Source organism: Ostrea edulis, chromosome 8 (genome assembly GCF_947568905.1).
Source record: "Ostrea edulis chromosome 8, xbOstEdul1.1, whole genome shotgun sequence".
NCBI lineage: Eukaryota > Metazoa > Mollusca > Bivalvia > Ostreida > Ostreidae > Ostrea > Ostrea edulis.
The window spans coordinates 71326809-71398897 of record NC_079171.1 but is presented as its reverse complement, the minus strand read 5'-3'; positions in this window follow the sequence as shown (position 1 = coordinate 71398897).

Here is a 72089-nt window from a genome sequence, read left to right as displayed (position 1 = left end):
CCAAAGAAGTCCAGCCGTCACAGTGTAACACCACACAACCCGTCTGTGGAACAAGAGCCTGCAGAGTTGACACCCACCATATACTATGCCAAACTGGCGAGACACATCGTCCAGGAGCAGGCACGGGCCCAAACTTCAAACGTTCCCCCAGAACAGATGTCTCCCAATTCACGGCACCAAATGGATGGGACCTTGGATGGCTCTGAATATGATTTGTTAATAATATCTTTCGCCCTTTTTGTTCGCCTCTTTTTGCTTGTTGTACACTTTGGAACAAGTTTCCAAGGTCTGTATTTTAACTAGTCGTTGTTTGTTATTTATGATAATCATGTATGGGGAAAATCAGGACAGATGTGTTGAAATCCTTTGTAATTACATTGTATGTATCTACTGATTTTCCCCTGTTTGAACTGGTCAGTACCATATTTATTTGTGAAATTATCTATATGGGGGAAATCAGAAATGATGGGTTGATATATTGTGCAAGATTATGACAGTGTTCGTGGATCGCTGATTTCCCCCCTTCTTTGTATGAACCTTCATCTTCGTCATTTGTTGTCTAAAATAAATCACATTTCATTCTCATACAGTTTTACAGTGTTGATTTTTAAAGCAAAAACAAGCTTCGGTGAGCTGTCCTCTTGAAAAGGAAATAGTATGAGACATAAATGATATTTTGGTCGATCGTAAAAGACTGCTACACGTGTTGTAAGTTTTATAATGCAAGGTGAAGATAACGAACAGTGATCAATCTCATGACTCCTATAAGCAATACACAATATATAGTTGGGCAAACACGGACCCCTGGACACCAGAGGTGGGATCAGGTGCATAGGAGGAGTAAGCATCCCCTGTTCACCGGTCACACCCACCGTGAGCCCCATATCCTGAATCTGTATAATCAATCAAAGCCAAATGAATGTTACAATGAGCTGTCGTGTACAGAAAGTAAAAAAAAAAAAACGTGTTCACATTAATGGTATGATTTGGTAAAAATAACATTCATCCATACATTCATAATATTTGCAATAATCATGTTTATTGGCAAAAAAGGGAAAGAAAAAATAAAAAAACCTAAAAAGCAAAAAGAGCGAAAAAGGAAAAACAGAGCCCCGGTGTCGCTATCCAGGTGAGTCAAGACCTTAAAAGAAGTGACTTAATTGTAGAAGAAGCTGTTACGATAAGGCGTGAAATATGCCCCAGTTAAAAAAAAGCAAATGAAGTATATTATGCTGGTAAAAATCCCCTCTAAAATAATTTGGAATAAAACTCAAAATATCACTAAGTAACCGATTGAGATTGTACATTACAGTGCCCTGCCATTAAATGGCGTTCATAACGAAGAAAATGTTTACACTAGTTTATATCGAACTTATTTTCAGGAAATACAGCCGATAAACAACATGTTTATTCCACTTCTAGTAAATTGATAATGTTTATAACATAAATATGAAGATAATGTCGGCTAATACTGTAAATAGTTGTACGTTTTACCTAAGACTTTTACTGACCCCCTTCTCGGTTTTCCGCTGTAGGACATCATTCCCCCCACTATTACCAGACCCAACTCATCAGAATGCCTGTTACTCAAACACATGCCTGTGGTATAAGCTGATGTTTGAAACATATGAGGAATGCTGTTTTAAAAACAACTTTCCATTTCTCTGCTTTCATACTGAAAATGAGAATTATAACCAAATTTCCCCTTATTATGCAATGCTTTGGAAGATAGTTAAGAGATTCCATTAACTAACAAATTGATCAGAAATGTAATATTACACAACTATTGCTGTTTTTGAGGTAAATACAGTGATTAAGCCGCCAGAGTAGTACAATATTCATCGAGCCCAAGGGACGACCCCAACATTCATTTTATTATATGATTTAATGATTAAATTATACAAACTCATTAAGTTGTCCATGCCACCTTACTTGTTGACATACCAGCCCGTCGGACTATCGGACCGTCGGAATACTGGTCGGTCACTTTTTGTTTTATTGCATCTTGCTGAACTGATTTTGACTATGATTTATTCCGTTTACCTGACAAAGAGATTGACCGGATGTGGCCAGTTTATAAAGGGTGCTTACTCCTCTTAGGCACCAACCTCCACCTCTCGTATGTTATGAGTTATGAGATTCATCACTGTTCGACATCTTCAATATTGAAATCCTTATGCATATCTTATTTTCTCTGACAAAATATCCACTACCTCTACAAATCTTAATATCATATCCGGCAGCATTCAACTTAGAAATGGAGTTATGTGAAAGGTGAAGCTAACGAATAGTGATCAATCGTATAAGCCATATAAGGAATACTAAATAGGGAGTTGGGCAAACGCGGACCCCTGGGCACACCAGAGGTTGGACAAGGTGCCTAGGAGAAATACACATTCCACGTCGACCGGTCACACCAGCCATGAACCGTCTATCTTGATCAGGTAATCGAAATTATCCTTAGTCAAAAACAGTGTGCCAAGAACGGTCTAACAATCGTTATGAAACACGTCTGACTGCATTCAATACAATGTTTGGTTGTATAGGCAAACTAAATCATCATAACGACCATATATTTTTTGAAATGTTGACTTTAAACGATACTGTTGAAGCCCCTGTACCGTCAACTTGTTTGTCAGTAAATCTCCTTGATTTATAAACTGACCAAGTGCAGAACAAGCTCTTGGGTATTCAATCAGTTGAGTGATATTAACACCATATGCAACTGGTAATGGGATACTGGTACATAAATCTGGGAAGTTGACCATGGAAAAGCTGAACTCATCCCGTTTTTCTATGGGTTAAAAACTGGGTGTTCTCTGAATTTCGGAAATTTTAAACAAAGTGACTACATTTCCGTCGAATGAAAAATTGTATGTAATGGCTAAGTTGTTTGGCGACACGACAACATATGCACACTGTGTTATTTCTACTAACTCTCTTTTGTTTTGATAGCCACAAATTGCTCAGAACATGACGTAGCAGTAGAGAAAGAGGGTGTCACATTTAAAGTAAAAATTGAGTTCCGTTGATAAGAACAAAATTTGTATTCAGGTAGATGAATAATTTTATTCCAAACTTTTACCTCTACCTCTAAATCAGGTTTTGAATTTCTGATTAAGAAATATCGTATTTTAAATATTGGTATCATTTGGTTAGTTTGGGCCTAGCAGACACACCTAACAGTACATTACGTAGCTGACGATTCTCAACATTGTATGATATCGAGTTTGTCATATTGCTTCAGACGTATTCTACTTTCACACTTATCTATCTCATTACTGATATTTGATATATCCCTGTGAGTTCGAAATAAAGGACATCACAGAGTCGTCCACTTCTGCTTCCTTCCTTAGATATTTTATTGAAAGTAGACAATAACGGAAACTGACAACTCAACTGTATGACAAACGGGATGATTTCAGATTCTTCATCGTCAACTTCCCATATTTGTGTAACAATATTCCATTATCACCTGCATATGGTGTTTATATATCTCAACTGATTCGATATGCAAGAGCTTGTTTTGCGTATAGTCAGTTTTTAAATCGAGGTAAGGAACTGACAAACAAGTTGATGGTGCAGGGGTTTCAACAGTCTCGATTGAAGTCAACATTTGCAAATTCTATGGTCGTTATAATGATCTATTTCGTCAATACAACCTCGCATTGGGTCAAATGTTGTCTGACATGTTTCATAGCGATTGTTAAGCCGTTCATGGCACACTGATTTTGACTGCGGATAACTCCATTTACCTAATCAGGATATAGGGCTCACGGCGGGTGTGACCCGTGAACATGGGATGCTTACTCCTCCTAGGTACCTGATCCCACCTCTGGTGTTGCCCAGGGGTCCGTGTTTGCTCAACTATATATACCGTGGTTGTAGTACAAAAATGTATAGTGTAGTAGTGATGCGTACATATGTGCACTAGGTTGAGGTACATGTACAATGTAAGATTATATAAATATTGCATCTAGTTGAGGGTAACATTGAAAATTTTCACCCCGAGGTTGACAATGGTTTCTCGAGGGATGAAAATTCCAATGTTACCCTCAACTACATGCAATATTTGTTTTATTATACTGAATGTTGTGTAAACTGGAAAGTAGAAAAACTTACGTCTGTTGACATTTGATCAATCACTGTCATGTGATATTTCGTATTTCGATGCGGGTACTCGCGTTTATTACAAACGCTCAAAAGACGTCGTCTAGCAATCTACGGCAAACCGTACGCGCATAAATTTGACGCATGTGATATATTTTTATAATATCACCCGTTGTCAAGTACTGTTACTCGTTGCTAGATACTATCACCCTGGGAGGCGTGGTTTTTTTTTTCTCAGAGGGTAACACTATGTTTTTTCCAATGCTTCTCGACCAATCAAGTTCGAGTATTTTACATGAAAGTATGATAAAACAATATGTATATTTGAAAATGTGCAACTTGATTTTATAGAACCTTTAAATTAGTTGAAAAATAAATATGGGAAGTTGACGATGAAGAAGTTTTATAGAGTACTTTCACCAACACATTTTTGAAGAGTTTTGCTTTCTGAAAGCCATGTCTTTTACAGACACTTTTCATTTATATATGGTGCTTCGTTTTACATTTGTTAATTTTCAGGAAGCTTAACAACATGTACTATTACTACAGAGCATTACTGGATACATGGTTGTTTTTTTTAAATTTGACAAGCACAGACAACAAGAAAAAAGAACGAACGAATGAAAACAACAAAATTCGTAAGGGTGTCGTATAATGCCTCAAATAAAAAGAAATTCCTCATTTTACTTACTCCGTGGGGATAGGGTTGGGCGTATGATTGTGTTACTATTTGAGGATTAGAAAGCTTGATTAAATTATCTTAATTCACTAATACTGTGAAAAATAAGGGAGGGGGCATTCAAAAATATATATCTGATTGCATTACAAACCTCAAAGTATTGTCATTATGAAAGGGGATGACTATCCGCTGTGATTGTAAGTGCTTGGCTATTTGTGATATTAACCCTAATCCTAACCCTAAACAATAATTCAGAGTATGGGAGGTATAAGTCAGGAATAAAACTAATCTAACCTAAAAACCTTACAATTGTATTCCTAGGGCACATATCAACACAGATTCAAATATCTGTGTTTTTTCTTCGGTACGACGAGATGAAAATCATGCTGATGATATGTTGATTTTCTTTATAATGTTTATTTTTATTTCAATCACCTTTCTATGGATTTTTTTTTTTTGCAAACGTTAAATGACAGTTGCCTCAGATGTTGCACAAGCGACATTATTGTGTCATCAATTTGTAAATTTAGACGGAAATCTTTCAATTTTCCAACACTGTAAAGTAAATACTCATATCCCTGCATCATGGGTACATTACTTATTGTGCGATTGTCATTATCTGTCTACCTAAACAATGGTGCTGTCGTTTAGTACAAAGAAATCAGCATTTACTTTGTTCTGAAGAAATTCCGTCATTGCACGAAATTACCCCTCCGTTGTCAATGGACTCTCTAATTCGTGCGGTTATAAATTCTTGGAGAACTTTGAAATAGCAATATTCTTATTTTTGTCCTCGACGACCTTCTATCCAGCTCGCACCGGAGTTATTCAGCATTGGTTCTGTCCGTCTAGATTCACATACATCATGACATAGATATTTAGATTAGATTTAATTGACAAAAAAATCAATTATCACATTAACGGCTAGTAATTAACACTCTATTAGGGTGTGTTGTGCCGTTTAAGGGTGTACTTGCTGTCAGTACAGAGTATTTGGACTGATTTTTTTTTTCAATTTTCGAAGGGAGGTATGAGGGACAAGACGTGAATATGTTTTGTCGGTGTTACAATTAATGTATATATTTCCCGATTATAGCTCCATAGATGTTAGGATCTTTATCATGTTAAATAATTAAATATCTCAATGTGTTTCCATAGTATGCGAATCGTTCACCAGGTATGCTTGAACATTTAAATCCCGTGCAGTTAGTTTGGGTGTAGCAATTGCCGGGTGCGGACGTGTTTATCCGCATTGATATTCATGTATTTTATCTAGTAATAGTCATCAAGTTTTGATACCTTGTGACCAGAGTCCACTACTTCTTAGGTAAGTTTACTCATTACTTCAATATTTTCATTCCACATTTATTCCTAAAATGGCCAACGTACAAAGTTCTTTATACTTTATATTAGAATTTACTGTGATAGTTATTGTGAGTATACAATACATTAATATGCTATTTTACTTCAAATGTATATGTATTTACCTAAACGTATATGTACGGTGTACTGTTCATGCCAGAGTATTGGAAACCACCAGAGTATGCAGTAAAATGCAGTGTGTAAAGTGTATATGCAGTAAAATGCAGTGTGTAATGTGTATATGCAGTAAAATGCTATTAAGTATAGTATAGTGAAGTATGCAGTAAAATGCAATGTGTAAAATGTACCTGCAGCAAAATGTAGTCTGTGTAAAGTGAAGTAAAGTAAGTGTTGTGTGTGTATTGTAACAGTATATCTGTATAAATTGTTTTTACAAATTTTATCGTTACAGATCCCTTAATCATTTGACTCCTATTTGAAAAACGGTAAAGGATGAACATTTGTGTATAACTTGAGTGTATTAAAACAGTATAAACCTTAAAACTCGTCTTCATAGTTTAATGCCTGGCGTCCATCCTGCGACAGTCGGCACAACGACCTTGCCTTAGAAACCCAGTATAAATTGTCCCTGTACTTTTCAAACAAGCACTTGGACAAAGACGCAGATACACTGCGAGAAAATTGTTATATCGAAGCTACGCACTGTTACATATAGTGCAACTGTATATGCTTTCCATTCTGCTCTCAAATTCAATACACACTCGCACCAATTGACTTTCACCTTGTAACAACATATAAGTATAACTTGTGATCGCAGTTTCTAGCAGCTGGTAGTTTTAAAAAAAGAAATTTAAAGATAAAAGACAATTGAACTTTCAATTATAAATCATAAAATATGATATTTTCCAAATCTTAATTGAAGTCTAATGCTTTCATTTTTTAAGGAACGCGTACGTAAGAACAACAGCACGCCGCGCTCCCACTTCTTAAGTAACATTGTGTAGATTTAAAAAAAAAATGATTAATAAAATGGAATGATTTAAAAGTAATGTGATTTTCACTATAAATTTGATCATTCTGATCTATTTGTTTTTTGTTTTTCTTTCGAAATGCACCTGTGACAATAGGCCTAGCTGTCAATGATAAGTAATCGTATCGTAATGTAGGCCTATCTAAGTTATTCAAAATAAAATTGATAATAATTGCACTTTTTATTTTAGAAAAGCAGCAACGCTAATTACAGTTGTTTAAAGAAATGGCATTGTCAAATAATGTTTAGACAACGATTCCATGTAAACATTATTTACTCGCAAATGCAGATTTCATACTCGCTTTCCTCGCTACATTCGAGTCACTATTTGTATGCACTAGTGGCTAAATGATATAATACTCGGGAAAGTTGTCAACATGGAAATAAATGTTATCCATGGTAAATAAATTAGGCACCTAAAACCCGAGTTTTTTGAAAATATCTTACACTACTTTTACAAAAAGCTGATTGATTAAGATCGCATATGATGACACTGTACCACCTCACTACCTATCTAGATAACTAGTTTTACCACCTCACTATCTATCTAGATAACTAGTTCTACCACGTAACTACCTATCTAGATAACTAGTTCTACCACGTCACTACCTATCTAGATAACTAGTTCTACCACCTCACTACCTATATAGATAACTAGTTCTACCACATCACTACCTATCTAGATAACTGTACCACCTCACTACCTATCTAGATAACTGTACCACCTCACTACCTATTTAGATAACTGTACCACCTCACTACCTATCTAGATAACTGTACCACCTCACTACCTATCTATATAACTGTACCAACTCACTACCTATCTAGATAACTGTACCACCTCACTACCTATTTAGATAACTGTACCACCTCACTACCTATCTATATAACTGTACCACCTCACTACCTATCTATATAACTGTACCACCTCACTATCTATCTAGATAACTAGTTCTACCACCTCACTACCTATCTAGATAACTGTACCACCTCACTACCTATCTAGATAACTGTACCACCTCACTACCTATCTAGATAACTGTACCACCTCACTACCTATCTAGATAACTGTACCACCTCACTACCTATCTAGATAACTGTACCACCTCACTACCTATCTAGATAACTGTACCACCTCACTACCTATCTAGATAACTGTACCGCCTCACTACCTATCTGGATAACTGTACCACCTCACTGCCTATCTAGATAAATGTACCACCTCACTGCCTATCTAGATAACTGTACCACCTCACTACCTATCTAGATAACTTTTTTAATCGGGGCTTAGATTTAAGTCCATATTGTTGCTAATTCTAGCAATACTTCAGGGTTAGGGTTACTAATGAATTATTACAATTAAGTTCTATAAGCATAAGGAAGACAAAATGCATACAATTCTGTATACTTTGAAAACACAAGATATGTCCTTTAATGTGATAATGCTATAGATAATAACATTCTTTAAGATTGTCAATGTCAATGTGGTGATTATCGTTACCAGATTAACGATACTGCATTAAATATAGAAACTTGTTTGTTTATACATGCGCATATGTTATAAAAGATAATTTCTTATGTTTTAGTAAATCAAAATACACATTGTTGCATTTCATAAAGCGGTTATTTTTGTAAAAGGATATAGTATTTTGAATTCCGTTTCTTTTCAAATTTTCAGATAAAGTATACTTACAGGCTTTGCAAATTCAGAAGCTTGGAGAATGCTGTCTGTGGTATTTCTTTTATTTGATTGCTATATAGATACCTGAAAGAGAAACAAATGTACACAACTACTACCAGTACTGACTCTGATGTAACTGAATTAATGCATTCAATACTTGTAAAAATAGTTTCGAAATTGATTCATAAATCTTTGTTCTCCCTGAAATGAGGTTAAAGCATGATTACATAGCTAGATACTTTAATGATAAACATCAGAATGAAATTGAAATGAGCACCATCGCATGTGTTCATAAGAATTAGTGTTTATCTGTTTATGGATACGTAAGGTCTCACCATTTCAAACAATAGCATACGATACACATATCTGTTTTACTTCATACTTGTTTTATTTCATTACATTTACATAAAAACACTAACACAATATCATATTGGGTCTAAACAAACGTAAAAAAAAACTGGTGTGATTAAACTTTGTTTTTTGGAGTTATTTCCTTGTCAGTCTTTACTGGCATGCTATCAATACGTATTTGCGATTGTTTCATTGTGATTGCTAACAAAGGCGACAAACACATCCACCTTATGAAAAGCGAAGATAACGAACAGTGATCAATCTCGTAACTCGTATAAGCAATGCAAAATAGAGAGTTGGGTAAAATGGATCCCTGGATATACCAGAGGTGATCAAAGTGCCTAGGGGGATATGCATCCTCCTATCTTCTTTAAAGTAAAATCACTGTGTGATTTTGGAATTTTCCGGTACGTTCTTGTATGTCAAAGACATGTAGCCAGGACGTATTTGCGGGGCAATTTTGATTTACTAAAAAGGTTATATGAATATCTTTGTAGTAAGCTAGCACTTGATTATCGAATTGTTGTTTGACTTTAACGATATATTGCAGATATATCACCAGACTCAAACTTAAACGTATTGCAGTAGCAGACGCCCCTTTCTTGTTTTGAATGCAGCTTTGCAATTTCTTCGCAAACTTTGAGAAAGCTACAGTATTGCAAGTGGCCTAGTGTTATCATTCTGTCAGTAATACCGTTATCGAAATATCATCTGAACAAGATTAAATATATGAACATATCTACTACTGATAAAGCTTACAAATTTAATCGTAAAACAATAATCCTTTTGGGTAAAACATCGTGTTAAGGTCATAGTTATGTATTAGACCATTCCTGAGGAATAGTTCTCCTATAACTACCTAATACAAATATAGGTTCTTTGGTGGCTATTATAATTAATTTATGAAATTAGGTTTGGCTGTTTGAGCATGATATTGGAAACACAGCCGTGCAATTGAACCATAGCTATATTTATTCAATGGGAATTGGGACCCCAAAGAAAAAAATCACATTGGATACTTCTGACATGTTATCTTTATTTTTAACTTATTTCACTTTTGTTTTCAAAGATTCACTCTCATATTTGAATACAATTTGTGTGATTTACCGTGATATTCGTGCATGCTGTGCAATCTTAAATCATAATATACTGAAGTGACACAAAATAACTACTAGCAGGTGCAAGTGAATTATAACTTGTCACATTTACTTATGTACTTATCTAATTTTTATGTATAGTTATCCATTACAGGACCTCTTCTATCGGTTCATATATTTACACCGTATGGTACCCCTTTACCTGTATCTGATATAATTGAGTACTGGGTTTAGCCATATCGAGTTCTGTGAAAGGTGATGCTAACGAATATTGATCAATTGTATAAGCCCTATAAGGACTACTAAATATATAGTTGGGCAAACGCAGACCCCTGGACACACCAAACTTGGACAAGGTGCTTAGGAGAAATTTGCATTCCATGTCGACCGGTCACACCCGCCATGAAACGTCTATCTTGATCAGGTAATTGGAATTGTCCTTAATCAAAATCAGTGTGTCAAGAAAGGTCTTATAATCGGTATGAAAGACGTCAGACAGCATTCGATACAATGCTTGGTTGTATATGCAAACTAATTCATCATAACGACCATAGAGTTTTTGAAATGATGACTTTAAAGGATACTGTTGAAACCCCTGTACCATCAACTTGTTTGTCAGTAGCTCTCCTTGATTTATAAACTGAACAAGTGCAGAGCAAGCAATTGGGTATCGAATTGCTTGAGTGATATTAACACCATATGCAGATGAGAGTGGAATATTGCTACATAAATCTGGGAAGTTGACCACGGAGAAGCTACACTCATCCCGTTTTTCTACGAGTTAAAAAATAGGGGTTCTCTGAATTTCGAACATTTTAAACAAAGTGACTACATGTCCACCGAATGAAAAACATTATATAGTGACTAAGCTTTTTGGCGATACGAGAACATACGCATACTATGCTATTTCTACTAACCCTCTTTTGATATTGATATTGTTGATATTCTAGAAAAGAAATACTGTCATACAAACAACACAGCATTAAACATCACCTTTCATAGAAAATGAGAAAATCACTGGATCAAAAATCCAAACACTGTATTATGTTACGGATGCAACACAATACTGATAACGACAATGTAGGGAATGTGACTAGTCCACAAATAAATAACGTTTATATGATGAGACTCTTCCCAAAAACCTAGAGACATAAACGCAGTCTTTAGCACCGTTCATATAAAAGAACAAGTATGCATGATGTCACAGTTGATTCACTTTTACCTTACGTCAACAGACAATTAGGTCCACATCGTATTTGCACACAACTTTGCTCTATTCAATGGGGATTTTAGAATATGTTGGTAAAAGGTAGTCTATACTTGGATTTTTGAACACCAGGATATAAACTGAACCTTATGATTAGGGATGCTGTCCAGCATATACCTTAAAAACATATCCACATTCATTACGAATTGCCGGGATTATTCACATCCCTATAGACACCATATTTCTAACACACAAGACAGACGTTGTTTCCTACACCTTTCAGACGCATAAAGATATATTGAATATGTCTCAGAAAAAACCTCATGCTGTGGGTTATATATATGCACCGAAAATTTGCCAATGTGTGTGCAAACAGATATTATTTATGCATATACGTGATTTTTTGAAAACCTTAGTCTTTAAAATTAGGGGCGGATTCAACGTTACAATATAATGCGGATATGACCTTCCTGTACATTATATATTAAAAAATGAAGAGTGGTCTTTCATCATAAAGGAATGGTATATAATTATTTGGCAAACATATGACAAGAACATGTTTCATGTGTCACTTGACAAAGGCAGTAAATAACGACAGGATATTTTGACACCTTCTCCGCGATGAAAGCATGGGAACATGTAACGTAGTACGTTCTGAGGTACGTTTCCATTGTGACGTCAAATGTTGCAAAGTCCACAGTCACATTTATATCAGCACTGCTTTTTTTCTCTCTCGGGTAACCTTAGTAAGTTGCATCAGGTTTTACCATACATGCAAGCAATGTAAATAAACACATGGAATTAAAAGAAAATACCATTCACACCGTATCATCATAACAAAATGAAACATAATTAGCTAATACCATGTTACTGGTAGAAGACTGAATTGGTCTGACCCCTCCCCTTTCCCATCCGTCTTCCCAACTTGATGATGTCCCCGAAATTCAATATGCACAAACTCAGATCATTGCCACACGTTTACATCCATGAATACTAAATGTACACTGAATTCATCATGGATATGTATAATACATCCGCAAACATATAATTTGTTCTCCAACCGATTTCTTTCTAAAGTTTTAATCTCCTTACCCCGTCCCCCTTTTTAACAAAATATATACTTTAATTTGACCTCAGGTAATAAGAACAGCTGTGGGGGAATCGATGACGGATTATCATAGTGGCATGTAAAAATCAAACAAAGGCCCCATTGTGGGAAAACGGAAACCGTGTCTACATCTTATTGTGACTTAGGTCTAGTATAGATCTACTTGAAGTCATCAACACTTATATGCTTTACTATTCAATATGCCATGCCAATTCCTTTAAAAACCCGATTATAAGTTAACACCCACATTTTTACGTGTATCGTGACTAATGATAAGCCGCCTTTAAACATTTAACAATATATTTCACGTGGAGTGACTTCTGGAGTGACAATGTTCTGATACTACCCAATAAAAGGTGTTTTGATAATAATCACAGACAGTGCTTACCAGTATTTATTACATCTTGAGGAAGCCCAGTATGACAGAGTTTTGAAAGCATTGACCTGTACACAACTGATACTTTCCCGTAAATCATATTTAAAGAAAATCCCATGAATCATGCAAATTTGATATAATGTCATTTGTCTCTCTTTTTTCTCTCATTTTCTCTCATTTGTATATATGTACTAAGAAGTACTCATTCAGAAATCAAGCAACATTTTCCACATCAGTTTCTAAAATGTATAACATATTGAAACAAATGTAACATTAATTGGTGATAGTTCTATATTCATAAAAGATATTATTCATTGAGCATATGCCCGATAATAAGGGACCTAGAGAAAGTGGGCTGGATGTAGACGGTGTTAGCTACAATCTTAAATCATATACTGAAGTGACACCAAATAACTACTAGCAGTTGCAATTGAATTATAACTTGTCACATTTACTTGTGTACTTATTTCAATTTGTATGTATAATTATCCTTTTCAGGACCTCTTCTATTAGTTAATATATTCACACCGTATGATACCCTGTTTACCTGTGTCTGATATAACTGAGTTCTGGGTTTAGCTATTCATTTTAGACTCATGCTGCACGGAATTCGTGTTTGATTGGTGTTCAGGTATTTTGGGTTATATTTTTTTGTAAAACTTCATTAATAATACAGACACTTGACTGACGGAGGTAAATTTTCTATAAATATTAATGTGGTGTTATGTTTTCTATTTCTTACGCTTTGTTAATTTTATGGTCCTGGAATAACTTTGCTCAAATTTGTGTTTTCTATTCTGTTAAAAAACTAAAGTTAATAAATTGTTTTATGTGTTACTTTGGGTATTTCTTTCATCGATATGTGTTTTCGTAATGTGTAACCATGTGTCCGTATTCACTTCTGTATATATCAAATGTTCCGTATTTGTAAAGTATTAAGTAATGTATTATCAAATGTGATTCATTTAGTTAAATACCATTAAGTTTATGTGTAAAGGTAGCGCTACAAGTTGAACTATGTGAGCATTGCCTTGCTAACTTAATCTTTGTATTTTCTGGTTTCTATGTAGGTCCCAAAATATTCCCTTAAAACTATATCCCGGACATGTGTGTGTGTGTGTGCCTGAACTGTGTGTCCTGGAAATGTGTATCGCAGAACAGTGTGTGCGTCCCGGAAGTGCGTGTACTCCGGAAGTGTGTGTACCCCAGAACTGTATGCTTGTATCAAGACCAGATATCACAGAAATAATGGATACCTTTAATGTAACGCTGTTTTTGCCTATATTTAGCTCTAAAACTTCATAATTATTTCGGATTTCAAACATTTAGTTTGAGCATCACTGAAGAGACATTATTGCATATGGTATTAGACTAAATTTTACATCGTACAGGCCCATTGAATATACTTCTGTAAAGTTCAACTACGAGGATTATCTAACCGTGATTTATTCTACTGTGCCAGAAATCCTCGGAATTTTTTCATGGAATCTACTTGTTATACATATATCATTGTATTATTCAGATTACATATACGTTTTGGTCAAATGTGATTAATTCATGATTTTTCAGTATTAAATCATTTGTTGGCTACATCTTTGCTTCTATTGATATATGTAATATATTAATTCTAATTCATTAATAATCGACATTGCTTTAATGTCTATATTGAATGGAGTTAATACGTTTAGATCGATATTAAAATATATTTTTTGAATTCCACTTGATCACGATTATTGAGCCGGTGGCACATTTCACACACCCTGCAAAATGGCGATAGCCACGACGAATACAATATCGAGTAATGACGGGTACATTTATCTCTCACAACAGAATGGAAATATTTATGTATTATATGCATTAACAGCGATCTATTTTTGTAATGTTTCAGGATAAATCTTTTTAACCTGAACAGAAATAAGACTTCGCCATGACATTAAGATACGCATAAAAGTTCTGAATCAATGTTATATGATATGTGTCATCGTTTACCCAACATACCCCAACATATTGTGACATCGATCTCTTACTGTGGTTTGTGTTCTTGGACATACGGTTGTTACATATATCTTTAAATCTAAACACTTCTCTTGTAGACCATGACCTTCACTGACGATCTAAACAGTTATCGGATATACTATATCTAAAATATATCTCAGAAAAAAACTGTAGTGCTGGTTTTAGCTGAGTTTGGCCACTGTTTATGTACAATGTGATTAGTCATTCACATAAATTGATTGTTAAACACATTTGTCATTCAGACTTGGGGCGGTTTCTATGCCACATACATTATGGATTTTACCTTCCTGTACATTATATAGCAAAAATGGAGAGTGGTTTGATACACAACTCAGTTAAGACTATCCGAGAGAAAAAAATTCAGTGCTGTTATAAATGAACCCCTGTGCACTTCGTACCATAGGACGTCACAATGAAAAAGTACGTCACAACGTACATGTTATGATAGTTGTAATCGTGGGGAAAGTGCCATACTATGTTGTCGTTATTTACAACCGACATTAAGTGATAAGCTGTGTACGCAAAGTGAGTGAAAGTGGGGTCGATGTAGACTGTGTCAGCTACCATTATACATTTTGAACACAGATACTCTGCAGACGCCCCTAAGACACGTTCCAAAGGTGGGATTAGATGACTAGGATGAGTAAGCATCTTCTTTAAAATAAGATTATTGTTTAATTTTGGAATTTTGTAGCACGGCATTGTATGTCAAAGACATTTTGCCAGGAGGCATTTTCAAAACAATATTCATTTACACAAAGGTCATATAAATTTTTATAACATGTTGTTTGTAGTAAGTTTTCGCTTAATTAGCGAGTTTTCGTTTGACTTTAGAGAAAAAATGCAGTATATGCTGGGACTTTCCTCACAAATTTGAGCAATTGATCTAGTATTGTTCTTCATTCCACGAATGCCGTTATCGAAACACCCGAACAAAGTTGAATATATGAATGTATCTACTAGTGATGCAGCTTATAAAATCAACAGTAAAAAACAGTATTTTGCCAATGTTATCGGTTGTTTGCTAGAAAATACTAACAGTCCCTGGGAAAGTTAAACTTATCATTGTAACTATCTTATCTGAATCCTTGTCCTTAACTGTTTACTCAAAGCTATAATAGCAAATCAAATATGATGTTTTCTTTTCGCTGGAGTTGATTGCTATTACAGTGGACAAGATATATTCATACATAATATACCAAGGTTTTAGTGAGAAGTTAAGAAAACGAGTAATGATCAATGGCATATTTCCCATGAGGACAAAAACTTAAAGAGGTGTACAAACACGGACCCCTGGACATACCAAAGGTGGAAGCCCGTGCCAAGCAGAGGTAAGCACCCATGTCGACCGGTGATACCAGTCAAGCGATGTTTATTCCTCCTAGGCACCTGGTTCCACCTCTGGTTTCTCCAGGGGTCCATGGGTGCACCACTCTCTATTTTGTATTTGTTATATAAGTTATGAGATTGCGCAGCTGAGTTAAGTTTATCCCAGAAAAATCACAGTGATGTAATAAATGTACCTCTGTGTACTTCGCACTATAAAACGTAACAATGAAAGAGTACGTCTCAGCGTACATGTTCTGAAATATGTATCGCTGGGAAAGTGTCATAATATGTTGTCGTTATTTACAACTGTTATCAAGTGGTAAGCTGTATATTTGAAAACATTTCTTGTCAAATGATTTTATATATTATTTCTTTATGATATCAAATGATTCTCCATTTTTAGTATATTTGATGAACGAAGGTGATATTCATATTAAATTGTGACCTTGAAATCGCCCCTAATCTGAATGGCTGGTGCGTTTAAACATGCCCTCGTGTACATCAATTATCTCATACTACAGAAACAGTCCAATTTTTCAGATTCATCTGCTATAAAACAACAATTTACATTTTTTTCTTCTGAAATACAATACAGATATATCTATGCGTTTGAAAGGTGCGGGGAGCAATATATGTCTTTTATATTAACGGTATGATATACATAGGGATGTGGACAACCTCGGTAATTCACTGATCACTGTTGATATGTCAATAACTTATAGCATTTTAGTTCGAGTGTACATTTGCTTCAAACATTTTTCGTGTTAAGGATTTTTATATTTTACCCGCATGAACCCGAACTTTTGAAAACAAGTAGGGTATATTGCTGTTTTCCAAAAATGAAGTGTTACGTGATATTCAACTGATGTCACAGGACATTACAATGATGGTAATTTGCGGTAGCTAAGTCACAGTCAACATATGCGTTGAATCATTTAGGTGTTTAACCGTAACGATTGTAATGATACCCGTGAATGTGAGGTGTAATTTCAATCCATCATTATTGTACATTTTACTATGTAAGCCCTTAACCTAGTTTAGTGATAAGTGTTTGTTACCTTCGCCTTTTATGAATTATAGCAGCTCAAAGAAAATGTACCATATAATGACAAATAAAAGCAAAATAGTCACGATTTTTTTTTATATGTTTGCTGATCAGTCAATTAAACCTGAAAGAAATGCGATATCGCCACAACCTTAAAACACACGCACATTATCTCAATGAATGTACTATAATATGTTTTATGGTTTCAGGGCGTTCAAACAAAGTATATCCTAAGATATTGTACCATTGGATTCTCACTGTCGTTTGTGTTCCTGGACGTAAGGGTCTTACATACATATTCTAATTTAAACAATCTTCTGGTCGAACATGACCTTCATTGATGATTTAAACTTGACACCTATGGTGTGTCCAGGGGTCCGTGTTTGCCCAACTATATATTTTGTATTGCTTGTAGGAGTTATGAGATTGGTTACTGTTCGTTATCTTCACCTTGCATATTGCTTAACGTCTCGCTCGAGAATTTTTCACTCATATGGAGACAGTGTTAGGATTAATATATCTAAGAAAAGGTTACATTGCTGTTAAAGCTGTATTCTGTTACTGTTTATGTACAATGCAAGGTGAAGATAACGAACATTGATCAAACTCATAACTCCTATAACCAATACAAAATAGATAGTTGGACAAACACGGATCCCTGGAAAGACCAGAGGTGTGATCAGGTGCCTAGGGGGAGTAAGCCTAAAAAACATGTTTTCTGTCGAAGCCACAACCGGCTTCCCTACCTTTCCTTCTGTACTTAAGTTCACATGTCACATAAATCAAACATCTATCACTCAAAAACCTCGGGGTGTCGTGCCAATGATGAAGTTTGTATTTACGAAAACCCTGTTTATGCAAATGAGTCCATTGTGAAAGTCATTATACGTGCAGATTAGGAGCGATATCAAGATCACAATATAATATGGTTATTACTTTAGCATGTATGTTATATAAAGGTGAAATTCAAACTATTTCAATATTAAAGAGAATCAATATAACCCATTTGACTGAACATTTTACACGATTGCGGTTTATTATTTGACAGCGGTGGTAAATAACGAAAACATATTTTGACATTTCCAACCGCAAAGGAACGTATATATTTACGTCATGACCTTCATCATGACGTATTTTTCATTGTGACGTCATATAATGTGCCAGTGCGGTAAAGTACATTTTTTACAGCACTGGCATTCATGAGGAAAGCCTTAACTCAGCCGCAGGGGTGATTTGTCATCATAAAGACATATATAGTTATTTTGGCAGGGGATACTTACTCCTCCTAGGCACCTGATTATATCCGTGTTTGCCCAATTCTCTATTTTGTATTGCTTATAGAAGTAATGAGATTGACCACTGTTTGTTATCTTCTCTTTTCATATAATGATTTGCCAAGCATTTGACAAGAAATGTTTCAGGTATGCAGGCTATCACTCGATAACGCTAGTAAATAACGACAACACATATTGACACTTTCCCTGTGATGCAAGCATACCAATAGTTACCGTACACCGTTTTCACGCATGTTTTCATTGTAACGTCAAGTGGTGTAAAGTTTTACAACATGTAATGTAAGTAAAACACATAAAATAAAACTTTTTTTTTATTTCATATCGTGTCCTCATAACAAAATGAAACAATACTAGCTAATTTCATGGCACTGATGGAAATCCGACCACTCTCCTTTCTCACCCATCTCCCCAAATTTATGATACCCCTCTAAGTCCATATGTTAAATATGTGCATCAACATAACTCATTGTGAAACGTCTGCATCCATGAATAATCAATGTACATTGAATGTATCACTAATATACATACTGTAATTGACACGATTTCATTTTACGAAAATGCCATTTGTTCTCCAGCCATTGTTTTGTAAAGCTTAATCATCATTAACCCCTCCCACGTTTTCAAAACGATCTCAACTTCATTTTGACGCAGGTGATAAGAAAGCCCCTGAAGGAATCGAAGTTGGTTATTCATCGCGCCATAAAAAAAATCAAACTAACACCATAAATATCACACGGGAGTGTGGTTCTGCATTGACATTTCATTTCTGAGTAAGGCCAGGCCGAGTATAAATGTACTTGAAATTATCCAAACTTTTTTTCATTCAATATTCCATACTAATTCCCTTAAAGGACCAGTTATTAGTTAACACCCCATTTTTCTCGTATCATGATCAATGGTAAGCTCTCTGTAAATCAAATATTTAACCATATATTCCAGGTGAAGTGATATCTGCAGAAAATGTGGTCTGAACCGACCTAGGGGAAGTGTTTTGATAACAATAACAGCCATTATGTGTCAGTATTCTTTAGATCTTGAGGAAGCCCTGTATAACATAGTATCTGGAGATATTGCCCATAACAGCGTGAGTGGTGTAGTGACAATTTTTGGTACCCAGATCTACCTTCTCGCCTAAATGTTAGACTAAGCTGAGACTCTCAAAACACCATATGTAAATGGTAAAGACCGGGTGATATATAAAGCGATAATAAGCTGATAATAGAGATACATATCAACGTAATATAAGGGTAAGTGTGGATAATTGCAAAATTACTGGACCACTGCTTAAACTCATATATACGTTAGTAGTTTCTCTTTATGAATTTCGAAATATCCAAACGAATTTTGCGATATAGGTCATATCAATTTATCAAAAAGTATAGCATAATGACAGTAGATTAAAAGCAAGGTGAAGATAATGAACAGTGATCAATCTCATAACTCCTACAAGCAATACAAAATAGATAGTTGGGCAAACACGGACTCCTGGACACACCAGAGGTGAGATCAGGTGCCTAGGAGGAGTAAGCATCCCCTGTTTACCGGTCACACCCGCCGGGAGCCCCATATCCTGATCAGGTAAACGGAGTTATCCGCTGTCAAAATCAGGGTGCTAAGAACGGATTAACAATCGGTATGAAACACATCAGACAGCATTTGACCCAATGCGAGATTGTATTGACGAACTAGATCGTTATAACGACCATATAATTTGCGAAATGCTGACTTCAATCGAGACTGTTGAAATCCCTGTACCATCAACTTGTTTGTCAGTAGCTTACTTCGATTTAAAAACTGACTATACCCAGGAAAAGCTCTTGCATATCGAATCAGTTGAGATATATAAACACCATATGCAGGTGATAATGGAATATTGCTACATAAATGTGGGAAGTTGACGATGGAGAAGCTGAAATCATCCCGTTTGTCATACAGTTGAGTTGTTAGTTTGCCGTTGATGTCTACTTTCAATAAAATATCTAAGTATGAAGCAGAAGTGGACGACTCTGTGGTGTCCTTTATTTCGAGCTCACAGGGATATATCAAATCGACATATGAATGGAAGCTATCATTGTTAATAGACAAAACGTCATCGATATATCTAAAAGTCGAATTGAAGGTCACAGCGAAATATTTTTTCTTCTCACGTAGAAGTTTTTGAATAAATTCTGCTTCATATGAATATAAAAACAGGTCAATCATGAACTTGAATAAACGACGATCAAGTAATGTTCATTGTCCATATCTGAGACATAATTTCCCAATACCTATCAAGTATAAATAAGGGAAATGTAGTATATTTCAGAATATATCTATATTTTCGTATGATTGAGTAGGGAATAAGAATGGTAGCGTGTATAACTTTTAACTTTACTCTCTGAACTATGTTGAAAGACTAAGATAGCGAACAGTGGTCAAAAGAAAGATGTTGGCAGACACTGACCACTATATGTGCCAGAAGTCAGACAATGTACTTGGGATGATTAAGCATATTCGGGCGACCGAAAACACCCACCTTGCGTCCTATGTCCACATCAGCGAAACGGAATAATCCAATATTCAAAATCAGTATGCCAAGACTGATGTGACTATTTGTATGAACCACGTGGGGCAGCAATAGACTCACTGATATGTTTTATTGGAAAACTAGATCATCATAACAACTATATAATTTGCGAATTGCTGACTTTAAACTTTAATCATCCATCAGATATACACTAGGCATTATGTTCAAGTTGGTCGGACGGAACATTTACATCCATTTCTTCGCGGAGTACACAACTTTAGTAATGTAATTTCCGAATGAACGATTGTTTCCATTGTCATGTCGATAATTATGTATGACATTTGTAACGACTTCTAAAATTTAGGTCTATATTGTAATATAAGACTGAATCGCATTCTTCTCGGCTGTAGCTTAGTCCAGTGCATACATGTTGTAAACTGTTTTTGGCTATATTTAGATCTAAAACTTCATAGTCATTTCGGATTTCAAACATTTCGGTTGAGCATCACTGAAGAGACATTATTTGTCGAAATGCGCATCTGATGCATCAAAATTGGTACCGTATAAGTTTTACACTTATATTTTGCATTATATCATTGCTGTGATAGTTTTCCTATAAAAATGTACACTAACTGGTGATACACCAGTGGTCATAACCATCATTTATATAAATATTTTTTTTAAAACTGTTGTGTAGATATATTGTTGGACACCACCTGACAATTTCAACACATTTCTCGTTTAAATTGGGTAAGTTCAAATCAAAGCTCACGAGATCTAGACCCACAGACGTTTCGATAAACATATTATCAATATTCAGTTTAATTTCACAAAATATGTGATTCATTTTAACTTCTTCACATCCTCGTGATAAAATCCTAAAATCAGCTGCATTCTTTATGTAGTAGCATTCATCAATGGGAAATATTTTCAAATATAATGGATTTAATTTATAAATCAGATTATGTATTTTCCATTACATTTATCGATTTTTGTGATTATCAAATTACACCTACTTATAATGCACATTTAAAATGTTGATTGATGTTTTTTCATCAGTAGCTATTGCAGTGTTCCGGGAATAATGTTGAATTGGTTGATACTTTAGTGTATTTTAGATGATCCGAAGAGTCAATACAATTAATGTTAAGCTTTATTTTTATAATATTTTGATAGATATTAATTTGTGTTACAGAAGTTAGAATTATGCAATGGAATGAGGAAGATAGCGATCTTGGTGTATCTCATAACTCTTCGAGGGAATGCAAAAATTAGATTTGGGAAACACTGACCCCTGGACACACTAGAGATATGATCAGGTACCACTGAGGAATACTTGATCATCTGGGTAGGATCAAGTACCAATGAGGAGTAAGCATCCACTGTTGATCGGTAGCACCCGACCCGAACTCTATATCTTATTCAAATACGTAGAACGATCTGCAGTAGAAATCGGTATGCAAACACATGACCTAACAATTCGTATGAACATACTAAACACCATTTGGTCCAATAACAGACTGTACACAATTTTTATTTGATCCAATTTCTGAACTGTTTATCTTTCGTGCAAATTGTGGTTGACCAATAGTGTAATCAGTTTGCGTGTTACGAATTTAATTTCCGTGTCATTTGGTGTGAGCAATTATCTGTGTTATAAATCAGTGTATTTTAATTGTGCTATATCATAACGCATTTGCTTTTTAGATTTTCAATAGTGGGAATGTAAGATGTTTGGATGAATCGATGAAAAGAATATTGTTGTATATTTTCAAGAAACGCCAATTTGTTTACAGCCATATACTCCCACCTTAGCTGAAGTATATACAATCAAACTTAACGTCCAGTCTGTCTGGAGATCCCCCTTCACTAACAACCTTATGAAGCCATGATGTACAATTTTGCAAAATAGCTGGACATTTTCCGAAACCTTATTTTATTGATTTCCAAAATATTGATGGAACCAAATCAGAGGGAAACGGTTTCTTTTGATGATATTCTATTGTGTATTTATTGTTAGTGACATTCCATATTTACAAAACAATATCCTGCATTATTTTAAAGCCTATGACGTTTTCAGAAAAATGTGTTCAATCCCCAACCTTTATTTTTTGAAGGTAGGCAGGAATGGGGTCAATTTCATTAAAAAAAGTAATTAAATGCTTTCAATTACACTGATGGTTTTGGCAATTACTTGCATTTAAGATTACATTGATTTATAAAAAAAAAATGTAATTGATTACCCTCAATTACTTTGAAGAATTTCATTAAATACATTTTTATTAACGAAGTTTATTTCAAAATGTCTTGGCATATTTGACCACGAAGGCTGCTTTGATTTATTTTCAAGCTTTGTGGGGAATTTTGCAGAAAATAACTTTGAAATTTCCAAATGCATTTCGTGGGACATGAAATTCATTAATACGTTTTAAGTCATGTTTTATTCTGAATGTAATGTCAGTATTTGTCTACGTGTGCCTTTGAATTAGTTTGGTTTGAACGTATTTTATTGTAATATATATTGCAAAGGGACCCCTGGTAATACCATGAACACAACGTTTTTCATAATATACATGATTATTAAATAACATTAAGAACAAGAGTGTCTTTGTTCTCAAGTAGGAGAGGGTTCACACCTTAAGGCAATTAACCCTTCACCTATAGCCCTGGGCACTATGATCATGCTGCATCAAGTATATCAACAAACTGATGCATCTAATCACTGCATAAACACTAGAGAATGTAATTCAAAAGTAATTGAAATGTAATTGAATTCGTATTTAGATACAAGCAATTACTTGTAATTGACAGGAGAATAAATTAATTCCGTCAAATTACTTGATAAAAATGTATTTGAACACCGCAATTACAATTACATTTTTCAACTGACCCATTCCTAAAGGTAGATAACACTGTTTTGTTCACCAGTTTATGAAGAATTGAGAGTTCAGAGTCCAGAGTCTTTCGAAAATAATGAAAAAAACTGCGGATTTGTGTAAAGTGTAGTCTGTAACGTTACCAGAAACACTCAATTGATCGGTCCTGCATGTCTGAATGGTTGTTTCATGATTAGCTAAAAGGAGAAAAATAATCAGCCACATTTTGAAATTTAATCCGTGTCTGTTTTGAAATATACATATCCATTGTCTTGTTAACTCCACTAACAGAACTGGTTGTCCCACTCTCGTTGAATTTGATAAAAGGCACTACAACGAATGGCTTCCTTTTCATTTGTTAGATACAGCATTATCGATATCAAAATATTGTCTAGGCGAATGATAAAAACATAAGATCTAAGATAAACGTTAACATTCTGTAAAATACATCAAAACCAAATAACACACCATACTCTCTTCTGTATTTAAGAATGCATGCTTAATAAGCGAATTAGATAAGTTGTATACTGAACGAAAGATAGATATAACGAACAGTGATCAATTTCACAACTCCTATAACGAATACAAAATAGAGAGTTGAACAAACACGGAATCTTGAAAATACCAGAGGTAGGTCCAGGTACCTGGAGGGAGTGAGCACCCCCTGCTGACCAGTCATACCCACCGTGAGGTTTATATGGTGCATCTATATGATTTGATACATTTGCCAAAGTTGGATGCAATATTTTTTCTATTAAGAATTCACTCTAATGTAATTGTTGTTTGAATAAATTTTATCACCTGATTAAAAAACAAATCTGCCTTCACCTTTTACTGGGTATCTAGATATATCAACGACGGCTTTTCTATCAATCTTTCTTATTTCCATCCGTATGTGTATCTGATATATCATATTCAACACCATACAATCCTCCTTACCTCCTTACTCGTTGGGAGTCGTATTGGATAAAGATGCTATCGGCAAAATGTCATCTCAATTTTGTAAGAGGTTAATGACCAACCAATTCAATTGAATGACTTGATGTTACAGATTTTTCAACAATCTCAGTTTAAATCAATGTATTTTAAAATACATAACGATCATTGTTATATTATAAGCAGATATAATTATTCATTTGAAGAACTTTTTTCCGTTTCTTCAAAAAGTGAAGATAATGAAGAGTTACTATCAAGATAGAGGGTGCTTATACCTTTGTAATACCTGATACTCTGTTTAATTATTTCAACAAGTCCCACTACAAACGTGATAACACAAACTATGATAAGCGATATTTCCTATAAATATTGCAAATTAATGGACATCTTCGAGAAAAATAGATTATGGAAGGTGCATATATAATAATTTCTCATTGCATCATTAATTTGGGCTTTGTGGAAATTGATGACCAGAAGAACCCGTATTTAAACCCCAATATATATTTTAAAATGATATTTATTACTTATCTTTACCCTTTTGATCGATAACCATCACTGGAATGTGTTAACAACACGTTTGCATATATTTCATACTGTTGACCCACATACCACTTCGTTCAAAATGACGAAAAAATAAAACAAAGTTCTATCAAATGAAGAACTGTTTTAATTATTAAGACGCTGAAAAGCAAGTATATGAGCAAATATCATATTCCGGCAATTTATTCATCGACCTTCAAGTTTCGACATTGTAGTTTGCAATGTAAACATCCGTATTTTAGTCACATGACCTATCGCTATAAACACAACACCAAGCAGTTGTCGTCTGTCGATTATTGCCCAAGCCCGGAGTGATAAGACGTGGTGGATAAGAGTAACAGTGAGTTGCAAGCAATAAAGTAATTTACTGAGTAAGCCAGTGTTTGAGTCCATTAGTTGTAACGGTGTTAGAGTGCAGGCATTGGGTGTTGCCTTAGTAATAAAAGGCCTGATACTGTCGAGGGCGACCAAATAAAAGCTAGCCACACAGTTCGTCTTTTCTATATACTGAAATTGACTGACGGCCGGGTTGTTCCTCACAGTGTTTGCCTGGATAAGGCTCTACAGTGTGTGCAACGGTTGAAGGTATGTCACCTGTACTTTGTGTCCTGAATAAGGCTGCAGTACAAACGTTAGTCCCGGGTTAGCCAGTCGTTGACTGGGGGTGCCCATGCCCATTGTTAAATTATTTTGATATTACAACTCATATCGTTAACCCTGATCTGAGTATGTTGATTGAATTCCCTTGATTTGATAGCAATTATTAACCTGGGTTGGTTTATGTCATATTTGTGTATATCTGCAGGTCCGGTTTCCAATAACATTCCTAATTTCATTTTAGCAATGAAAGTTCTTATTCTAATTACACCTCGTGCGCTTGGATTGATAAGGCACGGACTTTGATAGCCTTCTAGTCTTTCAGGAAATACGTTACAAAAATGGTGGCAGCGACGGGATGCGAGGGCAGTTAAGTTAGAAGTATACTGTTTTATAAAATAGGACAAAGGGCTATTGTAGAGGATTTAGATTCTGATCCAACTAGAGTAGAGAGGGAATGAAGTAAGCTACAGGCTAGGGTCGATCAGGGCATAAGGAAAACCACATATTCAGGTATTTCTGAATGTAGGCGAATACTTTAAATGAAGAATGGGATGCCACACCTAAGTTAGTTAGGGTACCTTCAAACACATGACATATGTCTGTGTTAGGTAACTTAGATCATGATGCGATGTATTCAAATAAGTTCTCTTCAACAGGTACGTATGTACATGTTGCTAGGCAATATGTTCCTTTGTATTCAGAGGAAGATATAACAAGACGCCGTCCAAATGATATGACACGTTTTGACCAGAAAAAGAGTAATAATGTCAAAGCAGACAAGTTTGATGGCAGTACCCCATGGTTAGAATCAAAGTATCATTTTGATGTATGTGCGGAATTAAATGGTTGGGTAACCTCGGATAAAGGCATGTATCTAGCAGTAGCACTGAGAGGCTGAGTACAAGGTGTCTTGGGAAGTCTACCAGAGGGAGATAGATGCAATTATCGACTCCTCTGCAGCGTGTTAGAAAAAATATTGTTACATTCTTCCAACCAAACAGAGTTGTACAGAGCACCACAGCGAGAGAGAAGGCATCGAACTTCATAGACGTTACCAGAACTTGGAGAATATGTACGCAGGTTGACCAATCTGGCCTACCCAACAGCTCCAAGAGAGGTCAGAGAAATTTTTGCTAAGGAACAATTTATTAACTCTTAAAATAGTGCTATGACATTACGAATAAAACAAGCAAGGCCGACATACCTTAATGATGTGATCTGTAATGCAGTAGAGCTTGATGTATTTAATTTGGCTGAAATGCGTCAATCTGAAGACCAACACTATTTGAGGGAAGCTATCGTTCAAGACGATGTCATTACTAAACAGTTGAAGGCAATTCATGACTGGTAAAATGACATGGAGTCCTTTAAGCGAGAAACAGGGAAATCAAAGAGTTCAAAACAACATTCTACTGATAACAATTATTACAAAAAGAAGCGTCATATGTAGAGGAACTGCTCTGCATGTAAAAGGAAATCAGAAACAAAGAAGAGCAGAACCAGAGTCTTGTCAAAAACAAAAACAGGAGAAAATCAATGGGAATCACACAAGCCGAACTGGGGTCAGTTGGAGAGGTGGTGAAGTAGGTATATTTGTTGGTGCGGCGATCAACGGCAACAAAGTAAAATCGGTCATAGATACAGCAGCCACAGTCATCATCACCTCATCTGACATATTACATTATGTGATAAATAATCCAAAGCCAATCCTTAGTAAGGTTAACCGGGAGGTCCCCACAGCAGATGACATGGAGGTTGGGGTTCTATCTCAATTTCTTTCTCGCTATCGAACTTGAATTTCAGTCAGTTATTCACAGTGATTGGTATTGATATGTTGAAATTAAACAAGTGTTTGCTTGATTTATCCAATTCTGCTATTGTCATACAAGGAAAGCAGATTAAACTGTCCTTTGAAGGGGAAATAGGGTGTTATAGATTGACTATTGTTGACAATGTCACCATATCTCATTGTAGTGAAGTTTTTACCATGAGTAATAGTATAGCTCCTAACTACAAGAAAGACACAATACCATACCGGGTCTCTAAATCAATGTAAAATGTGCGGTGTGATTAAACATGACAGTTGGAGTTATTTTCTTCTCATTTTTCACTGGTATGATATCTATACACATGTGCGATTGTTTGAATGTGATTGTTAGCAAAGACGATAAACAGATCCGCCTCATGAAAGGCGAATAAAACGAACAGTGATCATTCACACTGTGTGGTTTTGGAATTTTATAGTAGGTCTCTTGTATGTCAAAAACATGTAACCAGGTCGTATATGCGGGATAGTTTTCATTTACAAAAAGGGTTATATGAACCTCTTATCAAATGTTGTTTGTAGTAAGTTCTCGCTTAATTATCGAGTTTTCCTTTCAATTTAGAGCTAAATTGGAATGAGAGCCATGTAACCAGACTCAAATTTAAACGTGTTGCAGTAGCAGACACCCTTCTCGTATTTTGAATGCAGATTTGCAATTTATTCACAAACGTTGAGGAAGCTAAAGTGCACCAAATTTTCTAGTGTTATCATTTTTTCCCAATAATGCCGTCTGAACAAGATTGAATCTATGAATATAATTACTACTGAAAAAGCTTACAAAATCAATTGTAAAAAAAACATTATTTTGGAAGAGAAAACCATGTCAATGTCATGGCGATGCATTCGACCATTCCTGGGAATAGTTCTATAACTACTTAATGTAAATAAATGCATATGAGCACCTGATATGACACCAGACTACCTTGATAGAAAAATAATAGCATTCCCTCGGAAAGTTCAACTTATCATTGTGACCATCTTATATGAATCCTTGTCCTTAACCTTTTAAGCAAAACTATAAGGTCAATTTAAATATGATGTTTTGTTTTCGATGAAATTGATTCATACATAATATTTTTAAACTCCGGTGAAAAGTTATTAAAACGGGTAATGATCAATCGCATAAATCTCACGAGGACAACAGCATAAACAGTTGTTCAAGCACGAACTCCTGGACATAGCAACGATGGAAGCAAGCATCTAACAGGAGTAAGCACCCATATCGACCGATCACACCAGCCAAATGATGCTTATTCCTCTTTGGCACCTGATCCCATCCCTGGTATATCCAGAGGTCCGTGTCTGCCCGACTTTCTATTCTGTATTTTTTATAGAAGTAATGAGATTGATAAATGCCTGTTATCTTCACCTTTTATGAAATATAGCAGTTCAAAGAAAATGTTGACCATTAAATGGCAACTAAAAGCAAGATAGTCACCTATTTTTGGATATGTTTGTTGATCAATAAATTAAACCTGAGAGAAATACGATATCGTCACAACCTTAAAATACGCGCACATTATATCAATGAATGTACTATGATGTATTAAATGGTTTCAGGGCGTTCAACCGAAACATACCCTAACATATTGTAACATTAATATCTGTCTGCCGTTTGTGTTTTTGTACGTAAGAATGTTACATACATCTTTTAATCTAAACACAGCTAAACTTGTTTCGTCATTCAAAAGATTTTTGTAAACACAACATTGTTCCCTATGATCTCTGTCTAAAACATTGGCCTGTGTATAACTTGTGTATTCCATGGAAATGGAAGGATGTTTTGTTACAATAGAACAGTTGGGAGTCATCTAATCCGAATATTAGAAATTAACAGAATTGTTTGACTTCTTGCGAAAAGTGTGATATACATTAGAAACTGAAACTGATGTTTATTATTATCTAACATATTTATGGTATATTGCGTTTTCATGTTTTATATGTACAGTCAGGATAGGTACAGCCACTGACTGTTTATATGTGATAAAGCCTTTTATATCATTGCATTTTATTTTGTTATTTATTGTCTATGTATTATGTGTATAACATTATGTTGTAAGGTATATATATACATTGTAAAGCGTCATTAAGCGTACATAGTGTATGACAAAGGTGCTATATCAATATGGCATTATCATTAATATTATTAGGTCTGCGTAAAATACACATGATTTTAGACCAGATCTTACATCGTGCAGGTCGATTGGATACCTTGCTCACGCTTTGCAAGAAGTTAAACACTTCTTTTAAGTTCAAATATGAGGACTATCTAACCGTGATTTATTCTATTGTGGCAAAAATTCCCTGAATATTTCATGGACTCTACTTGTTATACTAAGATCATTTAATTATCCAGCTTGAATATAAGTTTCTGTCAAATGTGATTAATTCATGATATATTAATTTAAATAATTTGATGGATACATTTTTGTTTGTATTGATATATGTAATAGATTAATTCCAACTTATTAATCATCGATATTACTTTGATTGCTATATTGAATTAAGTTTATTTGATTAGATCGATATTATTTTTTTTAATTTCACTTGGTCATGATTGTTTAGTCGGTGGCATATTTCACATATTCTGCAAAGCGGCGATAGAAACGTCGACGCCCGCGGAAGCTGTGTGTACTGGCAAATAGCACACGTCGTCCAACACAGTAGATATCCGTGTATTTTTCTGCCATGATCTTTCCACGGTGGAGTGTATAAAACTGGTGTCGTGTACTGTAATTATGGATCGTGAATTCTAAAGTATCCATACACTCTGTGCCATGATTTAAATAGTCGTTTAGAGATTCGCAAATTTAACTGTGACTTGTGGAAAAATTACAGAGTGTGGTGTTAAAGTGAGCTGCTTCCCTACCTGTATCTATTTAGGTTATTCATTTGGTGTAATTGCGGATCAATAATGACGAGTATCAATACCGAACATTTATCTCTCACAACATAATGGAACTCTTTATGCAATAGATGTACTGATAGTCACCTTCTTGTTGTAATGTTTGCGGATAAATCAATTAAATCTGGACAGAAATATGATATTGCCATGACCTTGAAATACGGGCACAGTGTCTGAATGATTGTGATATGATATGTTTGATAGTTTCAGGGCGTTCAACTGAAACATACCCGACATATTGTAACATTGATTTCTTACCCGTGGAATTAAATACGGATTGTAGTGCTATGGCAATTATATTGAATTTATTCGTACTTTAGTGTACTTGTGGTGTTTTCACGAGAGCTACTTGTATTGCGCTCTCTTGAATTTGTTTTCCCTCTTCCTCGAATAGTAAGTACGCTTAATCTTAACCTATAATGTATTGCTAAAGTAGATTGCAGGCTGTGCTACGCGTGTTTGAATTGTGCAATGAAAAGGTGAACATAATGATCTTGATGTATATCATAACTACTACAAGGAATAAACACTAGAGTTTGCAAACACGGATTCTTCGACACACCAGGCGACTGGGAGGAGTAAACATACCATGAGGACTGGTCACACCTGATCCAATCTTTTTCTTTGAATAAAATAAGCGGGTTGCTCCGACGTCCAAATCAGCGTGCAAAGAATTGTCTAACAATTCATATTGATACGCCAGACAAGATCTACCCCAATGGCAAGTCGTATACAATTGTTTGTGTTGTCTACTATTAAACTGCCCAACTTTAATATAATTGATGGTTGACCAATAATGCAATTATTTCGCATGTTACAAACTCAATGCCTGAAACATTTTGGATATTATTTTGATGTGAATGAGTATTCCTGCACTTCTTTGTGATATATCGTTTAGCATTTGTACTTCTAGGTTTTCGCCCTTGGAGATGTAAGGTGTGTAAATAAATCGATAAATTGGTATTGTTGCATATTTTCAACGAACGCCAATTTCTTTATAAACATCCACCCCTACCTATACTGAATTATATGGACCACAACTTCAAGTTCATTCCATCTTGAGTTCCTCTATCATAAAAAAAAAATGTAAAGCCCTAGATATAGTTATACTTTGTAAAAATTGTGGACATATTTTGAACCATGATTGTTATTGACTTTCAAAATATATATGAAATCTGAAATATGGCACATGGTTTCTTTTGATAAACCTACTATGTGTATATCGTTATTAACATGTTATATCTACAATACAATGCCCTGGAATAATTTGGATCCAATGACGTGTTTCATACCGATTGTTAAGCCGTTCTTGGCACACTGATTTTGACTGCGGATAACTCCGTTTACCTGATCAGGATATGGGGCTCACGGCGGGTGTGACCGGTCAACAGGGGATGCTTACTCCTCCTAGGCACCTGATCCCACCTCTGGTGTGTCCAGGGGTCCGTGTTTGCCCAACTATCTATTTTGTATTGCTTGTAGGAGTTATGAGATTGATCATTGTTCGTTATCTTCACCTTGCATTCATAAAAAAAACGTGTTCGATCCCCAATCGTTTGACACTAAAAGTTGGTAACTATGTTTTGGTCACCAGCTTGTGGTATAACAATTGAGAGTCAAAAAGTCTTTCGAATGAAAGGAGTAGATAACGACGAATGATCAATCGCATAACTCCTATAAACAATACAAAATAGATAGTTGGGCAAAGACGGACTCCTGGAAAAACCAGAGGGGGAAGCAGGTGCCGAGGAGGAGTAAGTATTCCCTGTATTAAAACTATATAACTTGTAGATGACGTTGATCTGCCATTGTGAACTTTAACGTTATGGAGGATCCTGAAATGTTTACCTTACATGTATGCATAGCTATTTAATAATTAGCTAGTATACCTAAGCATTCAGCCACATTTTAATATTAGATCACGTCTCTTTTGAAATGTACATATTTCTTTGCCTCTTAACTTCAGTAAAACAGCCGGTTGTATCACTTTCAATGCTTTTGTTAAAAAGTACAACAGTGATTACTTCATCATTTGTTGGATATGAAAGAAGATGATAACGAGCAGTGATCAATCTCAAAACTCATATAAGCAATACAAAATTGATAGTTTGGAGAACACGGACTCTTGGACATACCACAGGTGAAAAAAATATGCCTAGGAGGGTAAGTATCCCTGGCGACCATTGATCAACAGTATTTAGAATAATATCGAAGCCGAATCCTTGTCAGAATTATAGAATGTAATATCAATATAAACATTCCCTTAAAAATACAACAAAACAAAATAATACATCATATACTAAGTACTTCGTTACTAGCTTGAAAATACGGATGTATATTTAATTGCTATTATAAAATTTAGAAATACATTTCAAAATTAAGGATTATCTCCCTCCTGCATAGCTCTTATCCTTGGACGAATTTGGCTCCATTTTTTGGCACGCTTTTTTTGGCTATATTTAGCTCTAAAACTTCATAGTTATTTCGGATTTCAAACATTTCGGTTGAGCATCACTGAAGAGCCATTATTTGTCGAAATGCGCATCTGGTGCAGCAAACTTGGTACCGTATAAGTTTTACATTATGACCCCTGGGTCAAGAACTCTGCTGGTGGACTGTTAGTTCCCGAGGGTCTCTACAGCCCAGTAGCTAAGTACTTCGTTACTAGCTTGAAAATACGGATGTATATTTAATTGCTGTTATAAAGTTTAGAAATTCATTTAAAAAATAAGGATTATCTCCCTCATGCATAGCTCTTATCCTTGGACGAATTTGGCTCCACTTTTTGGCACGCTGTTTTTGGTTATATTTAGCTCTAAAACTTCATATTTATTTCGGATTTCAAACATTTCGGTTGAGCATCACTGAAGAAACATTATTTGTCGAAATGCGCATCTGGTGCATCAAAATTGGCACCGTATAAGTTTTACATACTTTTATGTATGTAGTAAGTCGTACTTAATCAGAGGCCTATATAGGCTACATGCTAAATATGATCTGATACTGCTGCCAGATTTAAACGTAATATTTTGTTCTATTTTCACTTCAAGTTTATGAGATTTAGTTTAAATACATTTGCGAACGTGATGCAAAAATGATGTGACCTTTAACTTTTCATTGGATATATCAACGACAGTTAATGTATCAATAATTCTCATTTCCATTCATATTCAGCGTCGATATATCACAGTCGATGCCACCTATACTTATGTATCTGCTTCATATATCATAATTGGATAAAAATGTTATCAGCAGACTAACACCTGAATTTTGTGACAGGTTACTGGACAATCAATATATTTTGATAACTTTATATTACAAAAGTTTCAACAATCTGAATTAAAATCGATATAATGTAAATTGTTATGACTATTATTCTGATATTATATTATATATCGACGGTTTTTGTTTGATGTGGTTCTTGAAAAAGTGAAGGTAACATAGAGCCCCTAGTAAGACAGGGGGTGCTTGTACATTCTAGGTACTTGATCGTGTGTTCAATGAATTCAGCAGTTTCAGCTACACACCTGATGGCATCAACCATGATTAACGATCTTTACTTTAAATATCGGAATTTTTTTTAACACTTTCGACAGAATGAAATTCTGGTAGGTGTACATGCGAAAAATGTATTACATTTTCAGAATGAAATTGGAGAATTCCATCTCCCAACACCTAGCAAGTATAAAAACAACTTCGAAGGTGATGCCCATTTCAATAGACCACATCCACCCCAATTGCTGCATTATTTATTAATAAGCATTGTTGTTTTTAAACACCAAATAACATTAACTCTGTCGATCTTGACAAGTTGCATTCAATATTACGTTAATCATACATGATATTTCTATCTGTTTCCTATAGACCAGTCACGGTTTTTGCGATTCCTTAGGATTGATGAAAGATGAAACTAACGAACAGTGATCAATTTCATAACTCCTACAAACAATGGAAAATGAATAGCTGGGTAAAATTGGACCCCTGGGAATACCGGACGTGGGGTCAGGTGCCTCGAAGGAGTAAACATCCTCTGTCTACCGGTCACACCCGCCGTGAACCCGTTATCCTGATCAGGTACATGGATTTATCCGCATTAAAGTCAGTGTGCCAGGAACAGCTTAACAATGGGTATGAAACACGTCAGACATCATTTGACCCAATGCAAGGTTGTATAGATGAACTACATCGTTATAGCAATCATATAATTTGAGAAATGCTGACTTCAGTGGATACTGTTGAAATCCCTGTACCATCCACTTGTTTGTCAGTAGCTTACCTCGATTTAAAAATTGACTATACGCAGAACAACCGTTTGCAAATCGAATCAATTGAGATATTTAAACACTATATACAGGTGATAATGAAATATTGCTACATAAATAAGGGAAGTTAACGATGGATAGGCTGAAATCACCCGTTTATGATACAGTTTAGTTGTCACTTTTCCGTTAATGTATACTTTCAATATCTAAGTATGAAGCAGGGTTGGGTGACTCTTTGGTGTCCTTTATTTTGAGCTCACAGGGATATATCAAAGCGGCATATGAATGAAAGTTATTGTTAATATGCAAACCGTCATCGATGTATCGAAATATTGAATTGAAGACCACAACGAGAAATTGTTCTTCTCACGTAGAAGGTTTTTTTTTAATGAATTCTGCTTCATATGAATATAGAAACAGGTCAGATAACAAAGGAACACAACTCGTGTCCATGGGGATTCCAACAGACTGTTTGAAGGCCTGCTCACCAAATACCACGAATATGTTGTCAAGAACTCTAGCATACTTTTTTCACCTTCAGAGTACTTGTGCGTGGATTCGGAGTGGCGTTTAACAAGGTAAGTTTTTGAATGACTAATCACTATATATTAATATTTTCGTTTTCCATTTTTGTTGAAGAATCAACTGTCTATGATGTCAAAAAGTCTAATATTTAAGTTAGCTTGAGGAATGATCGTGTATAGTGTTGAAAAGTTATATAGTTTGATGTTATTGATTTGGGAGAAGTTTTGCGATTTCAAGTTTACTATAAGTTCTTTAGATTGTTTTAAATCTATATTTGATTAACACCACTTTTGGTATATATAGTCACACAGTAAGTTTTAAGTTTCTCCTCATATATTGATATTTTCATGAGGAGCAAATACTTCGGCTTGGTAGAGCACCTACTAGATTCAACAATGCATCTTTGTTTGTGAGGGTTTTATGTAGTTTAGGAATCCAGTATAGGTACGGTAACTCATATTCATTCGACCCAATGACTGGGATATTAAATGTGCCTGGAACTTAAGCATGGTTTTGAAGAGTTTCATCTTTTTGAAAGGGAAGTTGGAGTACAGGTACTATTGCCAAAAGTTGATTTAATACCAAGTTCGTTTAAAATACAGTTCTAATAATGAGCCTTACAAACAAAGATAGTGTTCTTGTTAGCTTTTGTTTACTTTATACTAGGATTTATTTTATGCTAAGCTCTACAACATATTGTGTTTTTTATACGTTAGGATCACTTTTGTTTGCCATATATTAGAATGCAAGATGAAGATACCGAACAGTGATCAATCTCATAACTCTTATAAGCAATATAAAATAGATAGTTGGGCAAACACGGACCCCTGGACACACCAGTGGTGGTATCAGGTGCCTAGGAGGAGTAAGCATCCCCTGTTGACCGGCCACACCCGCCGTGAGCTATATATCCTGATCAGGTAAACGTAGTTATCCGCAGTCAAAATCAGTGTGCCAAGAATAGCTTAACAATCGGTATGAAACACATCAGACAGCATTTGACCCAATGCGAGGTTGTACTGACGAATTAGATCGTTATAACGACCATAGAGATAGCGAAATGCTGACTTCAATCGATACTGTTGAAACCCCTGCACCATCAATATTAGAATTGATCATGTTTACTATTGATTTTGTTTAATATAAACTATGATTGATTTTATTTACTAGATATATGTGTTGCATTTTTATATGTAATGCGTATTTATTTATATAGTAAATGCGGATTTACTTGATTCCTGTGTTTTTGCAGGTTGTTTTTGTTTACATATATATACATCATTATTGTCAGTTACGTTTAATAATACCGTCAGTTAATTATCATCAAATATCTGTCGCATGCAAGGTGAAGATGTGATCAATCTCATAACTCCTACAAGCAATAGAAAATAGATAGTTGGGCAAACACGGACCCCTGGACACACCAGAGGTGGGATCAGGTACCTAGGAGGAGTAAGCATCCCCCGTTCATAGTTGTCATGTATCGGGAAATCGTTACATCCTCCTTTTTTATTCCCTCGAAATTACAGGAATTTGGACGATGTACTGTAGATCTCGATCCTGACCCTGTTGTTTATCAGTAAAAAATAAACGTGATTATGTTGAGAGTATGGCACATCTTGTAAACTAACGAATGTTTCTGAGTTTTTCTTGTTTTATTAATATGCTTTCTTGTATGTGTGTAGCTCTATATTATATGTAAATACTCAGTGTAATGGCGACCTTGTTATCCTGTTATTTACACCCGGGTCTTGGGAAACACACGCTATCTATAAATACGGAATCCCGTTAGCAGTTTGAGTTAGTGGTCAGAGTTAGTTGTCAGTAGTTAGTTGTTAAGTTGTTAGTTGTAAAAAAAAAAGGGGGGGGGGCTCATGCAGATTTCAGAAACCACGATTAATGTTGATAGCTGTAAAGAAGAGGTAACTGAGTCACGAACACTAAACATTTGCTACTATTGATTTATTGTAATAATAATATTTTGTTCTTGCAAGTTGATTAATCTTAACTAGGAGAGGAACATAAAAGACAACAAGTCGTTTTCTTTGATGTGGAATTATTTTTGTTTATTTGGAACTTAAATATCGACACAGAATAGTGTAGAACCAGAGTGACCAAACGGTGACCATTCATTATGTCCCTGATGGATAAATTGTATCTCTAAATAAACAGAAGAAAAAACCCGGAAAAGTCATAGATTTGAGAAATAGACTATTCAATTCCAAACACTGTGGAACATCAAAACACTGACGGGAATTCAATGGAAAATTAAAGAAATTAAACAGATCCACTTCAAAGGGGGGAAATACAAAATGAAATATCAACATAGAATAGAGTGTCTATACATGAAATTTTCAGTCAGCCAATAACAGAAACAGGAAAGTCAAAAAGCCATGAAATGAATGAAAATGATGCAACAACAGATGATGACACAACTTAATGTTATACAGGAGATGCAAACAATGACGCAGATTGAAAGGTGAAGAGAGCGGACAGTAATTAATATCATAGCTCCAATAGACAATTCAAAATAGAAACTTGGGAAAACACGAACCCTGCATATACCAGGGGTGGAAGGGTTGTAATGATGATCTAGGTACTTAGTTGTATATACCAGGGTGATGGAGATATATATATGTTATATATAACTATGGAAACCCGTAGGCATTTTGGGTAGTTGCAAGTTGTCAGTTGCCAATAGATAAACTATTTTCCAAGAAAATGTTTGTCTCCCCTTTCCCGACCCTATATTTCAGAAGAGCGTCGGCAGGTAGGTTAAACTATTTTTAACAAGCAGAAATGTATTTTGTATCAAATCATCATGACCTTTAGCAATGACAAATACCAAAATGTCATCAAGTACATCAGTCCCCGTCTCCTTGTCAAACTCGTAAAATCGGTACTTACGTAAAATTCTGCTTTGATAGCCACATTTAGCAATTAATGGAAGGTGTTGATACTTTAGAGAGTACTCCATGTATTTCCGGAATGACCATTATCTAACCATTGGTCATTCTTTATAAGGTCATTTCCAAGGACCCTTGGCATTCACATTTCATGCCGATCGTTTGGCGATGGAACTGTCCCTATCTGTTTTAACGACTAAAGTTTGTCGGGGCCGGGATTTGAACCCCAACCTTCTGCTTGCGGGGCGGATGTTTTACTTCTAGACCGCCGTGACATTTAAGCATATTCGAGAAAAAAGCGCGAACAGTACTAGCTAGAAGAAAGAAATGTATTGATCAGTTTGTTGACCAAACTACAAATTCTTTAACCGAAGAATATCCGATAAATCTTTATCATAAAATCGTAAGAAAAAAGCAGGTGTATGCCAACGCTTGTTGCGACACGGAACTATATGATTAAGGTCATCTTTCAGATGATGTTGGTTTTGTTTTATGTGTCTTTAAGATTTTTAACTCATATCTAAAAGATAATATCTGGTGTAAGTACAATACCACAATAACATCAATTTAGATATGCCCATGACCGTAGCAGTGAATATTCCTAAATGTGCCAACGCCTTTCACGACACAGAACTCCGTTTTGAAGGTCACCTTTCATACGATGTCCGTAGCAGTTAAATAACGATTAATTATGTTTGAAATGAAGCTACATAAACTGTAGTAAAGTACCACAAATCCAGACCTATGTTTAGTGCTCATACTCACATCAGTGCAGGTTCGTACCGATTCTTTCATGCAATCCGTAGATCTGATTTTTAAGGTCTTATCCAAAAGAAACTGTAGTAGTTGCTTATTTGTGAGCATTTGGAAAATGAGCAATCAATTGTTCGGGTGTTCAGCTTATAGAAGAACGATCACTGTTAATACGCCTTCAGCTCGACGATTCCATACTTCCATGACATTCCAAGGAAGAAAAACGTAAAGGTCAATAGGAATTTATTCGTATATTTCTAGCGATTGCACATATTTACGATGATACCCTGGCGAATTTTCTGATATAACATTTTACAACTTTTGAAAAGTATCCATATACTAAGCACTTCTTACATAATGAATGATCAATTAAACTTAACGCCGGTTAATAAACGTTATATAAAACACAGAAGTTTGCTCCTATAATGCTTACCAAACTCTATTTAGCTTTCGAAACGTTTAGAAAAGTCTTCTACTTCTAACGCATATTGGTCCTTTTCCAGGGACTGGTCCCTAAAACTTTTACTCCTTGTATATCCTTTCGACGGTTTGATATTTTGGAGAATGTTCTGCTAATAAAGGGGGTATTTAAAGACCCATGGATCACTATATTAATACGAAAGCAGAGTAGCAAAGGCTTGAATGTGTAACCCAGATGTAGATTACCTAAGATTGAGAAGAGATATATCTGTGTAGGTGTTGCGTGATTGGCTAAAAGCAAGAGTGAAATTATTTGGAATTGAAAGTAATAGTATAGACGTTTAAATAAATTGTTTGTTTAGTTTAATTGAAATATGGTATGAGTGCATTGGATAGATAAAAATTCGATAAGGTTTTTTATTCATTGCGACTCTCTTCGTATAAAGATTGCAGCCAAAAAGGAGTGAAAAATGACCGGCTTCTCCTTTTTCGTATCTTACGGGCACTTTTTCTCCTATTTTCAAGGAATTTAAACTAAAACCAACTGATTATTTTTCATTCACATTGATTGTAACACATGGTTTCTCGACGAAATAAATCGTGACTAAATTAAAGCCGATTTAGTGAATTCGACATAGTGCACATACTATTTGCTCTAATTTGTGTCGAAAGTATATCGAACTATAAGTGTTTGCTAAATAGTACTTTATTTACCTACACTGAATTGATATCAAACTAAATAAAACAGACAACAATTGCTTTGTAAACAAAACACAGGAAAATGTATCGTGACGTTTAATTCTCCTCGTCCTCTTCTTGACGGGACTGATCCCTAAAACTTGTTATGGTCGAGTTGGTCTTGCCATTTTTTACAACTTTTGCTCTAAAACGTTTAACAACATGTTTTTAGTTTTCAAGATAGAAATGGTATTCAGATTTACGGGCCATCCACTGAATTCCTTGAGAGGGAAAATGAGGCAAAATTTAAGGATGACATATTGTATATAGTCATATTCTGACCAATTTATATTATATAAGGCTTTACAAACTGGTTTTCGTTTAATAGATAGGAGGCATCAAAGTTTAGTATGCTGTTCTCTTTAAAATCCCTTATTACATAGACAATGTTCATATCGCTGACATCAGATGATGCAAACCGTGATAATTGACTATAATTGATAACAGACAACTTTGCTTTAACAATTCCTTACTAATTCTTTTCAGTTTTTGAGATATTTAAAGAATACTGTTCACCCCTCTTGGCCTTTATATACTTGGCCCTTTAAATTTGATATCGTAGAATAGGTATCTTCATTGTCTCTAATATTTGTTATATATGTCTTTACAAAATCTTTTTTTGTATAAAAAGATATTAAAGAAAACGTATCAATAATTGCAACAAACTTTTACCGCGCATTTTCGGCTACAGGCGAGCTTCAACGCCTTTTGCATCAGACAAATCGCAATCCACTATGTCACATCTGCCAAGTCTTCTCTACACTCGCTGAGAATTTGAAGCTGATGTATTTGATACTTTGCAAAAACACTTCTGGACAAAAAGACACTCTAAATATTTGAAACAACGTCAATGTCTTACTAATAATTGACGTAATCATAATTAAAAAAAAACCACTTATTGAGTTCAAGTGAATATCTATCGAAAATCTATCCACACATATCCGAGAAAACGCGTGCACAAAATTTGTAAAAAAAGAAATAATGATAGAGAAAAAAACACCTTACAACAACAATAATGTTTTCAGTTGGAAAAGGGAAGGCCTTAACCATATTTGGTAATTTCTAAGATATTGTTTCCCATAGCAATTCAAATTTCCACATGAAAGGTGAAGATAATTAACAGTTATCAATCACATGCATAGCATATCGATAAGGGATGCGTACTTCCCTTTGACGATTGATTCCACCCCTGGTATGTCAAAGGACCTGTGTTTGTCAAGCTCTTAATTTTGTAATTATTAAAGAATTTAATAGATTGATCACTTTTCATTTTCCTCATATCTTCATAGAATAAGATTCATTCTGTTTACGATAATACATAATTATTTAGAATACTATATTTTATGTCATGGACTATACACACTAGACTTATTTCTGTTTACTGCATTTGGTTTCGACCTTGATTGATTCTGCTTACTATAGACTACTATTAATTCTGTATATTATATAACGTTAAATTCTGATTACTGGAAATGACGTTACCTTTCTCGGTTTACATTACGACTGATTCCGTTTGCTATAAACTTGGAATTATTTCGTTCCCTAATCATTGGAATTAATGTTGACTACCCAAGGAATGAAGAAAATGTTGACCTTCATTATACTATATGTAGTGGTATGTTATCGTATACAATGTATACAAATGGATGGGAAATGTGGATTTGAGAAAAAAAAAACAACTGCATGGATGGATGTACAAACACAATAGTGTGGAATGAAAAGATTGGCTTCCTACCCATGCATCATAGACATGATCTGATCTGTCATTTGTAATTTTTAAAAAGGTATAGAAATTTTAACAAAATCCCACAACATATAGCATGACAGCGTTTGATGTATAGTTTATTCTCAAAATTGCGGTCAGCCATACGTCCCAAACAATCATTCTTCTGAAAAACTGTAATTTAAAAACACATGCCCTTAGGCATAGCTACAGTCTAAACCACGAAAGACTATCGCGGGTTTACATTGCTGGGCGAAATAAATGAACAATATGCATTGGATGTGCTGGTGTATGCCCCTGGTGTGGAGATACTATCGGCAGAAAATACTTAATCATCAACCACTTGACATTGTCTAATATTTTCAAAGGTTTGTGTTTACCCCATTTTCAATTTCGTATTCCTTTTGGGATTTACGGAATTAATTTAGTTTCACCATCATCAACTCCCCATATGTATGTAGCAATTTGGTGCATCAAAATTGATACTGTATAAAATTCACATTATGACCCCTGAGTTGAGGATTCTGCTGGTGGACTATTAGTCCCCGAGGGTCTTTACAGCCCAGTAGCTAAGTACTTCGTTACTAGCTTGAAAATAAAGATGCATATCTAATTGCTTTTATTAAATTTAGAAATTCAATTCAAGATTAAGGATTATCTCCCTCACACATAACTCTTATCCTCAAACGAATTTCACTCCACATGTTTGGCACACCGTTTTTGCCTATAATAGATCTAAAAGTTCATTGTTATTTCGGATTTCAAACATTTCGGTTGAGCATCACTAAAAAGACATAATTTGTCGAAATGCACATCTGGTGCATCAACATTGGTACCGTATAAGTTTTAAATTATGACATTTGGGTCGAATCCTCTGTTCGTGGATAGTTAGTTCCCGAGGGTTTCTACAGCACAGTAGCTAAGTACTTCGTTACTAGCTTGAAAATACGGATGTATATTTAATTGCTGTTATAAAATTTAGAAATTGATTTCAAAATTAAGGATTTTCTACCTCATGCATAGCTCTTATCCTTAAACGAACTAAACTCCACATTTTTGGTACACTGTGTTGTTTATAATAGCTCTAAGTCTTCATTGTTATTTCGGATTTCAAACATTTCGGTTGAGCATCACTGAAGATACATAATTTGTCGAAATGCGCACCTGGTACATCAAAATTGTTACCGTATAAGTTTTGCATTTAACTCCCACCTGCATATGGTGTTCAGATAGCTCAACTGATTCGATACGCAAACACTTATTCTGCGCATGATCTCCTTTTAAATTGGTTCAGTCTACTGACAAACACGTTGATGATGTAGGGATTTCATTTAAAATCTGCATTTCGCTAATTTCATGGTCGTTATAACGATATAACTGCAAATAAAACCTGTGATTGGGTCAAATGCGGTCTGGCGTGTTTCATGCTGATTGTTACTTCGACACACCCATTTTAACTACGGATAATTCCGTTTACCTGATCATGATATAAACCTAATGGTGAGTATGGTCGTTCGACAGAGGATGCTTACTACTCCTCCACCTCTAGTGTTGCCAGGGGTCTGTGTTTGCCAAGTCGTTATTTTTTATTCCTGATCGGATTGATGAGGTTGATCATTATTCGCTATCTTCACATTTCATGATAAAGATGAGATTGACTAATTTTCGTTACATGTGTATCTTCGTTGAGTCATGATTCACAGTTCGATTAAGAAGTAACACCATTGTTTAAAATCAGTGTCCAATTATTTGTCATTCGGAAAAAAAAAATGTTGAAATCAATTTGAAGAACACAAATTATAGCGAATATATCGTATATGACAAGGTTATCAATACCCCTATCATAGAGGTGTTTAAACTTACATCAACAGGGAACAATTTAATTCGCTCACTCAAAATTCAGGTCATACCAACTGACCCAGTCGTATTTGCAATATCATCTACGTTGTAGACCTAGCCAGTAAGACTCTACTGAAACATGCAAATGCCTATCATATTTTTTTTTCCGATTCACATTTCTATTTAAAATACGTAGGAATAAAATATTGCTAATCTCCATAGACGGCAAGTTCAAAAATTGTTCAGTGTCATTGTCGTGTATATTGTGTTTAGAATAAACTGACTAGAGATTCTGAAAAATCATTTTGACACGATTGTTCTTGTTTTGGTGTGTGTGATAAAGATTCGGATGTTTTATTTTACAAATTTAAATATGTATTGTTGCCTTTCGTAAAACGGGTATTATACAGAGGATTTTCTTATCGTTTATTTTTGTTTAAAAAATTACAAGTAAAGTACACTTACAGAGTTTGTAAATTCACCAGACTGGAGAATGCTGTCTCAGGTATCTCTGTTATTTGATTATCACGTAGGTTCCTGAAAGAGAAATACATATATACATTTCATATCAGTAACTTAATAAATGTTATTCTTTTTTTAAATTGTCTTCGACAACGGATGTTGTGATTCATAACGTCTGCTCCACTTCTTAGCAAATAAAGCTTGAAAAAGACGATCGGCCATCATTTTGCAGATACTTTCAACAATTATCATATGGTTATACTTTTAAAAGGGTGCTATCAGATGACTCCATAAAAACGTGTTTTTATTTTGTTTAGAATTAGATGAAACTTAAGATGTATCCATTTGATACAGTAAATCACAACTTTCACAGAAGTTTTCTCGTCAGTATATAAAATAAACTAGGGAAGTGATCAGCTTTAGTCAATTGTCACCAATTCATGTGATGAGCCTTAATTTTTCAAAGTTATTTGTACTTTCATGACACCTTTATGTATTCATGGTTGGTGACATTTGACTTTAAGTCGTTGGGGCGAATATGTAAAACTTGTACGGTACCAATTTTGATGCACCAGATGCACATTTCGAGAAATAATGTCTCTTCAGTGATGCTCAACCGAAATATTTGAAATCCGAAATAACAACGAAGTTTAAGGGCTTTTATAGAGGAAAACAGTGTGCCCCAAAAAAGAGGAGTCAAATTCGTCTATGGATAGTGTGACGTGTGAATCTTTTTGCGGATTTTTATCGCGAACTGCGCGCCGTAATTGATTGAGAGTTATTTATAGAGTTCTGTCCTTGCGAATCATTTTCTTTGAGATTAAAAAAATATGCCAAATTATGTATTTAATTTTCAGATCCAATTTAATATTAGTATTTTGTGTTTATAACAATAATCCAGGTAATTAAGACATTTTTAAAATATGTTTAAGTACTTGGAATATTAAAACGGGTTTGCCGGCTTATTTATAACTCACTCACAATATGTGCACGCTCTTCATTCTGACGCCGCCCTTCACACAGTTCACAGGGTGTTCGAATATAGTTCGGGGTAACACATTTTAAATATTGGAAAGCATATTATAAAATGTTTTTGATATTTTATTTTAGATAAATATTATCAATATCAATACATGTAATTCTACTATAGTAACATTTCGCATTTTATTAATTTCATAAATATGCTAACGTTCATTTATAGTTATAACAATTCTAATGCGTTATAGCAGTGAACTATTTCTTTAGTAATTTCGACAATGAGTTTATACAATTTTCTTTATTATTCATAATAGAATACCTCTTTGTTCCGATGAGACGGGTTTAATTGGGTTTGACACTGCCATACAATTAAGGTATGTCATTGATGTATTTGTGTTTATTTTGTTTAAAATATTCATGACAATGTTTTTGTTGACTGAGTATTTGATATGCTGTATATTTTTGGAAAGAAACAATATTTATTGTGTTTTATTTCTTTTCCTTGTAATAGCTCATTGCCAATTTGAATATATAATAAAAATAGTGACATTGAACTAAAATCTTTGTCATAATAGGAGCTACACATGGGGGAGATAATCCTTAATTTTGAATTGAATTTCTAAATTTTATAACAGAAATTAAATACTAGTATGCATTCCGTATGTTCAAGCTAGTAACGAATTACTTAGCTACTGGGCTGTAGAGATCTTCGGGGACTAACAGTCCACCAGCAGAGGCCTCGACCCAGGGGTCATAATGCAAACTTATACGGTACCAATTTTGCTGCACCAGATGTGCATTTCGACAAATAATCTCTTCAGTGATGCTCAACCGAAATGTTTGAAATCCGAAATAACAATGACGTTTTTGAGCTATTATAGAGAGAAACAGTGTGCCAAAATAGTATATTAGCTTTGAATCTACCTTAATGTAACATTAGTCTTTGAAGTTAGGTCTACACCATGGTAGATTGAAAGGTGAAGATAAAGTACACTGGTGCAAGGTGGAGATAACGAACAGTGATCAATCTCATAACTCCTAGAAGCAATACAAAATAGATAGTTGGGCAAAAATGGACCCCTGGACACACCAGAGGTGGAATCAGGTGCCTAGGAGGAGTAAGCATTCCCTGTCGAACGGTCACAGCTGCCGTGAGCCTTATATCCTGATCAGTTAAACGAAGTTATCCGTAGTCAAAATCAGTGTTCCAAGAACGGCCTAACAATCGATATTAAACACGTCAGTCAGCATTTGACTCAATGATATGATGTATTGACGTACTAAATCGTTATAACGACCATATAATATGCCAAATGCTGACTTCAATCGAGACTGTTGAAACCACTGTGCCATCAACCTGTTTGCCAGTAGCTTGCCTCGATTTAAAAACTGACTTTTCGCAGAACAAGCCTTTGCGTATCGAATTAGTTGATATATATAAACAACATATTTAAGTGATAATAGACTATTGCTACATAAATATTGGAATATGACGGTGAAGACGCTGAACTCATCCCGTTTGTCATACTGTTGAGTTGTCAGTTGGCTGTTAAAGTCTACTTTCAATAATATATATATGCATGAATCAGAAGTAGGGAATCTGTGGTGTCCTATTTCGAAATCACAGGGGTATATCAATTCGACATATGCATGACATTTATTATTATTAATAAACAAACATTCCTATAAGTCTGAAACATTTCTTTGATTGTTCGTTCATCATGCAGTCCTTAGTATTCACAAGTAAAACTTTAACTATCAGTTCCATGACAAGTTGAAGCTAACATATATTGATCAATCTCACAACTCCTATCAGGACATATATTTTTCATGTTGCTGTCTGTTTTGCACTCCAACTACTATTTCTAATACTTTTCGCTGAAGGACACGGTTATATTTTGCATTATGTATATTTGAGAATACATGCATCGTTTTGTCACATATGTCAACGTTTAATGTTCACAACCGTCTCAATGGTGATTATATAGCGTGTCAGAACTCACCGCATCATAGAAGATCTTCCTTAAGGCTATTAACTAAAATACACGACTCTCATTTGTTAATGGTGGGCTATTGGTAGATAGAGAACTCACAACATTCTTGTTTACCAAGCGGACGTTCTAACCATTGACCTACCACTGTCAGTAGCATGATAACAACTTTTGCTGATTTATATTGGGAAGTTCACTTTACCAAAGGAGTTATCTTAACTATATCCTCGCCTGTAGGTTTTTTATGCACACCAATGCTACCATTTATTATAAGCTTTGTTTTGTCGTGATTGAAATTATTTTTTATTGGATCGACATATATAGTTAGCCGGAACTTGAGTCCACAGCAAAAAACACGATGTCTTGTTCAAGAAGTTGGCGATCAAAACTATGCTCAATAAAATAAAGAAAGGAAAAGCAACACTATCATCACAACTGAACGTTGACATTAAAGATAGTGCGCGATATCAAAAAGGTAATAAATATAACCAATACCCCACACATAATTTTGCAGCCATGTGTACCTTAGTCTATTTCGCACCGCTTCACATCACAACAATCTTTGATTCATTATGCTGAGGGCAATACAGGTGTTGTAGGCAAAACATCATAGCGTTGTAAGTAATAACTTGGCGGATAGAAATATAGCTTGCTTATATTTGTCTAAATATGTATCTATGGAAATTTTGCTGTGTAAGATTTGAATTATCCTATATCTTTCGCCATCATGAATTGCTGGTGAGAAATACCATCAAATCTTACACTATTCGATGTTTTTGCTCAACTACCAATCGATTTACTTCATCTACTAAGTTTGGAAAGTGTTAACATAGTTGCGCATTTAACAGGTTGGTAAATGAAGATGGTATATTCAACAGATCATAGTTTATCCAGAGTCCAGACGGATTGTCACAGTATCGGAGGAGACATTGTAGGAGTTATGAGATTAATCACTGTTCGTTATCTTCACACTGCATCTAACACAGGCAAGAGGTGTTTGACCAGTATTGTTCCTGGTTAAACTGTATCTTTCAATACACCTTTCATAGAACACTTACTCCATATATTGCTTCAAATCAAAATCACCCTGCACAGATTCACGAATTGTACCCTTAGTTCTACAATCCTACTGTAAGCAATATGTACACGATGTGGTAGGGTTATTAAGGCAAATATTCAATAGACATGTGAGATTGATAAGCATACATCTATATGCCGGTATACAAATATTTCTTATAAGGAAAGATGGATATAACGAGCAGTTATCAATATGATAATTCCCTAAAAGCAATACAAAACATATAATTTGGAAAACACGGATCATTGGATATACCAGAGTTATGCTCTTCGTCATGACGTATTTTTCATTGTGACGTCATGTATTGTGCCTGTGTGGTAAAGTATATTTATGTACAATACTGGTATTTATTGAGAAAGCATTAACTCAGCTTTTATAATGGAATTTTCAAATGGACATCTTTTTAGTTTGTATTGCCGATATTTGTGTAAGATACAACTGAATTTTCATATTTTTCTTTCATGGCTAGCCTTTAGGTGTGAATTTGATCGTTAATTTAGCTTTTCCCTGCTATTTCTGTAATGAATCATTAAATTGAATATCTTATTTTACAGTATTTATCAGCATGACTCTCGTAATTTTATTTCTTCTCCCTGTGTTACCTATCGTCTTCCATATATTTATTATTAGGAAACTCCAGTAGTTTTGTACATATCTTTCCGTTGAATAGTTGAATAGTAGTTCTGCTTGATTTCGTTCCCTTTCATTGTATGCAGCGTTTGACGGTACATAATTAACACAATGAGTAACTCATTTTTCCAATCCTTTCATTCGCTATTTCTCGCTTTCAAAATGCGAGTTTGCGTTAACACTGTGTTAACGTTGTGTTAACTTTAATCCACCTCCAGTGACCGTGTTAAGTCTTAACACAGTGGTTACAAATGGCCTCCGATTTCAATTTTTGTCCGCCTCAAACCAAAAATCATGAACATTTCATAGGATCAGACATTATGCTGTCATAAATTGATATATTCGTCAAAGCTCATGGAATTTACCTAAGGATAACAGCTAATTGAAAAACAAGTACAGCTGGATTATGGTGTTAAACTTTTCTGTCAGTGGCAATATCTTGCACGTATCTGTAGATATTTTTGGCATTTCCTTTCAATAAGGGGGGGTCAGGGGATTAATAAAACTCGCATCTGATTCATTTATACCAAATCCTGCAATAGGATCCATGATTAAGATGTAATTTTACCCATTATATGGCTTCCATATGCCAAAGTGCATGTATACCCTTAGTTCATGATGATAATCTTCATTGGAACACAAACTTTAAAGTTAAAAACACTATCGTTTGCACTTTCCTTGACCTTTTGAAAATCCCTTGCAACATTTAAGACTTATTCAAATGAATAGTTGAATACATGCTTTTTTGAAGGTTATCTAATATGAATAGTATTCAATTCAGGCTTATACAGTTAACACAAACTTAGGAAGGAGAGTTTGTCATTAATGATATTCCAGATTAATCTCCTTAGTAGAAATTGTGTGATGGATCAAGTATTATGTTTAGAACAAAAAGGATATTAAAATAAATAAATGTATAAAAGAAACATATATAATATAGTAGAGAAAAAAAAAAGAAATTTAGATAGCCTTAGAAATTTAGATATTTGTATAGGCTAGCATCGTCGTTAACCCCTCCCATAAATGTTGTCCAATTATGAATTAAACAATATAAAAAAAACATAAGTGTTATTGTGTATGTTAATTTTCAAGACATGTAGCACACCACCATCTTTTTTCTGACAACATACGTTTACTGTTATTTTTACTTGTAAAGTCTCACATCCCCTTCCGCACATTTTCATATCATAGTACAAGATATTGGCACTTTGCTGTAATTTAAACTTCAACTGAACTCATATATTTTACTGGTAAAGGACCCCACATCACGCAACTTAGGTTTTGACAGCATGTGGGGTTCGGTCCGTATGGAACAATTCATCTTAAGGGGGGGGGGAGTATACATTATTTTGTTTTGGCTTGTCAAGTATTTTCAGACAATTGTGAAGTCAACTTGTTTGACTCATTATAAACCTCCGCTTTGATAATGTAAAACTTGTACGGTACCAATTCTGATGCATCAGATGCGTATTTCGACAAATTATGTCTCTTAAGTGATGCTCAACCGAAATGTTTGAAATCCGAAATAACTATGAAGTTTTAAAGCTAGATATAGCCAAAAACAGCGTGCCAAAAACTGGAGCCAAATTCGTCCAAGGATAAGAGCTATGCATGAGAGAAATAATCCTTAATTTTAAAATAAAGTTCTAAATTTTATAACAGCAATTGAATATACATCCGTATTTTCAAGCTAGTAACGACGTACTTAGCTACTGGGCTGTAGATACCCTCGGGGACTAACAGTCCACCAGCAGAGGCCTCAACCCAGGGGTCATAATGTAAAACTTATACGGTACCAATTTTGATGCACCAGATGCGCATTTCGACAAATAATGTCTCTTCAGTGATGCTCAACCGAAATCTTTGAAATCCGAAATACACTGTGCAATGAGCCTGCTTTCTACAACATAAGCACCGCTTTTCTCAATTAGGCTGAGGCCTTGTAGATATCATTATATAATGCTCTAACACCTCTAGGATTATTCAAATTGAATAGACTAATGAATGCCTTTATAAATATAAGTGTATGGCCCACAATCGCTGTCATGTATTTCGAAACTAACCAATGCATGGATATTTCAACAGCAATTTCCCATCAATATTTTTTTTTATTTACTCCTGCATTATTATTGTTTACATTGGAAGTGCATGTACATTATGGGTAATGGAATGATTACTAGGTGTTTAAATCCGTTAACACAGTGTTGACTAACCAAAGTGTGGCATTGCTTTCGAAAAAGAATAATTTAACCTCTGTGTTAGCTGATCGCTTGGTTATGAATTAACACTCCGTTAAACTTAACCACCGTGTTAAAGTTAACCAGCTTTCGAAAAACCGGGCTCAATAATCTATCTCATAAATCTTATCAACAAAAAAAATAATACTAGGGAGTTGGGTAAACACGGATCCCTGGGCTGTTTATATTTTACGTCAACTTGGAATTATTTCATTCACTAATGATTAGGATGGATTTTAATTATTAAAGGAATGAAGCAAATGTCGACCAAATTTCGACCAATGTTGTACGGTATGAGATAGAAGTCCACAATTTCGCACCGACATACATCAATTGTCCATTAAACATGGGTGGTAAGACTTCCCTAGATTTATTGTCTTTACTGTACACTAGAATTTATTTTGTTTTGTTTTGTGTACTGTCTAGTAGGTTTGATTTTGTTTACTGTACACTACGTTTGGTTTTGTTTGCTGTATATTTAGATTGATTTTGTTTTCCATAGGAATCAACATTCTGTATAGCATTAGTTTTCATTGATCTCACAATAAGGAAAAGGAACTGAGCCCAATTTAAGGAACATGAATGACATCGAATATAGCATATGCAAAAAGGATCACCAATGCCCTTTAACATAAGGGTAGAATTCCCACCGACAAATAGTTGGATTGACTCACTAAAAACTCAAGTGCCTCTACTTGACCCTATCGTATCTACATTGGCCTCTGTACTTCAAGTGTGTCCGGTAAGACTACCTGGGAGCATACAAATGCGTGTATGATATATATGTATAACATGTACCATCACATTACTCAATGAATTTGTACTCTTGTCTAGAAATAATCAATACATAATGCGTTACCATTTCATATAGAGAATCACTATTATCACAAACAAGTTATTTACACGTTGGTACATAAAAAAGACTAGTAGTAATATTGAGTCTAATCAAACATCAACACTGCAGTGTGATAAACCTGCTTTCCGAAATCAGTTCCTCGTCATTATTTCCTGGCATGCTACATATACGTAGCTATGTTTGCTGGGTGCGATTTTAAGTGGGGACATCGAATATATCAGCCTTATATCTTATTTCATGTAACATGTGAGTTTGAAATTAAGTATATATCATGATAAAATCTAGGTAAATGAATTGTTCGCTCATCACGAAGTTTTGGTATTCGCAGAAAAAACAGTTCAAATACTGGTGCCATGGGAAAGTGAAAATAACAAACATTGATTAATCTCAGAACTCATATTACATATTACTTTTTGTTGTAGTTGTGGTTTTTTCCCACTTCAACCACCATTTTGTTTATTTTTTGATAAATGGCACGGCTTTGTTGAATTGCCTACATGCTAACCAATGGAATACCGCTGCTGCAGACTTGTATATTGGAAAGTCTAATCCATGTGCAGGATGTATGCCTACAAATACTACCATATGAGATAGGCTTGCGTCTGCCATGATTGAGATTGATTATTATTGAGTGAAGAAATAATACAATGTATATTTTGCCAGGGATTCAGACCACAGGGCAAACATGTTATGTCTTTTTAAGAGGTTTGCAATGTAAATCAGTTTTACCAAGCTATGTGTAATAAACAGCATATATGTAGAACGAACGAAAGAGCAGCACTCTCGTATACACCGTGCTAATATGTAACATTTGAAATTAATTTGCGACTTCAAGAACGGAATGAATAAAACGGGGTATAACTAAGATATATGGAGAAAGATTATGTAGCTAATGTAATTTCATAAACGTGTCACGTCACAACAAAATTTAAATCCCTATGTACCGGTGTATATTGATATTATAAGGGAATCGTTTGCTTTAAAATGCGAGTGAAATGAATGCTTGTTATGTTTCTTTGGTATCATACAGATATCCAATGGCAATAAATGGTGTATGCTAAAGTGATTGTGGTTGTTTGTTAGGACCATGGAATCTTCATTAATGTATAAAGGTATTTAGAACAAGAACACTAATAGGTGTAATCAAGAACTTGGCCGAGTGGAAGGCAGTTTTCTGAGATTAGTGTAAATATGTATCTATGTGGATCTTGCTGGGAAATGTATGAATTACCCTAGTTCTTTTAACACCAAGGGTTGTTTGTGAGGAATACCATTAAACTTGACAATACTCGACGTTTCTGCTCAAATACCTATCATGGTAAATTAAAAGATACGATGACAAATTTAAAATTATCAGTTTACTACATCTACTAAGTTTATGAAGCCTTACCATAGTTGCTAATTTTACAAAGTGGTAGTAAACACAGTGCATGATAATTGGTACAGAAAAAAAGATTAAGACAGTGTAGAAAATTTTCGATAAAAGTGGACAATATCGCCATCGAAATTGTATCATGTGCAAAACTACTTGGTGTTTATATTCACAGATATCTCACGTGGTCTGAACATGTTCAAATTTTAAACAAAAAACGTGCAAGGAAAATGTATATGTTGTCTAGATTACGTTCATTCTTCTCAAATGAAGTATTACTGACAGATTTTAATACAATTGTTTTTCCTCATTTTAACTACTGTTGTACTGTTTCGGGCAACAAGAAAATCAAGGAAGATCTTTACAAATTATGCAAACTTCAAAAGCGAGCTGCTAGAGTTATTTAGAATAAAAATTGGTATACACTTATAACAGAAATGATGCAGCAACCTAGATGGATGCGTCTGTCAGACTATTTTGTGTATATAACTATCATTCTTGTCTTCAATTTTTTTTCATAGTCTAACCCCCGATTATTTAGATGTTTTTCAGTATGTTCATGAAATTAGCAGTAGATCTACCAGATTAAGTCAACGTAATTCATTATATATCCAGAGAGCAAAGACACAATATTTTAGAAGATATTTTACAATTTACGGTTCGCAGTTATGGAATAATATGCCAGAATTTTTAAAATATTACCCAACATTGAAGCTTTTAAATCCGCTTATCTTAGATTTTTTTATTCGGGAAATTAAAACCATATCGATTGTCTTTTTTATTATTTTCAGTTTTATTTTTATTTGTTTATTTATTTCGTTTTATTATCAGTTTTAAATATGTAAATAACATACATGTATATATACTACTCAAAATTTGATAAGGATCATAGGTATTTTTCTGTTTAAAAATTAATAACTACATAGCTGGCAATATTTTGTCCAAGTGAAATCAAAAACGCCTTCAACAAAATTGCACGTTCATTTCATGCCATGGTAAATGCGTTTCTCATCACAGTTTATGCTTTTGCTACCATTGCACGATTTTCACTCGGACATGGGTGTCTGATTCTTTCTAAAATTTCAAACTCACTTGAGTGTTTACACTACGTTTATCAACACAATGTCCCCTTAACGTGTAAGGCGTGGCCTGACGACAGAACATCTGGGCAGATGTATTGGAATCCTTGACGCTAGCTATTCACAACGTGACGTTGCAAATGCACTAAACTCAGCCAGAGCGTTGTAAACAGGGCCTGGAACCGACAGCAAACTGTTGGTACAGCAGCACACCGATATGGGGGGGGGGGTCGTCAGAGGTCGACAACCCAACGCCAAGACTATTTTGTGGCTCTTCAGACACGACGCCATCCCTTCTGGACAGCAACCAGCTTAAGTATGCACTTCCTGAACGCCTCGGGTGTGAATGTGTCCACTCAGACGATACGGAATCGGCTTCACAATGCAGGTCTCAACTCGAGTAGGGCATGTGTTCGAGTCCCTCTGACTGTTCGACACCGGCGGGAGCGATTGGACTGGGCTGAAGATCATACCACTTGGACACCGAACGATTGGGTTCAAGTTCTGTTCACCGATGAGTCCAGATATTGTTTGGACTTTACAGAATGGAGGCACCGAGTGTGACGACGACAACGTGAACGTTTCCATGATGCCAACATCAGTGAACATGACCGTTATGGTGGTGGTTCCATTATGGTCTGGGGTGGAATCAGCAGGGATGGAATAACATATCTTCATGTCCTGGAGAGAGGAACAATGACGGGGGTGCGGTACCGGGATGAGATCCTCGACGTTTACGGCAGACCCTACGCTGGTGCTGTTGGCCCTGAGTTCATCTTAATGGATGATAACGCCCGTCCTCATCGCGCCAGGGTAGTGGAGCAGTACCTTCAGCAGGAGACAATTGTCCGTATGGACTGACCACCGCGCTCGCCGGACTTGAACCCGATTGAGCATGTATGGAACATGCTGCAGGTTGCCCTTTCACGCCGAAGAGCACAACCCACGACTTTGGCAGAGCTCAGATACGCCCTCGTGAAAGATTGGAACAACCTTCCCATTGGAAACACCCGGGTGCTTATTGACAGCATGGTTCGACGTTGTCAAGCCGTCATTAATGCAAGGAGAGGCCACCCCCGATATTGACACTTCATCGACTAAGTGTAATGATGGACTATTCCCAAAAACTGTGTAATTCTTTATCTGGTTTGCTGCTAACTTTTTGTAATGAAATGCCTTTTGGTGTTGTTATCAGATTTCAAGCATTCTGTATTTATAAAAGTTCATGCCGTTCATGAATTTTCATTCATAACCTGAGTAAACACGTTTCTGAGTCAAATTATGTCTTTTGTTATGTTAGTGGTAAATTACACACATATACCTAGTGATCCTTATCAAAATTTGAGTAGTATATATAACATACCTTTATATACTATTTTATATTGTATCTGTATAATACTGTTGTCAGTTGTATGTTTTCAGGACCACAATGTAAAGTAGTTTTAAACTAATTGTGTGATCCTGTTTAAATAAAGGACATTATTATTATTGTTATTATTATTATTATCATTATTATCATTAGTATGAAGACACCATATTCAAGACAATACAGATTATCCAGCGTTCAGGATGATGATCCAAGTACCGGCGGAAAATAGTTATCTAAAGCATACAAGAGGTGTTTAACCGTTTTCGTTCAGAATTTTTCTAGGTTAAACCCTATATTTCAATACACCGTTCATAGAACACCTACTCAATTCATTGCTTCCAATCAAAATCACCCTGCACATATTAATGCATTACACCACTAGTTGTACATTCCCCTTGTAATCAATATTTACATAAGGTGGTAGGACTATTAAAGCAAATATTCTATACACATGTGTGATTGATAAGTAGACAGCTATATACTTGTATACAAGTAGTTCTTATAATGAAAGATTGATATAACGAGAAGTGATCAATCTGATATCTCCTAAAAGCAATACAAAATAAAGAGTTGGGTAAACACGGATCGTTAGTTATACCAGAGGTATGATCCGTTGACTAGGAAGAGTAAGCATCCCCTGCCAACTGGTCACATCCGCCGTGAACCCTATATACTGATAAGGCAAACGGAGTTATCTTTAGCGAAACTAGTGTGCCAAAAACGGCCTAACGATCAGTACAAAGCCAACCAGACCAAACTTGACAGAAAGCAGTTCCATAGGAGTCCTGTATACTGCTTTCTGAAACTGTCCTGTGACTGCTTAGCACTCCCAGAATAGTCCCAGGACAGTCCCGCAGCATTTCCAGGGTAATCTTGCAGGATTCTCATAACAGTCCCAGTAAACAAACCGAAAAACAATCCCAGCGGTCCCGGTTAACAAGCCGGGAAGCAGTTCCAGCGTTTTCAATGTTCCAAGCAGTCCCAGCGGTCCGAGCAGTCCCCGTAGGACGGGTAAAGATAACTGGTGGGAGGAGCTAAGCCGACAGTTAAATTATCAATAGAAATTATGGATAATCGCTGGAATACATCAATACGGTAGTCAAAATTGAAGATAAATGACTTACAATGTAATTAAAGAGAAAACAATACATTATACATGAAAACAGCACATACTTAAAATGCCTGTATGACACTTTTTTTCCTGAATTCATAAGAAAATGATAGTTGATGAATACGAGTGAAAAAAGATACATGCAGAGTTTATCGGTCTGATAACCACATTTTCACAACATAAGATCGATTGAAGTCCATGTTCTGCCAGGCAATTGTTTTTAATATCCCATACATGTAAATTGCATCTTGGGTTCTGAAAATTATTTAGCATAATTATATTTATTTTTTCTCTGGGTTATTGAAATAATTATGTTTAAAGTCGCCTAGATGATTTATTCACGTATCGCCTATATTAAACTAGCAACAACTGCTTTCCACTTACGTGCACACGTATTTATGATTTGAAAATGATTGGTTAGATATGGGTTAATTATCACCAGCATTGTAAAATTGTTTTACTTAACTACCATATTTAGACAGATTTATACAATTATGAAAATTTCAATCAAAGCGTATATGTACATACTGTTTTAACTGAAATCGAGGGTGTAGTGTCTGTAAGGTACATGTTCCCTAATAGACGTGTCCAAAGCGTTACCGACAACAACATTTAACAATAATTGCTTGTTTGAAACTGATGATAGCCCGGTTTTGAAACCTGTAAACTCAGGACGACATTTCGTGTCTCCCGTCGCCATGGACACAGTATACCTGAGTAGCTTCCCCTTCAGATCGAAGCTGCCGACACCATACCCAATCTCCCCCCCCCCAAAAAAAAAGCATGCATCAACTCGTCTATCTAATAAATGGTCCAATGAATTTCCCTTTTCAAATGTAATTGGCCAATTAAAATTGATAAAACAAATTATAATTGAATCTGAAGCGTGATTTTTCACTCTGGATTAGAAAATCCAACATCGATGATGTCACAGCGACCAACCCAGGCGGTGACAGGTAAATATTTTTTTGTTTCTCTTTACATGAAAAAATCCCTGAACTAGACATACTTGTACAATTTTACATACAATAATGATATAATGGAAAAACAAAGAGTAAATTGTTCTCATTCATGTAAAATCTGCTTCTTTAAAAAAAACTTAAAATGAGTGCTTGTCAATCATAACACCACATGATTCATTCATTCTTTGGTGCACAAGTCAGTCCCAGAAAGCTTTCCCCTAGAGTAGTCAAGGAGCAGCCCCAGAGCAGTCCCATAACAGTCCCACTTTTTGAGAGAGCTGTCTTAGAGCAGTCCCACAGCGGTCTCACTTTTTGAGAGAACACTCCAAGAGCAGTCCCGGAGCAGTCCGACTTTTTGAGAGAGCAGTCCGAGATATGTCCCCAGGACTGCTTTCTGGAACTGCTTGGGTGTCAGATTGGGTTTGTTTGGTACTTTATGACCAAATCATCTGATCCAATGATAGGCCTCATTAACAAAGTATATCACTATAACGACCACTGAACGTAAGTAATGCTGATTTGATTACCTATAGTAAGACGATAATACGTATAATGCCTTATATTTCTTTCATTAAAATCGGATCACATCGCGCTTTAGAGAACTTCAAGTACAAAACACGTTTACATTTGGATGGAAATTAATAGTTGAGTCTTATTGCACGTTGCTGTATAACGATTATCCCGAGGACGAATTACACCCCGAAACTCACACTAACGACATCACTGTTTGTGTCTTTTTTTCGAGTAGACCATGCGATTATAGCTTCTGTAGATGATAATGATATTCATTATCATATTGATAATGATATCGACTAGTGTACATAGCAGTGGTATCGATTATTGTATCTGACAATGATATCGATCATTATAATGATAATGGTACTAATGATTATACTTGAAAATGGTGTTGATTAATGTATCTGACAATGGTGTTGACTATTGTACATAGCGATGACATCGATTATTGTACATGTCAAGGGTATCGATTATTGTATATAACAATGCTATCGATTATTGTACACAGAAATGATATCAATTATCATACATTACAAAGTGATTGATTTGTGTACATGACAATGATATCGATTATTATAATGACAATGCTATCGATTATTATAATGACAGTGATACCGATTACTGTACATGACAATGATATCGAGTATTAAAATGATAATGACATTGATTGTTATAATGACGCTATTATCGATTATTGTATATGTCAATGGTATCGACTATCGTGCATGACAATCATATCGATTATTGTACCTGACAATGTAGTCGATTATTGTACCTGACAATGGTATCGACTATTTCAGAAGAGGAAGGTGTACGTTAGTAAGTTAAGTATCACTCTGATTCTTGTAAGTGTATTGATGAATTCACACCAATCATACTAAGATACAGTCTTCTACAGTGAGGACATTCGCTTATGCTTTCTGTAATTTTGAGAAATTTTTACTCTGATATTGAAACCGTTATAACAACTAATGATTTATGATTTCTGCAGTGTCTCTGATGTGGTCCTACACTTGTGTTTCAGATTTGCGGTGGAACTAAATCTCTACAACCAAGTATGTAGGTGTTAACCCGGGACATTTTTGTAATTTCAATAACCACTTACGACATGTAACTCTTGTCTTTTCATTATAAGTTATTTTATGTCGGAGTCTGATCCTGTTGTGAGTGAACAAACATTGATATCACTGCACCGCTTCTTATTAAAGAGATATGCAGTGGGGGATATCGAAAGCTGTACTTGACACCTAAGATATTGTAAAGTCTATCGGAGATCCTTAGGAGTTGATTGACTTTAATCAAAGTTAGCAAATCTGGAAACAGAAATGAAAATCTGTTTTGAAATGTGCAAATATAAAGTCTCTTGTAAAGAAATGCTTGTAGTTATTTTATTGTATTGTGGGAATAGGCAATGCACATCAATTATTTTACGTACATTTTCCATGTGTTAACAACATATAAATAAAGTTCGACGTATCTTGTTGATCATTGTGTATGCCAGTTTTTAGGAGGTTAATTTGCAGGTCTTTGATACTTTAAAGGGAAAGAATGCACAGCAATGTCCATGTCTATTTATAATTTAAGATTTTCAATTAAGAGATGAATGGTTATTTGTAAATTATTGGCATGCTGTAGTACTGTCCAAGTAAAGGGGGTGTTCCATATATTTATACTCGTACTTTGGTTTACGTCAGTAAATTGGGACACTTTTTATCAAGATTAAAAAAAAAATAACGATTGTGTCGTGAACTCTTTTATTAAAGCTGCAATTCACATGTGAGGGAGGCCGGTAAAAAATAATGAAACAGAAGTCACAAAATTACTATGACATTTGCTTGAGCTTTTGGTTTCATAAAATCACGGATGCGAACTGACTATTGTTAGTTTATATTAATCTGGAACTACACACACTCCCGTGAACAAGTCGTACAATAATCATTATCACTTCGAATTGTACGGGATATGTCATGTTTGCCAAACTTTGCTTCCAAATGAGTTGTTATTCTATCACTTGTGGTGATCTCCAAAATAGGTCCGTGTTGGTATTACTTGTTGGTATATTGAGTAGTAATCAAGTCAATGGCTGGATTCTGACACGGTGGGTCAGGTATAGTTGTTTGTTTTACTGGTCCCGGCTTACGTGTATTAGTCAGCAATTGACATTGGTTACTTGCCTTGATTTTTTTTTTCAACTTCCGTGTCGATACCTGACCACTATACTTGTTTTGCATTGCCATTTTTGTGTCAATTATTCCTTAACAGCGCATTTAGATATATGGGTGACGTTTTGGCTATTAACATTGATCATTTTCGTTCATATGTCGATTCGATATATCCCTGTGAGCTCGAAATAAAAGACACCATAGAGTCGGCCATGTCTACTTTATACTTATTACTTAGATATTTTGATGAAAGTAGATTTTAACAGAAAACTGACGGCTCAACTGTATGACAAATGGGATGATTTCATATTATCCATTGTCAAATTTCCAAAGTTATGCAGCAGCATTCCATCATCATCTGTATACGATCATCTCCACAATAACTACTTATTGGTATCTTCAATATTAATCAACCACTACAAGTAATTTGTCGTCCGAAGGAGACTGATCCATTAAGTCAATGACTGGATCCTGACACGGTGGGTCAGGCATAGTTGTTTGTTTTACCGGTTCCGGCTTACATGTGTTAGTCAGCAATTGGCATTGATTATTTGTTTTATTCTACTTTTTCCAAATTTCGTGCGGATGTCTGACCGCTATATCTTTTTCGTACTGCCGTCGTTGTCTATGAATTATCCCAAAATCTCACTCATGCGCAAGATTAGTCGAAACATTCATCATGTTTTTTTGTCATTAATAATCAGGTTCAGCTTAGCACAATGAACATTGTGACTATTACGTTCTGCCTTATCCCACGATCCTCTTAGACTTTTCGCCGAACCTTGTTGATAGTAGGAGCTTTTGGAAGAACATCGATTGCAATACTGTTACTACTACTACTACTACTGCTACTACTACTACTACTACTACTACTAGTAGTAGTAGTAGTAGTAGTAGTAGTAATAATAATAGTATTTATTTAGATAACATCTATATTACAATGAATACCCATGCTGTACACAATAAAAAAATGATATTACATGTTATAAAAGCAGTGTACATATATACGCTTGATAAATTGCAAATAAATGGGCAATTTCATTTGAAATATTTTTCCACTTTCTCCATCGGCTGCATTTTAAGGCACAGGTGTATACACTAGTTTGAAGGTGTATGACTGTATTCCAGGTGTACAGCGTTCCATCCTCACCAATGGCGTACATTTCGGCAAGACGATACAGGTCAGTGATTTGTGATATGTTCATCAGACGAGATTCAAAACACCAGCCATTGGTAGTTGTATATACCTCTGAATGTTGTGAACGTAGTGATTTTCCATGACACGTCCTGAACTTCAAATTGATGATATCCCTATCGCACACCGGATTTTCAAAACACTTTGTTTCCCATCCTGTCTTCTAACATATAAATCAACTGTCGGTATCTGATGACGCGCACACCTTGTGGTTGTATTTACGGCACGCATATGAACACATATTCGTATATCGCTGGTTTTTTTTGTGTGTGACGAGAAAAGTTGAAATCCATGCTAAAGGTATGTATAATTTCTTTATTATATTATTTTCTTCTTCCATTTCAATCAGTTGCTAAGGTTGAATGGTAGTTATGTCATAAGTTGTGCAACAGGCATTACTGTATCGTTGATTAATAAATTCAGACAGCAATCTTTGAATTTTCTGACACCGTCAAAACCCGTTTTCTGGTGATCAGACCGTTTCAATTTCACCTATTCGTACATTAGAATACGCATCCAGATTCTTGTACTCTAAGCGCAAAACTCATAATGCGATCACCGTTTCTTTGCCAAGCAAAGAAATAATGTTGCTGATTACAACAAAGTGATCAGCGTTTACTCTATTCTTTATGATATTCCAACATTGTACGAAATGAACTCTCAATTCCCATTGTAATATCTAATAGATGTACATGCGGTTATAAATTTTCTTGAGGGCTTTGAAATATCAATTTAATATTTTGTACCAAACGGTCCTCTATACATTTTGGCTAACTATATTCCAGCTCGCGCCGGATTTATTCAGCCTTTATAATGTCGCTCCGATTGCATTCAAATATACCATGTCAAATTCATTCCAATTTACAGATATTAGATAATCTTTATCTGATGGACAACTGTCATGTTTCAAATTTATATGATTTATAATTTCTCTCATTTATTGCAGGTTTTATCGTTTGTTATTAAGCATCCCTTTACTGTGTGTCCCGTACGGCCACAGCAAAACATGTTTATGTATCCTTTTACACCGCCCTGTTTTATGTTTAGTAATTCCCCCGTTGAATTTTGTAATTTCATTTCCTACAGTAGATTAAGTCGATTGCTGTTAAGATTTACCGCTTGTTCGTCAACAATTTCATAAAGATAAAGAAAATTTGCAATACATTGATATTTATACATTTATTTACTAGTCTTTTCACCGAAGTTGTTTCTGTACCAAAACCTTTGATAACATGACTTGTCAATTTCCTAAAGTTTTCAACGGTATCAGGTGTACTCTCTATGGTTTAATTTGTTTCGAGAAAAATAAGGTTTCACTTAATTAAAAAAATCGTGACAGCTATTTCAAATAAATAACGATTGCGACAAATTTCTCTTAAACATTTTAATCTTCTTGACGACTCAATTTTGACCATAGGTATTCATATTCTAGAAAACAAAAACTCTCATACAAACAATACAGCATTAAATAACCCTTTTCATAGAAAATGAGAAAATCACTGGATCAGAAATTCAAACACTGTATTTCCTTACGGATGCTGTTGAGGACAATGAAGGGAATGTGACTAGTCCACAGAGAAATAACGTATACATGATGAGACTCTTTTCGACAGTCCAGAGGCGTAAACACAGCCATTAACACCTTTCATATGAAAGAACAAGTATGCACGATGTCAGACTGTCGGCAAACTCGCGCCGGAGTTATTCAGCATTTATAATGTTGCTCCTCCTACATTCATATATACCATGACACGGACATTTATTCCGATTTACAGAAAATGCACAATCATAATCTGGTGGACAACTGTCATGCTTCAAATGAATATGATTTATACTTTTCCTCATTTGTTGCAGGTTTTATTCGTTGTTATTAAGCACCCATTTACTATGTAAAACTTATACGGTACCAATTTTGATGCACCAGATGCGCATTTCGACAAGTAATATATCTTCAGTGATGCTCAACCGAAATGTTTGAAATCCGAAATAACAATGATGTTAAAGCTATTTTAGGGGGGAAAACAGTGTGCAAAAAAAGTGTACCCTACGGCCATAGCAAAACGTGTTTATGTATACGTTTACACCGCCCTGTGTTTTGTTTGTTAATTTCCCTTTGTTGGATTTTGTTATTGCATTTTCTACCGTAGATTATGTCGTTTCACTTTTAAATTTATTCATTTGTTCGTCAATAATTTGATAAGGATAAATAAATGTTGCGATATATTGATATTTATAATTTCATTTACTGGTATTTTCACCGACGTAGTTTCTGTACCAAAACTTTTGATAAATTGACCTGCAAATTTCCTAATGTTTTCAACGTTATCGGGTGTAATCTCTATGACTTAATTTTTGTCGGGGAAACTAAGTATTCACTTAATAAAAAATCGGGACACATATTTCAAATTAGTAACGATTGCGACCAATTTCTCTTAAACATTTAAATTCCCCTGACGACTCTATTTTCTCCATGGGTGTTAATATTCTAGAAAACAAATACTATCATAGAAACAATACAGCATTAAACAACCCTTTTCATAAAAAATAAAAAAAACCCACTGGATCAGAAATTCAAACACTGTATTTTCTTACAGATGCAATATAATACTGGTAACGACAATGCAGGGAATGTGACTAGTCCACAAAGAAATAACGTATACATGATGGGACTCTTTTCGACAGTCCAGAGACGTAAACGCAGCTATTAGCACCGTTCACATGAAAAAATAAGTATGGACGATGTCACATTTGATTCAATTTTACATCACGCCAACAAACATTTACGTCCATATTATATTTGCACAAAACTTTGCTCTATTCAATGGAGAGTTTTTAATATGTTATTTAAAGATGGAAAAGGTAGACTATACTTGGATTTTGTAACATCAGGATATAAATTGAACACTATGATTATGGATGTTGTCCACCATATACCTAAACAACATATCAACATCCATTACGAATTACAAGATTTGTTCACATTCCTATATATGTTAAACTTATACGGTACCAATTTTGATGTACCAGATGCGCATTTCGACAAATAATGTATCTTCAGTGATGCTCATCTGAAATGTTTAAAATCCGAAATAACAATAAACTTGCTACAGCTTTTATAGGGGGAAATAAAGTGCTCAAAAAGTGGAGTCAAAATTCGTCTAATGATAAGAGCTATGTATGAGGGATATATCCATAATTTTGAAATGAATTTCTAAATTTTATCACGGCAATTAAATATACATCCGTATTTTCAAACTAGTAACGAAGTACTTAATATACCTTTAACACACAAGACAGAAGTTATTTCCTACACTTTTCAGACACATTAAGATCTATAAAATATGTATAAAAAAAATCGTATTGTGGTTTATAGTTGGTGCACCTGAACGTTACCACTACCCTGTACAATTGCAATATGTATGCACGTAAGTAAATTTTTAAACACATTAGTCATTAAAATTAGGGGCGGTTTCAACGTTCCCACTCTTCGCAAGAAGTCAAACACGTTTTTAAAGTTCAAATACGAATACTATATAACCGTGATTTATTCTATTCTGGTAAAAATCCCCAGGATATTTCATGGAATACACTTGTTATACAAAGCCCATTTTATTATCCAGATTGAATATAAGTATCGGTCAAATGTGATTAATTCATGATATATCAATTTAAATAATTTGATGGATACATTTTTGTTTGTATTGATATTTGTTTGATATTCGTAGGATTGGTTAACTATATATCGTTAACCGAATGGTGACTGTATTATCTGCAATAATACTATCCATCTCATTGCAATCCAGCCTCACCCTCCAACACCTCCCAAATGCACCAACGTAGTGAAGTTGAAGTGTGTTGTAGTAACATACATATGCTCCATATGGGACGCATGGGTTGTCCCATGGTTTAAAAATAAATGAATATAAATAAATAAGGACCATCGTGTACCAACACGTCTGATGACTGTGGTACTGTCTTTTGGTGACCGGACACATACATGTGGTCATATGTCATAAATCATAATGAAATAAAGAAGCAACTTATAAATGATTGATAAATTTGATAAAGAAAATTTAATATAATAATTTTTATTTGATTTGATTTAATTTATTTAATCATTTTAATAATAATTTTTGTTTAATATATTATATATTTTTTTTATAAATAACAGAATATTTAATATTTATTTGGATTTGGATTTTAATAGAAGGTAATAATTAGTAATATTATTAACAGGTAATAGTAATAGGGATGTACATGTAGGTATGTATATACATGTGAACTAACTAAAATATATACAGAAAAGAATTAGGATAAGGTCGCCAAAGAAAATTTTGATAATAGAGTGCTACTAGTTATTAGTTATTAATTATAAATTTTGCCATACAACAATTTTGAGATCGTCATTAGGCAAGAATTTTGAGCTCGTCATCAGGTGCTACACCTCATATCCTATACCATGTTTCTGTAGCTAGATCCAGTTTATAGCACGACATGGCTCCCTAACTCTTATTCGATAGTATGTATTATGTATGTAAACTAAAGATGTATATCGTAATAAAATAATAAAGCAAAAAGGTTAGTGAGTTAGTTCATATAACAAATTAGTATGACATAGATTAAATTAATGACTATAATAATGGCTATACTAATTGATTTTAAAAATATATACCCGTGATATTACCGCATAATATTTTTCATATAAACACATAAACATACATTTACATATGCACAGATATATACATATACTATAATAATAATTGTAATCCATATTCATATTCATATAGAGAGAAAAAAACAGGGAAAGAAAGAGAGAAAAACAAATTGTTATGTTTTTTATATGCGCAAGCAGGACTCGAACTTTTGTTTGTATTGATATATGTAATAGATTAATTCCAATTTATTAATCATCGACATTACTTTGATTGCGATATTGAATTAAATTTATTTGATTAGATTGCTATTAACAACTTTTTTTTTCCATTCCACTTGATAATGATTGTTTAGTCGGTAGCATATTCTACAAAGTGGCGATAAAAACGTCGACGTCCTCGAAAGCTGTGTGTATTGGCAAATAGCACACGTTGTCCAACATAGTGCATCTCCATGGATTTTTCCGTCATGATCTTTCCACGGTGAGGTGTATAAAACTATTGTCGTGTATTGTAGTTTTGCATCGCGAATTCTAAAATGTCCATACACTCTGTGTTATGATTTAGATAGTCGTTTAGATATTCGCAAACTTAAAGGTGATTTCTGAAAAAAATTACAGAGTATGGTGCTAAAGTGAGCTGCTTCCCTACCTGTATCTATCTAGGTTATTTATTTGGTGTAATTGCGGATCAATAATGACGAGTATTAATACCGAACATTTATCTCTCACAACAGAATGGAACTCTTTATGTAATACATGAACTGATAGTCACCTATTGGCTGTAATGTTTGCGGATAAATCAATTAAACCTGGACAGAGATATGATATCGCCATGACCTTGAAATACGCGCACACTGTATGGATGATTGTGATGTGATATGTTTGATAGTTCCAGGGCATTCAACTGAAACATACCCGACATATTGTAACATTGATCTCTTACCCGTGGAATTAAATACGCATTGTAGTATTATGGCAATTATATTGAATTTGTTCGTACTTTAGTGTAATTGTGGTGTTTTGACGAGGGTTACTTGTGTTGCGCTATGTTGAATATGTTTTCCCTGTTCTTTAAAGAGTAAGTACGCTTAATCTTAACCTATAATGTATTGCTGAAGTAGATAGCAGTATGTGCTACACGTGTTTGAATTTTGCAATGAAAATGTGAACATCATGATCTTGATGTATATCATAACTACTACAAGGAATAAACACTAGAGTTTGCAAACACGGATTCTTGGACACACCGGGTGACTAGGAGGATTAAGCATATCATGACGACTGGTCACACCTGGTCCAATCTTTTTCTTTTAATAAAATAAGCGGGTTGATCCGACGTCCAAATGAGCGTGCTCACAATTACCTAACAATTCATATGAATACACCAGACAAGATCTACCCCAATGACAAGTTGTATACAATTGTTTGTGCTGTCTACTATTAAACTGCTCAACTTTAATATAAATGATGGTTGACCAATACTGTAATTATTTCGCATGTTACAAACTCAATGCCTGAAACATTTTGGGTACTATTTTGATGTGAATGAGTATTCGTGCACTTTTTTTGCGATATAGAATTTAGCATTTGTACTTTTAGATTTTTACCCTTGGAGATGTAAGGTGTGTAAATGAATCGATAAATTGGTACTGTTGCATATTTTCAAATAACTTCAATTTATTTACAAACATCCACCCCTACCTAAACTGAATTATATGGAATACAACTTCAAGTTCATTCCACCTTGAGTTACTCTATCATAAAAAAATGAAGCCATAGATGTAATACTTTGTAAAGATTGTGGACATATTTTGAACCATAATTGTTATTGACTTTCAAAATATATATGAAATCAGAAATATAGGACATGGGTTCTTTTGATAAGCCTCGTATCTGTATATTGTCAGTAACATTTTATATCAACAACACAATACTCTGCAATAATTTGGTTTCAATGACGTATTCATAAAAAAACGTGTTCGATCCTCAATCGTATGACACTAAAAGTTGGTAACTATGTTTTGGTCACCAGCTTGTGGTATAACAATTGAGAGTCGAAATACTTTCGAATACAATGTGCAGATAACGACCAATGATCAATCTTATAACTCCTATAAACAATACAAAATATATTGTTGGGTAAACACGGACTACTGGATACACCAGATGCGGGGTAAGGTGCCGAGGAGGAGTAAGTATTATGTGTATTATAACTATATAACTTGAAGATGACGTTGATCTGCCATTGTGAACTTTAACGTTATCGAGGACCCTCAATTGGTTTACCTTACATGTATGCATAGCTATTTAATAATTAGCTAATCTACCTAAACAATCAGCCACATTTTAATATTAGATCACGTCTCTTTCTGAAATGTACATGTTCCTTTTCCTGTTAACTTCATTAAAACAACCGGTTGTGTCACTTTCATTGCTTTTGTTGAAAGGTACAACATTGACAACTTCATCATCTGTTGGATATGAAAGGAGAAGATAGCGAACAGTGATCAATCTCAAAACTCACATAAGCAATACAACATATACTGTTGGGCGAACACGGACTTATGGACACACCAGAGGTGGGAAAAGGTGCCTAGGAGGGTAAGCATCCCCTGTCGACCATTAATCAGCGGTATCTACGCAGGACACTTAAGGTAACGCATGAACTCGGTATGATAATGAGATCATAATGAGCTGATACGTCATGACAGTTGCTCCGCCTTGATCAATCCATATTTGGATACACATACACAAACTTTAATTTTAGGATCATATAAAAATATATCGGAATATTGCCTTTATTCTACGCTTAAAATAAGTCAAATTTCCCTGATTTGACAACACATCACAAGGCATTATGGTGAGAAATACCCCGGTGAAGTTTGTCGTATGGTTGGAATCAGCGTCTAAAATGCGCTTACTAGGCACATGGCAAAGACGACGCGACGTTCAGAAGATGTCAGCTGTACAACTTTGAAATCGGAAAAATCAAGGTAAATTCTTGTAATTGAAATAATGATGTATGGATACCTGAAACCAAAGTTGTTAACAATGAAAGTAGACAACTGTGTTTTATACATTGACTCAATACTTTAGAGGTAGTATATACATAGTTTGATTTTCCTTGTTTACATACTGCACACGTCACACGTAGCCGATGCGTAGCATATCTATTAGGTGCAAACACGCAAAATAGGCCTATATGTTAGAGAACATATGCTCAAATGGTACCAGTTGTTTATTTATATAAGCATTATTTACATGAGTACAGGCGAGTATCTAGGCAGTAAAATCCACAGGCACCTAAAGTATGGATATTACATGTACTTACCCCCCTCCTCTTCCTTTTGATTTTTTTTCTTGCTATAATTTCTCTGAAATAAGTAAATTCCCTGTCTATCTCATCCTTCTTTCGATTCAAGTAATCCTTTCACGCTCTTTGTAAGCTTCTACCGGTATGATTTAATTTAATTTATTTATTGATCCACCAAGCATGTTGGCATGTACAATCATTTTACACAATATGAGATATGTATAATGATGACAAACTAAATACTAACAGTTCATATGCATATTTGTAAAGACGTTTATATATATTTGGCATGTACACATGACGTACACATGACGTCAAACTGTATACATAATTTAGTAGTGCATGTATAACATTAGCAACCTATAATTTGTTACAACATTTGTGCTCATTTTTTTTATACCCGGACAAGGCCAATCTCTAAAGCTTACAAAAAGTGTGAAATGATTACAGTACTTTAAAAATCGAAAAAGAAATGAGTTAGACTGGGAATCAACACATTTCAGATTTATCGCTGCAAAAAATATTTTCAAAAATGGGGGTGGGGTGGGGGAGGTGGCGCTAGTATCAGTGCATCAGGTACCTGTGGTAATATCTTGTACACATGCACGTGTAACTACATTAATTTTGATGCTCTAGATTTACAGTCACATTTAATTTTATCAAGTGACATACTAGAAAAAAAATAAACTTGGGATATTTTCGCTTACAGTTTGAATAAATGGAAGAAAAATAAAAGACCCTGAATGCATACTGATTGCCCACATTTTTGTATGTGTATTTGAAACTCTTCTTTAATACATTGAATGTTTGCGGGATATGTATTTATAATATGAGATAATGCTATTTACAGATGTGCATGATACCAACAAGAATGTGAACTTTTCAAAGAGCATGGTATTTCCAATTTTCCACATCTCTAGACCAGTGACCACAAATGTACATACAAGGTAATTTTTACAAACTTTAAATAATCCAATCAGGCACTGGGTATACATAAATATAGGCATTATGTACATCTAGTCAATATTAATTTCTTCAAAATGATAAATAAGAGAAAATTCATATGAAGCATGTTTTGCTATTGTTGTATGGTATGAAATTTGAATGTTTTTATGTTATAATGCACATATAAACTTGAACACTTAGACCTACAGTATTGTGTTTTAAATATTTTTGACTGGCAACTTTCATCTTTTTTCCATTTAGTACCCACAGATGGCAGCCATATTGACTCCAGTAGATAATATTCATCTCCATCAGCTGGTTACTACGCTGTACATAGTTGTCAAACCAGGATATCCACTAATTGCATTCATTGATGTGAATTGTCATCTACATTTGTGCTTATGAACTTTAGTAAACTGTCAAGTTTTAATATCAAGAAAATGACTGCTGAAAAAGCATCTAATCTTGTGTTCTATGAATGTTTTCAATTAAACACAAAACAAATTGAGAAATAGTTTTATTGAAACTTAATTGAAATTCACTTTGAATTACTTTGCATTGACTGAGTACTTCAAATTTTAATCTTTCTACATTTTCATGGTCAAGTGATAAAAAGTATTTGAGAGTGCAGGGGGGGGTGTCATATGAAGTGAAAAGATTGACACTCATTTGGTGAACTAGATATTTTACACACTGCAGCCACTTATCTTTATTTTCAATAATGAATTAAGAATATTTCTTAAAACTGGGAAAACAACCCCCCCCCCCCCAAGTAGTGGAGGAGTGTGTGTCACTTCTGGTTTTCCAGTAGCTAGATACATATTTTGTTGAAAGCAATTTTGATTTTCAAGTTGTCACCTTAAACTATTTCTTAAAGAAATCCAACTCGAGTCGATAAGTATTCCCACGGATTTTTTTTTATATACACAGTGATATAACACAAATATTCATTGTAGAACAAGATACATATACCCCCCCCCACCACCACCACCTCATTATGTATGTTTCATTGCAAGAGCAGATGTTGCATGGGTCCAGACTCCTACCCAAACCCACTCAGTTTGAAAAGTAATAACTCCATGACATTTTAATCGTTTTTAAAACTATCAAATTAAGTTATCCCCTTCCCTAAACTGTGTTTCATTGCAAGAGCAGCATGGGTCCAGATATAGACAACC